Genomic DNA, 72,089 nt, shown 5'->3' with positions numbered 1-72,089 from the left:
ATCTGAGGGAATACCCAGTGGCTCCCAGCTTCTGTCCAAAACACCCCTCACAGGTGCAAGATTCCAGGAGAATAAAAAGACAACAAAAGATAAAAATAATTTTTTCTTTAACAATTTGTCATTGATATTCTTGTTTAGCCTTTAAGGCTATAATTTGTTCTATAAAATCTTGGCAAGATAATGTAACATAAAAACATATACTGAAAAAAAACTTTTATAATTGAAATAAAACATGAAAGATATTTTTAAATTATAGAATCTGCCTCCGTCTTATCTGTATTCATTCCAAAGATCTGCAGATAATCCAGCCAATCAGAATGAAGAGAATACTGATAATAAAGTTAAATATTTGGGGAGTAGGAATAAATGATTTTGAAATTTTGTTTCTGTTGTTGTATTTTTATAAACACTGGATTGTTTGCAAGGATTTTTTCAGGCATGGAGTTTCACAGGATACAGATAGAGAGCAAGTAACTGCCATTTTAAAACTGGTTTTCTTTGAGCATCCTTTAATTGCTAAGAGACCTAAACAGAAATTGTCTTGCTTGAAAAAAAAAAAAAAAAACCTTGTGTTTTCCTGGTGTCATTGATGTAGAATTTAAAAGCTTCTACCTCTTCTCTCGGGTCACTACATCAACTGAAAATACCTTTAAAGAGGACAGAGGCACACAGCAATTCATTTTTTAAAGTTGTAGAGAGAATGTGCTTGGGGAAAAACATATACGATGTTTGATAGGGTTTTCAAGAGTGGAAAAAAGATGACTGTGAACCATGTAAGAACTGAGTCAGTGTTGGATTTACCCAACTCAGGGTCTCCATGGTATGATTGAAGTTCTAAAGAAATCCCCTCTGCCTCAAATTATTCTTTCCCAGAATCCAGGACCTTTACCTCTTAGAGTTTTGAATTATTTTGAACTTCAGAAATCCTGTAAAATATATTGAGCTATTAACAACATAACATCCAAACTGTGGGTTATATTGCAGCTCAATTGCTACTGGAAAGAGACAGGTCCTTAATGTGACAGAGGATTGGAGGGGAGAAATAAAACCCAACAAAGAAAAGGATAAACCTAAGGTGAATCTGGCCTATATTATCATCTTGCCTCATGATTCCTCAAGGTAAAGACTGTTAGAACTATTTAAACTAGATATTTGATTTGTTTTAGGTTTCCACCATGTATTAGTTTTCTTTCTGGATCTTAAATAGAAGATGGGGAGTTCCCTATATGTATCATCATTCCTTATGTAGCTTGGCTACGGCAATGGGACAGCCTGATGTAGGCAGAGCAAATGTTTGAGCTTCTTTCCATGTCTGTCTGTGTGACTCAGAGAAGTCATTTAATACCTCTAATGTTAATTTAATTTCTAAGTGATTACAAGATTTGATAACCGTATGCAAAGTACTTAGCCTGCACAAAGTAATCAGGAAGTGGTAATTAATATTCAGTAGTAGCAGAATATTTGCAGTAGCAGTTGTTTGGATGGAGATGCTCTTAGAAATGTACCTTTCCTTCAAACACTTGGAAATAGAACTGTACACCTATGATTCCTTGCAGGTCAAAGTTAGTGGTCTCATTCTCAAAATCAGAATTATACTCAAGCAAGTAATAGTTAGACAAATTTCTTGAACTAAAGGTCTATCCAGAGATTCATGTTACCCAGAATTTGAGCTTAGAACTATCAATAGAACAGAGGATGGGCGGGGTGGGGGGATTGTGGTTTGGAGCAATCATCAACTGAATAGTATAATTGGAGATGGAGGTGCATTCCTCTACTAAATTTAAGATGTTCTTCCCAACTGTTCTTTAGGCTGTCCACTGTGTCATTTTCAAGTTTTAGAGTCTAGTAGCCTATTCTCAGTTTAAGTGTTAATACTTATTTCTGTGTTGTTTGATTCCCTCATTCCTCTCTCTTCATTTCAGAGTTCTCAGTGATGGAACTTACTTGCTTTTATTTCTTCCACTCTTTAAAAACTATGTAATTTGAGGAAATTCCATATATTTTTACTCTTTTATCAGCACCTGGTCTACTCCTTTCTGGAAAGGAGATCAGTCACTTGTCTGTTAAAAATATTTTCCAACCAGGATCCTCTTCTGTGATCTGCAAATTTCACTTTCATCTCATACTAACATCCACATTCTATTGAGGAAAGCTTTTTCATTTTTTGATCATACCCTTCCATTCAGTTTATAAATTGATGACATTTTTATCATATGTGAGCAAATAATAGAAACAAAATTTCTTCCCAATCATGTTACTTGTCTGCTTTCTCTGGCCTTCAGTAAACTGTCCTGTATAAGCCCCATGATGCCATACATATTTTCAATATCAATAAATATCATTTTAAATACTGCATCTTTCCAAAAACATCTTATTTTCCTCTATCTTACAATTATTTTCCTGTTCTCTTTTCCTTGTTTCCTAATGAGCATTCATAGTGTTGTTATAAATAGTTCATATTTAAATAAGATGAATTGAGCATGAGAACTAGTATACATTTTGTTGTTTTTATCATTGTGTGGAGTTACTTTAGAAGTTTGTTTGGTTATTTTAGTTTTCCAGATACCAAATAATCTTTCAAGACATTAAGTAGTAGTCTTGAAATTCTTTAGCGTCATAGACGACAAGTTTAAAAGACTATCTAAAAAAGTTTCCAGAGCTGGTCTGGTAACCACTGCTCTGCAACCCAATTCCTCTAAGAAAGCCCTGAGTTAGTGTCTCATATTATTTTGTTCTAAGGGAACTCTGCTTATGCCTTTGAGTCTGGATTAAATGAAGAATTTAGCTATTCTTCAAATTAATTACAGATAATCATCACTGATATTTTACCAACAGCAATGTCAAATTAGTCATTTGGAGAAAAAAAAATCAGATTTTTGGCACGAAAAAGCAGAAATGAGTTGGATACAGCTGAGTCATTAATCAGAGTTTGGGACTTGAGGCCCACACAGAGCCTTCAACCATGACTAAACACAAAATGTGTCTGAAAGAAGAGTGATTTCCTTAATTTCATTTTAGATAAAAGACTCTCCAGCCTAACCTCTTCCAGCTCACTCCATGTTATCTCACTGAATATTAGATTGGTAAAAGGCCTTTAAGAAACAGTCTTAAGAATATATCATTATAGCTTCATCTTAACTGGGATGAACTTCTTTAGAGTCATAGACGACTATTTTTAGAATTGTACTTTTTCAATGTGTTATTGGCCACACTCCTTCTAGACAACTTCAATTTGAAGTAACTAATTTTAAAATGCACCCTTATTACAGAATCATAACATTAGAGAGCAGATTTCATCTATTTTTCTCCATTGTTGTATTTAATAAGAGGATACTGAGTCTCACAAAGCATAAGTCATTTCTTTCAATAAACCTAGTGAATGACAGATTTGTGACCAAAAAAAAAAAAAAAAATCAAGTTTTGTGAAAACATGGTCACTATATCCACTCAGGTATAAAGATGAAATGATCTGATTTTCTTTCTTTTTTTTTTCAGGGTTGGGGAGGGGTGGTACTGGGGATTAAACTGAAGGGCACTCGACCACCGAGTCACATCCCCAGATCCCCAGCCCTATTTTATATTTTATTTAGAGACAGGGTCTCACTGAGTTGCTTAGCACCTTGCTTTTGCTGAGGATGCCTTTGAACTTGTGATCCCACTGCCTCAGCCTCCCCAGCCTCTAGGATTCGTTGAGAGACCTTTTAAGCCACTACCTAGTTACTCAGGAGTATTTCCAAAGTTGTAAATTTTTATTCTTCTTCACATTTTTACTTTCAATTGAAAATGTCTTTAAATCCTTTTTTTCCCCTGGGTATAATTTATATATAGATAACTCAGTACTAGGTTCTGACCTCTTGACAGATAACATCAGTGTTTTACCCACTGTTAGTGTGGATGTTTTTGCCACTGATTTCCAACTAGTGATGGGAACATTCAGCTCAGGAAATGATCCTATTCTTTTTATTTAGCCAATTGCCACTCCATTCTCTCTTTGCTTATCATCATCATATACATAATGAGACACCACTTACCCTAGTTTCCATGTAATATACTGACACTGGGAACATGCTGGGCTGCTCTTCCCTCATCTGCCATTATAGTTCATCTTTCCAGAAATCTTCTGAAGCACCAGCATTTTCACAGTCATGAAAAAAATGGTCTTAATAAGAGTGAAACCATTCAACAAGTGCCTGTCCACCAAGTCCCAACTCACAGATTAACATCTTCCACTTCACCAACTTATTTTTAGAATTGTACTTTTTCAATGTGTTATTGGCCACAAGTCTGAGAACAGCAGGGTTAATATAGCACATGGTAGAGTTAGCCCATCTGTTCAGGTTTCCATCCAACCATGTCATTTTATGAGCTCTCGCTAGGAGATTTTTGGTTATCCAATTTGTAGTACTCTCTAATATAAACAGCCTGGTATCACTTGAGAAGCTCAGTGAGCCAAGCCAAATGATGTGAAATTGCTAACAGCAAGTACAGTTAAATTAGAAATGCTTAAAAATATATGTATTACATATAATTTTCTCTTCCTTTTACATTTGGGACACAAGTAATACATGTTTATTATAGAAAAAGTTGAAAATAAAAATAAAGAGAAGAAAGACATAAAAATCATCCATAAGTCCACCTCCCAGGAAGAGCATTGTTATCATGTTGGTATATATTCTCCAAGATTTTATCCATTCATGTGTAGAAATATACAAAAAGGGATTTACAAGAATGTCTTAAATACATTTTTAAAATGTTTTTTTTTTTTTACCTCACAATACAAGGTAGATATTGCCTACTATATGTGAATTTCTCCTCAAATATTGAATATGTATGTATTATATTTATATCCAGATAACATTTTTTAAGCTGTGAATAAGTTGAAATAACTGGGCATTTGATTAATATGTGCAGGTTATTGTCACCTACTTTAGATGAAATTTTTCTTAAGAAAATTTAAGTATAAAAACATTTTAACTGGGTGCAGTGGCACAAGCCTGTAATTCCATCAGTTTGGGAGGCTGAGGCAGGAGGATTGTGAGTTCAAAGTCAGTCTCAGCAAAAAGTGAGGCACTAAGCAACTCAGTGAGACCCCTGTCTCTAAATAAAATACAAAATAGGGCTGGGGGACGTGGCTCCATGATCGAGTTCCCCTGAGTTCAATCCCCAATACTAAAAAAAAAAAAAAAAAAAAAAAAAAAGTCTTAAAAACTTAAATATGAAATATGAATAGCTCTTGATAGTGTCTAATGTTGAAGACCAAAGTAGTTTTGTTTTGTGATTTAAATTTAAAAACAAATGAATGAATTGACATGTGAGTTCCTTAGCATCACTGATTAGGCAAGTGATTTTATAGGTTTCTTAACTCTAAATGCCCCTCTTGGCACACCAAGGGAAATGCAAGCACACCTACCACAGAAGTAGTGGGCCTCCCCTTTAGCTGTGGGAAAGCTAAGGGATGCCCACGCTGTATAAAGCAGACTGTGTGGGGGAAGTGGAAACAGACAAGTCATATTGCATTACAAGTACATAAGACAGGTTCTGTCTTTTAAATTAAGGTTTATTAAAGGTCTCTTTACTTATAGTCGCAAGATCTTAACTAAAAGTGGAACCAGACCCTACAGAACCTTATTTCCCATTTCATTTCCAGCAAACCTTTTATGCCCAGGCCATACAGTCATGAAATTAGTTCTAAAAAAGTATTAAAAGCTTTTTCTTCTGACAAGAAACATTTAATTAGAGCAGCAGAGATATAATGCCTCCAGCAATCCTAGCTCTCATCTCCACAATGCTCCATTTTTGATGGAAAATTTTGTGCTGATTTCATGGTGACTTCCTGGAAAAAGTTGACAAATTTCATGGTCATTTTCATGGGTTGGAAAAAATGCAAACAATGGTGATTTAATTATTATTTCATAATAAAATCTCAGTGTCCAAAAAGCTATCTCTGTGTGTGGAGCTTGAGGTGGTCTCATCTGTTACGTCACTGTAATTTCCATTTCCAGTAAACAGTTCCCAAAATGAATGCTTAGGACTGCTATCATTCACCCTACAGAGAGAGCACACCCACTTCAAAAGGAATTATACAGGCATGTCCTGGAACCATTGTGGCAGAGGAAATAGAATGTGCTCCTTCTGCCACCATGATAATTGCCATTCTACCATGCCCAATAAAGGATAGAAGAAAACAAAAATACAGTGTGTTATGGTTTAGATATGAGGTGGCCCCCAAAGCTTATGTGTGGGAAATACAAGAACATTCAGAGGTGGAATTAGTAGATTGAGTTGTAACCTAAACCACTGATAGAGATTAACTGGGTGGGGACTGTAGGCAGGCAGGGTGTGGCTGGAGGAGATAGGTTACTTGGGGCATGACTTTGGGGCTTATATTTCATTCCCGATGAGTGAGGTTCTCTCTCTCTCTCTCTCTCTCTCTCTCTCTCTCTCTCTCTCTCTCTCCTTCCTGGTACCTTGTCCTAAGCTGCTTTTCTTTGCCTTACATTTCAGTCATACTGTTCTGTCTCACCTCAGGCCCAGAGCAATGTTTTCCACCATTCATGGACTGAGACCTCTGAAACCATGAACCCCAAAGAAAATGTTCATCCTCTAAAAATGTTCCCATTGGGTCCTTTGGTCATATCAGCAAAAATGCCAACTAAAACATAGAAACTGAAATCCTTGAGCCCTGAAACTCAAATTCAAACTCAACCCACCACATGTTAGAGAATCTTGCCGTACAGAGTGAAAAATGAGACAGAATTGGAGGAGGTCACTACATGCCATTATCTCCAAAACATCTGCATGTTTTGGAGAATGCAGCATAGTGTTTCAAGAAAGCATAATTAAAGAAAGTAGTTTTTTCCCTAACATATACCTCATATTGAGGCTCACTCTATGGATAAGCAGTGGATGAAACAGCACCAGCTAATCTCAAGCAGTTTTCCCTAGGTCAATAGTATTTGTAGCAACTCATCCAAGGCTAGGAGTCTTGAATGCTAGAACTCACAAAGGAAAGTGTGCAAGCAGCGAGAATATTCCTTAACCTAGTTTTTCTCTAATGCGTTGGCTTGAAACACTGAGCTGAAACAGGTTGTGCTGCAATGAAGGGATACTCCTCTGGAGAGGCAGGACACACTCCACTCAGTAGGCGGTTAATCAGGGAAGAAATTGAGACTGACCATAGAATACCAGAGTAATAAAGACCAGACAGAAAATTTCATCCCTGGTGGATAAATTTCACTAAGGATTGAGACAAACTTGTACAGAGGCTGTGTCCCTTGTTTAAACTTTGCATTACTTAGTTTCCTGTTCTTAAAACTCAATCTACTAAGTTTGCTCTTTTTCTAATTCCTTGAGATAGAACATCAGGTTGTTATTAGCGACCTTTCCTCCTTTTTGTTGTAGGCATTAATTACCATAAATTACCTTCTTGTGTCTGTTTTTTGCTTACATCCCATACGTTTTAGTATTTTGTGTTCTTCTTTTTATTTATCTCAAGATATTTTTTTCAATTTGTTTTTTATTTCTTCTGTGTCCCATAAGTTAAGAGCAGGTTATTTAATTTTCACATCTTTATGTATTTTCCAAGATTGCTCCTGATTCAATTTGTAGTTTCGTGCTGTTGTAATCTAAATAAATACTTGATATAATTCAAATCCTCTTAAATTTGTTAAGATTTGCTTTAGAGACTATCATAGATCTATCCTGGCAAGTATTCCAGGTGTGCTTGAGCGGACTGTATATTCTGTTGCTATGGGATGGAATGTTCTGTTAGGTTCATTTAGTCCAAATTATAATTCAAGTCCAATGTTTCTTTATTAATTTTTTTTTTGTCCAGATAATCAGTCCATGTTCAAAGTAGGGAGGGAAGTCCCCAATTACCATACTGCAGTCTATTTCTCCTTTCAGAATACCTAATAATTCCTTTATGTATTTACATTCTCTGATCTTTGGTATATGTATATTGATAACTATGACATATTTTGGTAGATTTACCCCTTTATCATTATGTAGTAATCTTCTTTATCTCATTTTACAGCTTTTGGCTTGAAGTGTTTTGTCTGATAAAAAAAAATATAGCTGCCCTTGCTTTCTTTCAGTTTCCATTTGAATGGGATATTTTTTTTTACAATACCTTAATTTTCAGTCTATATGTGTCCCTACTAGTTGGTGCAAGGAACTAGAAAAAGCAAAACAAACCAAGCCCAAATTAGCAGAAGGAAGGAAATAACAAAGAACAGAAATAAATGAAATAGAGACTAGAAAAATAATACAAAAAGTCAATGATACATGTATGATCACACCAGTGGTGTGACCCTATTTGGGTGCAACCAGAGAAGTTAAAAATTGTGCTGCATTTGTGTACAATGAATCAAAGAGCATTCTGATGTCATGTGTAACTGATTAGAGCAAATAAATTAATTAAAAATAAATAATTAAAAAGTCAGTGAAACTAAAATTTGTGGGTTTTTTTGAAATGATAAAATCAAAACAAAATCAAAAACCTAGGGCTGAAGGTGTTCCTCACTGACAGAATAGTAGAGAGCTTGCCTGGCTTTCCTGAATTCAGTCCCCAGCACCCCTTAGCAAGATTAAGAAAAAAAAAGAACGACTGAGAAATAAAAGAGGACATATTATCACTGATAACAATGAAATATAAAGGACCATAAAAGACTGCTATGAACAAATATCTTGCAATAAATTGACTGACTTTGACATTCCTAGTCACATACAACAAAGACTGAATAATGAAGAAACAGAACACTTAAACAACCAATCATGACTAAGGATTGAATCAGCAATAAAAACCTTTCATCACAAGGAAATGGGAAGTGTTTAAGGTAATGGGTATGCTAATTGCCCTAATTTAATCATTGTGCAATGTGTGCATATACCAAAACAATATGTTGTACCTCTTCAATATATACAACTATTATGTGAAATAAAAAATAAAATAAAGCCCATAGATAGAATCATAAAAGGGTCCATGCATTTTCAGAAAGGAAATCAATGGCAAAAATATAGGAAAGAAAGAAAGAAAGAGAAAGAGAGAGAAAGAGAGAAAGAAAGAAAAAAAGAAAGAAGGAGAGAAGAAAGAAGAAAGAAAGAAAGAAAGAAAGAAAGAAAGAAAGAAAGAAAGAAAGAAAGAAAGAGAAATTTTCTCTCAAAGAGCTCAGACCCAGGGAGCTTCACTGCCAAATCCTGCCAAACATTTAAAGAACAAATACTAATTCTTCTCAGTCTTCCAAAAGTTGAAGTACAGGGAATATTTTCAAACTCATTTTATAAAGCTAACATTGATCTGATATCAAAACAAGACAAGAGCATCACAGAAAGTAAAATAGATCAATATGGGTCAATATCCCTGATGGATATAGATACAAAATCCTCAATGAAACATTAACAAACTGAATTCAAGATCACATTAAAAGATTCATTTATCATGATTGAGTGTGATTAATCCCTGGGTGGTTTATCATATGCAAATTAATAAGTGTGATATATCACATTAATAAAATAAAGGATAAAAATATGATCATCTGAGTAGATGCAGAAAAAGCATTTGACAAAATTCATCAACTTTTTTTGTGATAAAAACTCTCAGCAGATTATGTATATTTTCAGCCAATTGATTTTGACACAATTTCTAAGAACATACAATGAAGAAAGTACAGTATCTACAATATATGGACTTGAGAAAAATAAATCCACATGAATAAGAATAAAATTAGACCATTGTCTCAGACCATATGCAAAAGCAACTCAAAATACATTGAGGACTTAATATAAGAAATAAAACTATAAAACTACTTAAAGAAAACATTAAGGGAAAAGTGCCATTAAGGATGAAGGACAATCTGTGTCTACATATAGACTGAAAACCTTTGCCACATACCAGAAGGACCATGTGAATTATCACTATTGAGTAGTTTCTTACACACAACTTCATTGAGCTTAACCTAAAAAAAAGACAATACTTAGATATTCCCTAGAAGTTTGGTAATCTGAAGATAGAAATTCTTATATGCACCAATTTAAAAATGACTTATAAAGGAAGAAATCAGTATTTTCCTTACATCTTTCATTACTTAACAGAAAACAAATAGAGAAATATAAAAAAAGTGACTGAGAAAATGCACAAAAAAATGATGTTTACACATAAAACAATAGGAACACATTAATAGATATTTAAATATCCCTCAAATGTAGCTATCAAAGATCTTCTGAGCATTTGAAGAAGTCAACCGGAAACTGAAAAAAAAAAAGGATCAAATAAAAACATTAGTGAAAGAAAAAAGGTACAAAATGAGTAATAAATTCATACAAACTTTAAATTCATAGGTAAATGTGAATAATTATATGATGTAGGAATACAAAAAAACGGGTACCAATGTCAGAATTGTTTTCTTTTTGGTAAAAGTATGTATACTGTATCTGGTAATAAACTTTAACAGAATCTCTGATTCCATTAGGAAAGCAGGAAATACAAAGAGGGAAAGAAAAGAGAATGCACAATTTACTAGTGCCTTTTTTGAAGAATATTCAAGAATTTAAATGTTTTTCTTATTTTGGATTGTTAAATATGTGTGGGTGTGTGTGTATATACACATATAAAGGTATTTGTTACAAAATGATACTTTAAATAAATCAGCATTGTAATTTCAAGCATACTACATACTGTTCAAATCGCAAGGATTTTTTAAAACGATAATCCATATAAAAAATGTCAAAAAGCTTATATAACAAAAACACCAGGCAAGCAAAAGAGCTGCAAGTGTGTCTGTTTGACCACAAGTATAAATGGCATACAGTCATCTCCCCAAAACAAAAGTGTGTCACAAAAGAACACTGATATATGAAGATGAGTGAAAGATGCTCTTTTCTAAAGTGTCTCAGAAAGATTACAATAAAAGAAAGCGCAAAGATATACCATATAATGGTGACATTAAAATACAGAAAATCCAATTTGAAATGTATTCTATGATGGAAAAAAAAAACAAGTTATCATATTGATGCCAAACCAAAGATATAGCATCAAAATACCTAAAGGAAAAGCTGTTAAGGATATAATTTGAAATTGTAAGATGAGTAATGGAAGATTTTAAAACATTGTGGTGTTGTCACATGGCAAAAGAATAAAGTTTCCTTAATGCAGGTGCAAGATGCAGGGAACCTGTATGTTCAACATGATTATGCCAAAGTGGATAACATATATCAGTAAACCTCAGGGAGTCATTCCATCTCCAGTCACATTGCCTCAGGCAAGTCTCTTGTGTACCTCTTAACATGCTCATTGTAGCACTGTTTCTAAATGATAACAGCCTAAATGTCTATCATACGAAGAATGGATATATAAAATATTGAATATTCATAGGAAGGGCACTTTTATCAGATAAAATAGATGAATTCATGCTACATACATCAGACAGAATAGATCTTAAAAGCATAATAAATAAATGAGAAAAAGGCATAACTGCATATAATGTATAATTCTGAATTGTGATACCTTTAAAATTAAAATACAACAATATATGTTGCTTACGGATATTTATATGAATGTTTAAATATAAAAATCAATGGGCAAGAAGCATACATACAAAACTCTTTTGATGATTTTCATCTTGAAGAAAGAAAAATGGATTGCCAAGTTGATTAGTCATCAAAGATCTTCTGGGCATTCTAGGAGACTTTTTATACCATTCTATTTATTTTAAAATGTTGCATATTGGTTAAATGTTAGTGATCTGTTACTTACTGTAACAATGATTTACAGTACAATCTGTATTCAAGAAAACATCTAAAGTACTTTTATAACAAACAAGAAAGAGGAAGATAAACTAGTTTTAGATTCAGCTTGGAATATCTGTTCTACCACTTTAATTCTTTAGCAGAGAAATGGTTTTAAAAACAAACAGTTAAACAAACAAACAAACAAACAAACAAAAACAACAACAAACTGCACCTCTCCAGTTAAATTATGTCAACTATCATCCCAGTCATAGATTTTCTGGGAAAAAAAAAAAAATGGATCAGGACAGAGGCTCTATTTGATGACTCTTCTGATCCTAACTACAGTTTGCCGGTTTTTAATGAGGAGAGACCCCCATATTGGATAGGAATGAACCATCTTACAGCCTGCATTTGATCCCAATCCAACGAAAATCTGAAAGAAGAGACCATATTAAGAGAGGAAGAAGTAGAGGGAGGGAGAAGTAGAGGGAGGGAAAGAGGAAGGTGAGGGAGGGAGAGAGAGAAAGATAAACAGATATAATAGAGATGAAAAATAGATGATATGGGAAAGATCTTAGAAGTGATATTCATCTTTATTTTTCTTTGCTTAACAAGCTATTTAGATAGTTTTTACTTATATAGAAAATAAAAAACAAAATGGATTTTTTTCATTTACTCTTTATTTCTGTCCTTAATCTCTAACATCCTGTTCTGAGCTAGAAAATTTTACTCTCTTATTAAACAACTCTTTAAAAAAAAAAAAAAAAGGCTAAACCTTCATAATCAAAATTCTGTCCAGTTACAATAAGTCTCAAGAAATATCCTAGGAGAGGACCTAGTATTATTTTAGTAAGTCTACTTGGGCAGATTTCCTTCCTCTGAAGGGAAAGATTCTTATTTCTTCAGCTGAGTATACGATTTCTTAGCCCTATTCTAGAGTGTTTGCTGGGGGAGCAGAATGGCCTGCACTATCTAAATTCATTTTTCTCCATTATTTTGTTATCTGTTCTCTTAAAGCATAGACTCTGTATAAATTAAATGGTTTCAATTTTGTTTTGCTTTACCGTGTTATAGAGGTGTCTATATATTTATTTTGAAATCAGCTAAATTAAGATTGAATTTTGGTTAAACATGGAAGATTGAACATTGCTGTTTATCTGTTTATACAGGAAACTGCTTTCAATTCCAGTGACACACTGAGAATAAATAAACCAGTCTAAAGGTGCAAGTACAAAAACAATGGGAATCCAGGTGATAGCAGATAGATACTTCAATATTGGGAAGCAGATGTAACAGTGGGGAACTCACTCAGTAGGAAGTGAAAAGCAGAAACCTAACTGCAGAGGACAGGGTCTGGTGAGCTAACCAGGAGCCATATGAGAAAACAGCAAATGTATTCATGTCATAGAGGGATTTGGCAAAGGAGTCAACATAGGAAAACCATTTGAAAGCTTAAGTAAGGAGCACTTAACAATTTCAAACCTCTGTCCCTTGCAACACAGGGACTGTGCCTTCCCCCTTATTGTCACAGAAGACAGTGAGGGGGGCTGTGTTTTCCTTAGCGCTTTGCCATGCTGAGGAGGCACACATACAAGCCCCACCCATGTCCCATCCAATAGGCTTTTTGGTTGCCTCAGTCAACTAGGAGAATGGATAAGTGACAATCACCAACCATTTAAGGATATCTTCTATCCTGAAAGAGACAAGAACAAACAAAATTAAAAAGGAGCTCATAGAAAACAGAGATAATGCTGAAACAAGAAGAAAACCTATAATTGTCAACTATGTTTGTATCATGGTGGCACTTACATTTCATATCCTCAAAGGGATGATAGAGAAATATTAAATAAAAGAAGATGTCATTTTTTAAAAAAAAAAGTGATAGAAAAATGAGAAATATTAATGTAGGCATTGACAAAGAAGAAATCTTACACAAAAAAATAGAAAATTAGAACTGACAGATGAAAAACAAGAACAAAAAAATTTATGATCTAAGTGACTCAGCAGCAAAATAATAATATTTACAAGAAGTAAGAACAGAGAAAATATTGAAGAAAAAAATTTAAGTTAAAGTGTGTTTCCTATAGTTAAAAGTTAATCTCCAAATTGAAAAGGTCCATAGAATATTCAGAAAAAAACTAAATAAAAATTTTAAAAATGTTCATCATTTTGAAATGTGAAAACTCCTGAACATATCAACAGTCACTAAAAGGGATATGAATCTTACTATCATAAGACTTCTCCAGAATAAAAAAGTATGTGAGAGAACAATGGAGCAATGTATTGAGCATTCTGAGTAAAAATTTCATTCATCCTAAAATTTCCAAGATGAACCAAATTATCATTCAATTGTGATGATATAATAAAATCACTTTAAGGTAAACAAATTCCCCAAAACTTTACTTCCTATGCATCTATTCTTGGGAATCTAATGAAGAATGTGCTCCAACAGATTGAAGGAGTTAACCAATAATGAAATTCAGAACAGAAATCAGTGCCATGAAATTCTTTATATGGAAAGTACATAAAGAATAACAACAAGTAGAGCTCCCGGGAGGACTTCTGGATCTCTGAAGAAATAAGCATAGGTTGAAGCAAAGGTTGAGTTTGTTTCTCCAAGGTATTAAGATTCACAGGCATGTTGCCATAGAAAGTTACAATACATAGTGCACAGTTATAATATATATCCATATACCCAATGGCTATGGATGAAATATGAATGAAAATTCAAATTAAAGTAGTTGCAAAAATTTATTAAATAAAAAAACTATATGAAATGAAAATGTGATCATTATAATATGATACTTGCCTCAACTATAAACAATACTTACCTATCCACACACAAAAAAATACATGTGGAATATGGACTTAACCAAAAATATATAATTATGTGAGAGAATAGAATAATGAAATTAAAAGGTTTGTGTGTAGGAGATAAAATATCTGATAAAACCTTATTTTACAAATTAATAAGTAAATAAATAATGTGTAAAATAGAACAATTAAGAAATATAATTACAAAGTTAAAAATAGACATATATACTTAAATATAAAAAGAAAACTGATGATTTGAAAATAGTTATGTCTGAGGTAACAGACTGTAAGGTGAGGAGGTATTAGGTAGGCAAATGCTTATTGCTATAAGATATGCCTATGTTTATGTATTATTATAGTAAAAACAATAAATTAAAAGATAAGGGGGACATGAATTTTTTAAGTATTATCATGATTTTTTTTCTTTAACCAGTTGTTTCTATACAGGTGGTAAAAGAGTCCTGAGATAATAAAAATTGAGCTACTTTAGTTCCTTAATCAGGTCTGATTCAGAGATAGCAAATGTAGACCCATGGAGTCAACTAGCAAACATACCAAAACAAATGGACAGGAGCCAACCATTCTTTCCTCTTCTCTTCTACTCTTCCCTTTCTTATGTTGTTCATCTTAAGACAATATTTATTGTATACTTACTCTCAGTGCTTCTTTCTTGTGACACCTCTCTGTTATTTCTTGATCTCCTTATCTTTCACTAGTTGATTCAAAATATGATCATTTCCCTATATTTTTTTATCTCAAAAGGACCTCTCTAGTATAAGACCTTTTATCTTTTCACAACCCTTTACTTTAGCTGCCTGCATCTCTCTACCTGTTCATAGCACATTCCTGAGTTGCACTTTGTCTCCTAAGAGAGGTCAATATTGCAATCTGGCTAGAATTCACTATTTTGAGAAAAGATCCTGTCCTTATAAATACACACACACACACACACTCTCTCTATATATATATTATATGGATGTAATATTATACATATATAATATATACATGTATAATATATATTATGTCTACTTCAAACAATGAAAATATTGCTTAAAGAGAAGAGAAGTTAAGCCAGGCATAGTGCCCTCTGCCTGTAATCCCAGCAGTTCAGGAGGTTGAGGCAGGAGGATCATGAGTTCAAAGCCAGCCTCAGCAAAAGCAAGGTGCTAAGCACTCAGTGAGACCCTGTATCTAAATAAAATACAAAATAGGGCTGTGGATGTGGCTAAGTGGTCAAGTGCCCCTGATAAATCCCTGGTACCAAAAGAAAGAGAGAGAGAGAGAGAGAGAGAGAGAGAGAAATTTGATGAGGACCCGTTTAATGAGTCATGGTGAAATAACCATGAGCAGGCAAGTAGAAAATAGCATAATCAAATGATTATCACCATCTAACTTAGCATTCATATATTTGAGGTAGTATTTACAAAGCAGCTTACTCATTTTCCTATGTATAAATGCCTTAAACTTCTATCAATCTATAAAACTAAAAAATAGCAAGTAGTATTGCCATCTTATTTGCTTTGTTTTATTTTTCTGAGCAAATATTCATTCTAATTAGTTACTAACCCTGTAACATTGTAAAATAATCTAAATATCACCCTGTCATGTTTCTATAAATGTCTTTATGTTGAATGGTAACAGATAGATTGAGTTAGGAAGGGAAACTTTAACATATAATATCAATTTACTCAAGTCTGAAATGTTCTAGGTGAATTCTGTGTCTTTTCAAGAAAGTGCATTCTCTACAGCTGGGTTTTTCAACCTTGTCTGTTCAGTACATTGCAGGATGTTTAACTACCATCCCTGCCCCTTTATCCACTAGACACTAGTAATACTTCCCAACTGTCACCACTGAAAATATGTCTAAAATTGCTAGATGTCCCATGAGGGCCAGAATCACTCCTAGCTGGGACTCGCTGACCTACAGAAACAGATTGATCTCAAAACTTTCAATTAATTCATATCCCTCTGCTTGTGTTTTCCTTCAAAAGCACAAAAGCATTATGAGGTCTTGCATTCATTTATTTCACATATACTTAATGAGCATCCATTATATTGTAGACCCTTCTGGGCCTCTGAGATATGATAGTGAACAAACAAATAAAGTAACTCGAATGGTAACACAAATGTGTAAGTATAAACTATGGTAGGGGATGTGATGTAAGTAAAGGGAAATGGTGCTTTGAAAAAAAAAAAAAAGCAAAGCCTCAGATATAACCTGGGATCAAGGAAACTTTAAATGACATTTCAGATAATAGCTAAAGGATGTGAGGAATAAACTATGAGAGAGAGAGAGGAATAAGAAAAAATGATGTTGTAGAAAAAAAGGAAATTGCAGGGACAAAATATCCTGAGATAGAAGTAACCTTTTGGAACCTTTTGGAAGGAATCTAAAGTTCTGTGTGACAGAAATGCAGAAAGTATGAATGGACGAGGAGCAGGATGAAGCTGCAGAAGTAAACTGGCATTGAATCCCATGTAGATACACAGGCAGGATTAAAGATTGCTTATTTTAATAGCAATGAGATTCTGTTGAAGGATTTTAGTTAAACAGATGGTTGACACAATCCAGTTTACATTTTTAAAATATCACTCTCTCTTCAGGATTGAAAACAGATTTGAGAGGGTAAAAGTGCATTCAGAATGAGTTATGAGACCCACCACAATGGTTCAGGTGAGAGAAGGCAATAGCTTAAATGCATGCTACTGAGAGGATGCAGAGAGAGATTCAAAAAATGTTTCGGCAGTAAAACTGACAAGATTGTTAATAAGGACACCTAATTCTCTGTGCTGCTGAGCTATGTACATTTGGTTCCAATGGGATGTGCTCAATGAAGCAAGCCCAGTACTCTATTATCCCAGGAATAACTATGTCTAAGAGGAGACCTTACTTTGGCTCAGGACTGTTGACAAGTGCCATCAATACTTTTTTACGACTTTATACGAAGTTTTAACAATGAAAATTATGATGATAATAAATAAATAAATAAATAAATTTGTGTTGATCAGTTGTTATCTTTTGTCATACATTCAGAATGATTACTATAACATATGATCTAGTGAGTGAAACTCTTCACAGGGCCTAGAAAATGTTACGAGGGACACAAATGATGTATACAAAAAGATAAACAAAGTACACAGTCCCTGGCAGGCAAGTGGACCATTTGTATCAAAAACTTCACATTTTCATGTCTTTGACCAGTTAAACTATCTTTAAGGTAATTATTTAAAGAAGTGGGCATGTTGGCAAAGAAATGTCAGCAAGTACATTCTTCAGAAAAACGACAATAGCACAGTTATGGGAATAATCAGTCTGAGTAAGTAAGTGGTGGTTCTGGGCCATAGCAATGATCCTCAGGCCCTGGAAAACTAAGCCCTTTCTCCCTTGAGCCAGGAGAAAATAGGATCCACTCTGTGCAATATTGTTTGTCCTCGGAGCTTCATTTTTAATCCCAGTAGTTTATAAGATACTCCTGGAAGTGATTTAACCAAAACTTATCAAAACTTTTAATCCACAAGTATGGCAAAATTAGATATCAGAGTAATTTCTAAAGTCTCAAACAACATTCCAAATTTTCTTTTCTTTCTTCTTCTTCTTTTTTTTTGTGAGTGTATGTGTGTGCGTTTGTGAAGTTTGTGTGTGTGTTTTTGTGAAGGAAATCCAACTGATTTTTCCAATTTCTCACTCCATTGGCAATCTTTCCAATCTTGGGCAAAATTTCACAGCCTTTAAAATTTTTTTGTACACAGTGGTTGCCAGAAGCATAAAACCATTGTTGTTCAAAAAAGAAAGGAGGAAATATGGTTTATCTTTGATTTCCAGCATCCTCATTTCTTAACTCTTTCCTCCTCAGTGGAAGTCAATGCATCATGATCTCTTTTTACCATATCACCAGAAATCAGAAAAACATCGCAAACTTTTTACTCACATCACAGCATGTTAATCCTCCCAAGAAAGCCTGTATATTCTAACAAGAATTAAAGTAATAAGTTTAAGTGCTTAAAATAAAATTTGGAATCTCAGTGGACTGATAGTTGGGGGGAAATGCCTACCTATTACAAGTGTAACCCATTTTCTTCTAATGAATATTTCAGTGGCCCTTATACATCAATTTCTTTTACTCAATGGCCTTCTATCGTTCTTCAGAGATGAAATTTAATGTTAGTTTTGGGACAGATTAACATTTTATAGAGTGTCTTGCAATATTCAAAACAGGAGTTATACCAACTCTGAGTGAAACATCCTAAGGATAGAAGTACTGTCCTGTTCATTTGCTCAGAACTTTTTCTGTCGCCCATGTGTATACAAAGCATTCCTAAATTTATTTATTCATCTTGTTTTTCACATACATTAGCTTTATGAATGTTGAAGTATATGAAAATTTCAGCTATATTAGAATATAGGATATAATTCAGGATAACTTCCCCAGTTTTAGGTCAGCTGATCAGAAAACCTTAAGTCTATATATAATCTTAATTACCCTAATTTACATGTTCTGAGGATTAGGATGGGGACACCTTTGGGAAGGGAGGACGTTGTTCTAACCTATCATAGGAGTTAAATTCAAATAAAGAACCTAACAGCCAAATACTTACATCATGGCGACCACATCTCAGATCCACATTTACTTGCCTGATTGCATAAAAGAAATCTACTTCCAACCTGATGAAAGTGAAGGGATTCAGGGGAAATTATACAAATGTATGGAAGAAAATTCAGACCCAGACAGATGAGATGCAGATGAGTGTCAACATGAAAGCTCTAAAAATATTTAAAAAAAAATAAAAGGATTGCTTAGTACAGTACTCAATAGGATGAGGAAAAGCTAGAGAAAGGGGGAGACTTATTACAGAAAACAAAAGTGCATTTTAAATAAGATCTACTTTGGCTTTTGCTCTCAAAAAAATTTAAAATATTAAATAAAATATGACAGATGAAATAAGTAAGCAAGCTGAGATAAAAGGGAACTTGATGTAATATGGGTAGGAATAAAAATATTAGATGGTTGAAAATATAAAATGTTTTCAATAAATTTTAAAATGCCACTACAATATTACAAAAGATACTAACAACAGGACTCAAATTTGTTTCTGATATTTGAAAGAAAAGTCAAAACTTTTCCCACAATGTAAATGAATAGGAAAAAGTACCCTTTTATAACCTGATGTAAAGCAGAAGCTGCTTCCCAGGAAAAACAGCAGCACTTACAATTTTGCATAGAATTTTAAAGTTCATGGATTCCCCTAAAAAACAAGTTAATTTATGGATCTCAGAGGAAGAATCTCTTTTCTAGTGAAAGAAAATGAACTACAGTTCAGGACTGGAATTAAATAGGATCTATAAATAACTCCTTTTAAAAAACAGTAGGAACACCTAGACCTAGAAATATCTACCTAAATCTTTTGAACCTTGCTGTTAAGCAAGTGAATCTTCTAAGTATCCAGGGATCAGTTTGGGGTAGAAGAGGTATTTCCAGAAGAAGAAAACTCAGCCTGGCCACTGCTATCTTCTATGCAATATTGAAACCTCATGGGAAAATAAGGGACAGGCCATATTAGTTTGACCATCAGCCCCAGAAATTCAGCTTAACTCAGCCTTTCCTTTGTACGGTCACACTGTCCCTGAGTGTGATTTGATTAGACGTCTCTGGATTTGGGCAAAGTTAGATACAGAAGCTACCTCCCGAGGTAAGGAAAAAGCCCCAGTTATTTGGTTTTCTTTGGACTTCCTGAACCACTCAAGCATGGAGAGGGGCAACTTTACCTCTTCCTTGACTTTTCAAGTTCCTTTTATGATCTACTAAACTTGAAGAAGCAGGCTTACCCTACTTAACTCATTCCTTTTCTTGATTAGCTAGAATACCCTTCATATAATACTCTATCTTCTAATGTTTGGAAGCTGTTACAGGCAAAATTGTGTGTCTCCAAAATTCATATGTTGAATTCCTAATCCCCAGTAACATAAAATATGACCATAGTGGTAAATAGGGTCTTTGCAGAGGTAATCAAGTTAAAATGAGGTAAAGGGTAAGCTGCTATCCAAGATGACAACTGCCTTCATAAAATAGAAAATGTTGATACAGAGACAGGCATAGAGGGAAAATAACATAGATAGATCTAGGGGGAAAGACAGTCAAGGAGAAAAACCTAGAACAGATTCTATCTTTATAGTTCTCAGAAGGAACCAATCCGGCCCACACCTTGACACCCAACTTCAGCCTTCAGAACTATAAGACAATTTTTTCTGTTTATTTAAGTTACTCAGTCAGTGGTACTTTGTTACGACAGCTGTAGCAAACTAATGTAGAAGCTAATATTATTTATAAAATCTTTTCTCTCTTGATAGTGATTTTTAAGACTACTGACATGCTTTGGATACACAAATACAAAAACCTTAATTAGACAGTCAAAGCTAAGCCCAGGATACTTTTTGTTACTGAGTGTTCACTGAATCCAATGATTCAATGGAAAAAACTTGAAAAAATTACAAATATATGAACCACTCACATTTAAGTTTACATATTAAAGAAGCTGACCTCACACAAAATAAATTACCACCAAGATATCTTCTAGTAAAACTGCTTTATTTCAAGGATAAAAGAGGTTTACAAGCTTCTAAGGAAAATGTATATGAATGTGAATATAAAATAACAGTATTAACTTTTTAAATTTAATCATGGATTGAACTTTGAGGCACTTAACCACTGAGCCACATCTCCAGAATTTTTTATTTATTTTTTTTTAATTTTAAGACAGGGTCTTGCTAAGTTGCTTAGGCCATTAGGAAGTTGCTGAGGTTGGCTTTGAACTTGGGATTCACCTGCCTCAACCTCCTGAGCGGCTGGGGTTATAAGCATGTTCTCTGTGCCCAGCAATAGTACTAACTTTTACAAAGAAAGAACAATCTGCTAGCCTTAAACATCTCTAAAACTAGAAGCTGGAATACAAAGAAGAAATATCTATCTAACCATAATTTGAGTAAAATGACAAAAACAATCACTGATAATTCTAAAAACTTTTAAATTTCATTATAGCCAAAATTAAAAGAATCTTGAAAATAAAAATCTCCCATATTAAAGAGAATGAGATATGGTTAAAGCAATGATCAAATAAAAATTCACAATTTAATCACTTATATATGTAAAAACCAGAGAATAAATGAATTATGCATTCAACCCAAAGAGTTAGAAATAAGAACCAAAAACAACAAATCCAGTTTATTTTAGGCTGAATGTCTCTAACTTGGGGAGATAAACGATGGGAAAATGGAATTGCTGTATGGAGTAAGACTTCATGAACTGAACTGAGATTTCAAGAAGTATTGGATGAAATTTTCCAAAAGCATCTCTTTTTTATTTATTTATTTTCATGTGGTTCTGAGGTTTGAACCCAGGGCCTTGCACGTGCTAGGCAAGGGCTCTACCGCTGAGCCACAACACCGACCCTCCCAGAGGTGCTTGTGAGAGGGGTAAACTTAAGGACAGGCCAAGTGACATGGGGAAGTAAGGTAAAGTCACTTTCCTTGTGAAAAGATTTGACCTGTGAGAGATTTTCTTCTAGAACTTGGGAAATTACATATTTGTCAATGACTTTAATTCATCTGCCAATTTTTATTTTTTTTTTCTTCTGGGATGTTTTCATTATTTAAATATATTTTAATTAGCAAGTATTAATCATACGCATTTATGGGGTACAATGTGGTACTTACATGTATTCAATGTGTAATGATGAGATCCGGCTAACTGGCATATCTATCACCTCAGATATATATTATTTCTTTGTGTGGTTATTCTTCAAATTCCTCTTTGATAGCTATTTTGAAATATTCAATTAATATCTCCTTTTTTTTAAACTGTTACATCTCTTAATAAACTGTGGGTATCTGTGTGCGGCAGAAGTCGGAAGAGGGTAAAGTACTCAAGAAAGAGAATACACAGGCTGAATAGCATCATGAAAAGGAAAGCTTGCCTCACCCTGACTCATTTTCATTAGTTCCAGGGGTGAGAAAACATCATTATTTTAAGAGAAGCAGGCTTAGACCAGTGGCACTGCTCAAAGAATAACAGGGAGAAAACAAGACCCTGAGGAGTGATTCTGGGCATATACAAGAACATATTAACCCAGAGTCTTAAAATCCTGATACATTATGTTAGGGAACATAGACAATTATTTTTTCATATTTGCTTAATGCCTAGTAAACTATAAGTACTTCTAACAAAGGGAAGAATTATGTCTGTCACATTCTGTGCTGTATGCAGCACAAAATGAAGACTTAGTAGACATTTAAAATCTTAAATGAAGGTGTACTAATTGTCTGGAGGTATCCCTGGACATATGCTTCAACATAAGCCATGAAGAGTGTGTTTGTCACCTTTTCTGCACTCTGACTAAAACACCTGACAAGAATGACTTAGAGGAGGAAAAATTTATTCTAGCCTCATGGTTTCAGAAGTTTAGTTTAGTCCAAGGTTGGCCAGCTCCATTGCTCTGTGCCCAAGACGAGGCAGAGATCATGGCAGAAGGACATGGCACGGCAGCTGGGGAGCAGAGAGAGAGCACAAAGAGCCAAGATCAAAACATATGGTACCCAAGGCACAGCACCAGTGTCTACTTCCTCTGACCATGTCTCACCTACCTACAGTTTCTAATCAGTAACCCATTCGAATTATTCCTCCATCAAACTGTCTAATCCACTGATAAGATTCCAGATCTCCTAATCTAACCGTTCCTCCTCCTGCATTAAACAGGAGCTTTAGGGGGACATTTCATAGTTAAACAATAACAAAGAGTAAGGTTTTTCTCCCCTCTCTGGTTGCTAAATCCAACTAGTTTTAGGCTGTGTAATGTAGGATATATCAACCCCACACCCTGGTCTGTGAAATCTGAACAGAAATCTAAGTATAAACCTGGAAATAGATAATTGAATTATTGCTCATGATTAATCGTGGGAAATTTGGAAGCAGTCAAGACTGATTCCACTCTCAACCTTTTCTTCAAGTGAGTGACAGATCCAATGGGAACCTATTGCAGCCAAGTAATGGTCGAGGAGTAACTGGTGGACCTGCCCACTATTCCAGTTCCTGGGGGTAAATCCTAACTATATGCAAGTCCTGGGGACCCAGGAATAGGAAAGGAAGACCTCCAATTTGACAACTGGGCACCAGTAATGGGACTTCTCCTTGAGTAGCCTTTGCATAAAAATAAATAATTTCAATCAACTCACATGGGAAAAAAAGTAAAGAGTATCTGTCTCTCATTTCCTTGGGAGCTCTCACCTAGGCCTGGGCCCTGATTTTGGCTGAGACCAGGTACCATTCTTCTTGGTTCCTGTGGTATAGTTCTTATTAACAACTGTATTTCAGCGTTATTATTGACTGTGTCCCTTTTCACTCTAAAAAAATGCATAAATTTACATGATAAATTATATGGCCATCTGTTTTGAGTTGAATTGTTTCCTTTTCTTCCTAAATATATTAGAATCCCAATACCTTGCACCTCAGAATATAACTATTTGGAAGCAGGGTTTTTATGGAGATAATTAAGATGAGACTGTTAGGGTAAGCCCTAATATGACTGTTGCTCTGAAGAAGGGAGAATTTTGCAAACATAAAAGGGTAACATTGTAGAGACACAGGATGTGATAACCATCTACAATCCAAAGACAGAGATTTGGAACAGATCCTTCCCTGCTAGCCCTCAAAAGGAACCCCCACTGACACCATCATGTCTAGCTTCCTGCTTCCAGAACTCTAAGACAATATAGTTCTATTGCTTCAACCACTGAGCTTGGGGTAGTTATCACAGTTCTAGCAAATTAATGTAACACCCTGCCTAACCAAAACAGAAAAGACTTCAAAAAGGACAAAAGTACAAATTTTGTTCTCAACCCTAAATTAGGGACTTTATGGAGTACCCAGAAATATCTATATTTGCTTCTTTAGGAGTCTATTCAATGCCAATGCTTTTATATTAGTATTATTTTTAATTAGCAAGTTATAACTGTATAAAGTGTAATTGACAAATGAGAATTTTATACATTTATGGAGTACAATGATATTGAAAATGAAATGATTAGATTAAGCTGATTAACATATCAATCATCTCATTTACCTATCAATTTTATGAGACTTGAAGTTTCTCTTAGTTATTTTGAAATACACACTATTATTGACTATAGTCACCTTGCTGTGCAATAGATCAAAAAACTTATTCATGCTATCTGTCTGAAACTGCATATCCTTTGACCAACAGCTCTGTATTCCCTCCCTCCTAATTCCATCTTCCATACATACTCAGTCTCTGGTAACCTTCATTATACTCTCTATAAGTTCACCTTTATTAAGCCATATATATGTGAGATAATGTGGTATTGTTCTTTCTGTGTCTGGTTTATTTCACTTAACACATGTCCTCTACAATCATGCACACTGTCACAGATAATAACATTTCCTTCCTGAAGAGTATTTTTTGCATATATATACCACATTTTATTTATCCATTCTTCCATGGATGGACACTTAGGGTCATTCAATATCTTGATCATTGATAATAATGTTTCAGTGAATATTGGAGTTAAGATATTCCTTCAAGAGGACCCAAGGTTAAAATTGGGATAAAGAAGATGATTTCTTCCCGATTGTACGGAATCCTTGTAGTGTTCTTATTTAAGGGCTACTTTGCTATTTATTTCTGAGTTGATCATCATTCTCTTAACTCTTTTCTGTGTGTGTTTTCCAGTTAATTACCCTGAAAATATGGGAAGCAAAGATGAAGTCTCCTTTATCTCTTTACTTCTCTATAACTTAAAACTATTTTTGGTAGATTATACCTCTGGAAATATTAGCAAAATAGCAAAGCAGGTCAGTGATACAAATCTCAGTAATCCATAGCTTTAGAACTATTAGAGTCTGATTCTAGGCAAAGCAATAGGTGAAGCTCAATGTAGTAGTTAACTATTAACTTCTTCCACCTAGCAATTCTGTCTACCTTGAAGGCCTGTCTCCTTCCCCCTGGTATAATATTTTCACCTGGAATAATTGGCAATCATAGTATATCTCTCCCTAATCTCAGAAATGTACAAGGACTATTCTATTCTGCAATTTTTATAAAAAAAGGACAAAAGTACTGATATATATTACAATATGGATAAAACTTGAAAACACTGACAGGTGAAAGATTCCAGACACAAAAGGTTACATATAATATAATACCATCTGTATGAAATATCCAGAATAGGTAAATTCACAAAAACACAAAGCAGACTGGTGCTTATCAGGGGAAGAGAAGGAAGGGAATTGAGAGTAACTGCTTAATGGGTGCAAGTTTTACTTTGAGTTATTTGGGGACTAGATGGGGTTGATAGTTACACAACTTTACAAAGGCAGTAACTGACACTGAATTATTCATTTTGAAGGATAATTGGTTATGCTTTCATGAAGCTAAAGTTAGTTACTAATAAATTCAGTATAGAACCTGGATCGCTCAGCTTCCCTTACAGAGTCTTGATAACAGGCTTTAGCAGTTTAGATTTGATAGACTTGGTAGAAAATGGGATGCCAATTGATATTTCTTAAGCAAGTGAAAGACAACTTATGTTCAGTTATTTGTATGACTTTCCTTTCATATGTACTATTTGTTAATCTCCTGGAAGCTCAGGGTCTTCAATCATAAACAAGAAATAACTACACTTCTCAATTATTGAGAAGATCACACAAATAATTCATACGTATACAAAGACAATGTCTAACACTTGGCTTTCTTCTTTCTGGAGTGTTTAAAACATACAGGTTTCATACAAAAGAAATCTTTGCTATTTTTTTTAGTTATTTAATGTAGATAAACCTTATCTTTCCAACAAAATCTCTAGTCTATCGGTTTATTCTTGTAAACCAAGGTCAACTGTGGTCAAAAATATTGAATGGAAAATTCCAGAAATAAACAATTCATTCAAATAATTAATTTTAAAAATTCCACTCTGTTCTGAGTAGTGTGATGAAATCTTGTACTTTACGTCTCCATCTTACTCCATACTAAATACATGTGAATTATCCCTTTTTTCCAATGTATCCATGCTACATATGCTACTTGCCCATAATAGCTATCTCAGTTACCAGATCAACTGGCAAGGTATTGCAGTACTAGTGTTCAAGTAATCTTTATTTTACTTAATAATGGTCCCAATGCACAAAAGATGGATACTAGCAATTCAGATATGCCAAAGAGTAGCTTTAAAGTTCTTCCTTCAAGATAAAAGGAAAAGGTTATCAGCACAGTAAGCTAAGAAAAAAGTTGTATGCTGACGTTCTAAAGATCTAAAATATAAGATATACATGTAAATAAATTTACCACAGTATATTACAATTGTTTTATTTTACTATTTATTGTTTTTAAGTTCTTGCTCTGTTCAATTTACAAATTAAACTTTATCCTAAGAATGTATTTATTGGGTTTGGTACTATCTACAGTTTTAGGCATTCATTGGGGGATCATAACTTATTTACCACGTGTAAGTGGGGACTGATACAGTGACATAATTAAAAACTAGGAGCATGGCTTATACATTTTTAAGCTTTTGAATCCTTAGAATTAATAGTACTAAGTGAGTAGTTACTGATAATGTATTGCTTAATTTCTATCCTTTGTGTTTTCAATAGTGAATTTTATTCCAACTGATTTTATTCCTTCATATAAGGCAATTTTTCAGCTCATTTGGATTTTCTCCAACTTCATTGGTTCAAACAGTAAAGGTGAGGCAAATGAAAACATTTTGTGAGTGAATAACATAAAAGATTTGTTTCATCTTATTACATTTCAACCCCACTTTTCTCTATTTCCCTTTTTTGTAGCCTCATTAATCACACGGCACCAACAGTGTTCCCCATTTTTTTTTGGCATTCTTTCAGCTGCAGACTGGATAATTTTAAGTGAGGTTATAGCATGCACACTTCTAGATTTCGTCTATTGTGCCCTTTCTTTCACCCCTCCTTCTCTTCAGATCTGAGCAGAGTGAGTTCTGAGAGTCAAATTCCTATACTTCGAGTTTTTAAAGGTTGCAAGCTGTGTCCTCAGAGGAATATCTTCTTTTACTATATTGCTGTAGCATTTTATTGCCTCCAACCAGCCTGCTTTTTTACCCATAACCAGTTCAAGTCAACAAAAATATATTATAGGTTCAAATGTAAACCACATTCCTGGAGTGTCTTTACTGAAAAAAATCAGAGTCTAAGAAGATACCCAATATAGAAAACTTAACACACTATAAGGAACAATCAACTCTGCTCAAGAAAGAAATGTGATGAGGTTCATTTTAAATTTTATTTTTTAGCTGATATTAAAAAAAACATGAAAATTATTTGGGGTTTATTTTTTTGGAGGGTGGGGGGATGTTTGTTTTTGTTTTTAGATTGGCAATTAAACCAGAAGCTCTCAACCACTGAGACTCATCCTCGGCCTTTTTCTAATATTTTATTTTGAGACATAGTCTCGCTAAGTTGCTTAAGGCCTTGCTAAGTTGCTGAAGTTGGTTTTGAACTCATAATCCTTCTGCCTCAGCCTTCCAAATCTCTGAGATTACAAGCATGCACCACTGCACTGGGTTCTAAAACATAGAAATTGTACATATTAATGGGGTACCAAGTACTATTTTGATACATGTATATATGTAATATTTAAATCAGGTTAAGTATGTGCATCACTCCAAACATTCATCTTTTTTTATAATGAAAACATTCAAACTTTCTTCTCCTAGCTTTTAAAAATTTAAAGTACATAATTATTACCTATAGTCATTCTACAGTGTAGTGGCACAGACAAACTTCTAGTTACAAGTTGGTACCCATTGATCAGCCACTTCTTATCACACCCTTGGCCCTATTCTTCCCAGCCTTTGATCACCACCATTCTGCTCTCAACCTCTGCAAGATCAATTTCTTTAGATTCTAAACATGAGTGAGGTCATAAAGCATTGATTTTCTGTGTCTAATTTCACTTAACATAATAATCTCCAAGTTCATCTACCTTGTTAAAAATCACAGGACTCCTTTAATGGAGGAATAGTATTCTACTTTGTATATATACCACATTTTCTTCATTGTTAGCACTTGTTCTCTCTTTTATATATATATATATAAAATAGTCTTTCTTAATGGAGCGAGGTGATGTCTCAACTTGGTTTTAATTTGCATTTCCCTAATGGTTAGTGATGCTACACATTTTTCCATATATCTATTGGCCATTTGTATGTATTCTTTAGAGAAATGTCTATTTGGGTATATTACAGATTTTTCATTGGGTTGATTTGTTTTATTTATTTATTTATTTATGCTCTTGAGGTTTTTTTGGGGGGAGGGGTCTTAGATATTGTATATACTGAATAGCAACCTATTATCAAATATTCACTGTGCAAATATTTTCTTTCATTCTCTAGGTTACCCTTTCCTTTGCTAGATGTCTCCTTCACTCTGCAGAAGCTTTTAAAATTTGATGTAATCCTATTTGACTATTTTTGCTTTTGTTTTCTCTATTTTGAAGTGCCTTGTCCAAAAATTCTTTGCACATTCCAATGTCTTGAAGTGTTTCTCCTGTTTTCTTCTAGTAGTTTCATAGTTTCAGGTTTTATATTTAAGTCAATTCATGAGTTGATTTTTGTAACTGGTGAGGAATAGTGCTCTAGTTTCATCCTTCTGCATGTGACATCCAATTTTTATAGCACCAATTATTGAAAAGACTGTTCTTTATTCCAATGATGTTCTTAGCATCTTTGTCAAATATCTGTAGACTATAGATGCATGGGAATATTTTTAGACTTTCTATTCTCTTACTGGGTTTCAAGGCCTAGACTTTACTTCTCTCTCTCTCTTCTCTCTCTCTCTCTCCCCCTGCCCCCACTGCTTGGAGTTGAAAAAGGTGTGTTACAGGCAACTCTTTCCATCATTCTTTCTTACATTTCTTTCCTTTTTATTATACTAACACCAGACACTATTGTCTTTCAGTTGGCTTACTTGGATCTTGAGAAGGTAGTTTGGCAATTAAATAGCTGTTCAAACTGGTTTGTCTGTGGGGAGGTGATTGCTAGAGTTTCTTATTCAGCTACCATCTTCTGGTGAGGATCTCAGCCATGTTTAAGAAAATAAGAAAGTTGGGAATGATTCCAAAACTGTGTGGAACCTCAGGCAAATGGTTATGTTGGAATGCAAAGAGAGGGTACAGGAATGAACAACGGGTGAAAGGAAATGAGAGGGACAGAGGAGGTGAAATGCAAATGGCAGAAGGCAATGGGATTGTATTTCTGAGTGATACCTACTTCACAGTGTGACTATATTAATGTGAAAACATTGTCACCTCAAAGCTTTCCATGTGGTAAGTTAGGTGATTCCCAATGCACTCACAGAAACTCCATTATCAGTCCTATGTGCACTCATAAAACCTAAAGCAGTCAAATATTGGCATTCCATTACTGTATTTAGCTAGTAGTATTAAAATTGTTTTTCCTTTAAAATATAGTAATGTGCTTAAAAGTAAGAGTTAATATTTCCTTATGTACATGTGCTCTCTAAGTGATATTTATTTAGCACTTTGTTCCTGAAATTTTAAACTATAATATACTCATATGCTATATGTGAGATAGTGTACAATATATAACACTATGATGTATGACATAATGTACTTGTATGAAATATACATATAAAATACAATATGCACGTACATAAGTGTATATAATATGTGTATATGATATGCTTACTGTTTAATATGTGATGCATTACATACAGTGCGTAATGTATATCACATATATGAATGTTTTATATAAGTATATATTATATATTTATATATAATATATAAAATTATGTTATAATCCTGCAGTATTATTATCCTACAATTTGATTTTTTTAAAAAAATCAACACTATACTTTTAAATTTTATTCTTATTAACATACATACTATGCTTCATTTATTTTTACTGCTGCTTACTATTCCACTATATGAATTACCACACAGGGTTTCAACTGTGTTTTTCATGTTTTATTACTCAAACTAGGTAGGTTAAATATAGGTGTTAACTGTATTATTCATTACACTTCTTTGTAAGTGGTAAATATTTTCTAATAAAACAAAGTAGGTTATCTACGATATAATTTGTTTCATCCTCTACACAGACAAAAACATAGACTGTACAACTTTGTAGAGGCCACCTCAGGCCTCTCTGCTTTACCTTAGAAGATATTCCATTATCTAACTGGATTGTGAAAATCATTTTCCACAATATATATATCTAGCATATATCATATCATAACATTATACACCTTAAGTTTATTTTATTTATAAATAATGCCTCAATAAAGCTGAAAAAAATAAACAAAATTAAGTTTAAATTAACGTTTTTAAAATGCCATATGTGACAGGGCATGGTGGCACATGCCTGAATCCCAGCGGCGTGGGAGGCTGAGACAGAAGGATCCTGAGTTCAAAGCCAGCCTCAGCAAAAGTGAGGCACTAAGCAACTCAGTGAGACTCTGTCTCTAAATAAAATACAAAATAGGACTGGGGATGTGGCTCATTGGTCAAGTGCTCCCAAGTATAATCCCCAGTATCCGCCCCCCCAAAAAAATTCCATATGCTCCTGATATCCCATGATGCTTGTTCTTGGAGGGTAGAGGCGGGGAAGAATCAAGGTAAACAAAAACCAAGACACAGCTGATTCCATCAAAGGCCTATCCTAACTCCTGTGCCGCACGGAATAGTTTTCCCAAACTGAATATTTCCTTCTTTTTCAATTGAAGTGAATTTTGGTTTTATATGTTTGCCTATCAGAAAAACATTTAATTTTCTTAATTTGATGTTTGTTAGGGATTTCTTAAAGATGTATAAAGAAAAAAATTCAGTTCTACAATACTGAAATTTAACTAATTTTCATATGATTACAATTGCCACTTGTTTATAGAAGAGCTTTTTATAAGATTAAATTTACCAGATACAATAAATGTATTTGTGATCTGTTAAGGCAAATACTTGCATAACAAAACAGAGAGAAAGGAATAGGGCAGGAGTAAAAGATGAGTGAAAGAGGATTTAGCAATGCTCCCCTGAATTTGGATCTGCCTAGCTGATATTCCATCTGTTTACTTCTTGCTGAGGATATAACACAGTGCATATTATTTCATTCATTATTTGCCTGATCATTACTTTATTTTGCTTTACTTCCATAGTTTGCTGCAAAATTAAGCATTTGTCATCTTAATTTAATTTGCATGGTATTCTGTTTCTTTCTGAATATTTCCTGTTACTTACGCTTCCTTTCACTGTATTCGAAACCAGGGTTATAACAAAAATCTCTACCCAAAAAGTGAGACAGTTTTTTCCCTCACCCTGGATTCCTAGCCAAAAATTAATTTCAAAGAACAGAAAAGGAGTAATACTTCTCTTTGGATTTCATCTTAATAGAATTTCATATCACAATCACATCTTAGTATGATGAAAATTTCTGCAAAGCCTTACACTCCACATTTTTAAAATGCTTCTCTGAGAATGTTTTATGGGTATTAAACTGCACCTACAAATTTAATAACTATAGGTATATGTGTACGTGTGTGTAAGCAAAAACTAAATGTCTATGTTTATGCTTTCAAAACAAGTCTCAGTATATCATAGAATGAACTCCTAACAATTACAAGAAATTTATTTTAGTCATTACAGAAAACAATCTCTTCCTTTCCTAAAGTAGTGATTGAGTGTGTACCGCGGAGGACCAACAATTCCCCAGCTTATCTTCAGCCTTGTTTATGTTCTAAGCTAATATACATGGCAATACAGATGTCCCATTTCTTTGTACGATTTAATAATTTACTCATAATGGCTAATCAAAATAGACACTCCCTCAATGGGATTTCATCACAAACTGTGCTCATCTTCCTCTTAAATTAGACAGGCATTTAAAAATCACAGTTGGAAATGGATGCAGTAGATGAAATTTCAGAAACACCATCCTAAATCATGGAGTTCTGCCCCAAATCACAAGTCAAGAAATGATAAATACAGCAAGATCGGAAGCCCGATTGGTGGCAATACTCATCAAAAAGTCTTAAAATGATGCATATGTCCTTTCATCTAGCAATTCCACTCCTAGAAATGTATTCTAAGGATAAAATCCCAGATATATAGAAATACAACTATGGAGCTGCCATCACTGCCATCTTCATAGGCCTGAAGAACTTGAAATGACTAATGTCCAATGCAAGGCATTTAGTTAAATGATAGAGTCCACTTCATTAGATAATAGACAGGTGTTTGTGGAACAATATTTAATGGGAAATGGAAATAGCATAGAGACTTCCGATTATGAGTGTCTGTGATTCCTTGTTCTCTTGTAATAGAACCTTGCTTTATTTGGGATTGCAAGAAGCCCAAAATAAATAAATAAATAAATAGATTTTAATGACATATAAGTAAGCATTGTTTGATGAGCATTCAGGAGAACTTTTAGAAGATGGATATACTTTCTATCTGATATTCCTTTTGTCTATCGTCTTTCTTCAAGCTGGAAAGTAGACTTTGTTGTTGGGGTTGTAGAAGCTCTCTTGGGACCGAGAAAAATGTCAGTCACATGTAAAATATGGTAAAACAAAAAAGTAGAGGAAGTCTGGTCTCCTGAGAGTCTGTGGAGACATGTTTTCCAGGCATGAAAAATGGAATTCTTCATATGAATGAAAATAACTCCTAATGTGAGCAACTAATTATTAATAACAATTGAATGAAATTTGAACTGACACAAAAAATTTTCCCCAAAAGTAAAAATAAAATTCAATTTTTATTAAATAGGGTATATGTACATATAAATACATATTTATATTATGCATATATATTATACATACACACTAAAATTAGGACTTACATCAAATTATTGATAGGACTAAAGAGAATATAGGTAATTTTTATGTTATAACTTTTGATTACTTAGAAAACACAATAATGAAAGTTATTTTATACGTATAAAATATAATACACATATATAAAGGTGACCATAATTTAATAAAAAAAAAATAGGGTTCTTGGGGCTAGGGTTGTGGCTCAGCGGTAGAGCACTTGCATCACATGTGTGAGGCACTGGGTTCGATTCTCAGCACCACATATAAATAAATAAATAAAGGTATTTTGTCCATCTACAACTAGAAAGTAAAATCAAAAATTAAAAAAATAAAATAAAATAATAGGATTCTTTAAAATACCTTATTGAGATTGTTTAAAGAAATCACTCTTGGTGAAGGAAAATTATAATGAGCCTGTGTTTGCATGGATGTAAAGGAAGAGCTTGACTTCAGTTTAATACATAAAACCTTAAAGAAGCTCTACAGTATCACATCTATGGCTCATCAAAGAGAAATCAGAAGAGAGAAATTGTACCTGGTAGGTTGTGGGTTGTATAGCAACCCATTGTTCCACTAACTTCTGTGATAAGAGGTCTGAATGGGTGGGATGCTCTTAAATAAGAATCCCAAAAGGGAATCCAAGATGGCAGGTCAGAGAGAGGCAGCATTGTGCATCTCTCTGAGGCCCGGACCTCACTTAGTGGGAATACTACTTTTCCGAGAGTGATAGAGGACCCCTATACAGCTGCTCTCATGCAGAAATCACCAGTGCTGTGCCCCTACACAGGACTACTGGCTCCCAATACCTAACACCCAAAGTTCTAGCCAGTGCAGGGCTCATGAGCTCCTTAGCAGGATCATCTATCAGCACTGCTGTAGAACTCCGAGACACCATTTGCTCCTACACAGGCCACTCAGCTGAGACCAACTCTCAGCAAAACGCCATTGCTGGGCTCCCCCCACCCCAACTTACACCCCAGTGCTGGAAGCAGACTGCCTTCATCTTGACTTACCTTCCTTGCCTTATTTGGTGGGTGCATGCAGCTCCCAGATTGGATCTTCAGCTGACAAGGTACCAGGTTTCCAACACCCTCTTTTCCCTGCACAGTAATCCAGAACAGTAGCTGCCCAACTCAAAAAAGCTCTCAGTGGAACGGGTGTGTAGTGCAACCAGGGTGCTGCCCACAGGAGCACCACGGGAGAGAGTTCCCTCAGTTGAGAACTGCTAAGGGAGAGGGAAATGGGGCAAAAGTTTGGAGGCTAACAGAGAGACCAGGAACTGGGAAATCTTTAGGCAAGACAGGGTAATAGGACCAGGCGCTAAAGTCACACAAGTGAACCAAAAAGAGACCCTTCAGGTACAGTCTCCCTGCAGGGACTGGTGGGTGCCACTCCTTATTTTTAGGCACCCTGCGCCAGGATCAGACTTCCTACCATGGTTACTTTCACCATCCTGAGGGCAGAGACACCAGCTAACAACAGACAACCCCACCTATTAGATGAGAAGGGAAGTAGGAAAGATATGGATTTCTATAACTAGCAACAATACTGGTTTCTTCTTTGACAATTTTTTTTTCTTTTTCTTTCTCTCCCTCTACCCTCCCACCCTCACATCCCCAACATATATGAAACCAAGAACTTTGCATGAATTAGGATTTTGAGGACTGGGACATCTGAATATAATATAGAGGTGTGTATATGACCTTTTTGTTTTTCTTCTTTCATATTTCTTTTCCCCTCCAATTTTTACTATTTTTACATCCTTTATTTTTCTAAATATATATGTATGTTTGTTTAATGTACTCTACTGGCTTCCCACATACTTGTTGGCCCAAAACTCCTTTTTGTCTGTTCTCTTGCTACTAACCCTTTCCATAAGATTTTTCTTGCACATTTCCTAAGATATATTAACTCTATATCCTCACCTCCTACCTCCTCAGCATATCATCCTATGCCTCACCCTCACCCCCAGTTCATTGTCCACTCTCAGAAACTATAAAACTTTTAAAAATCTACTGATTATATTATAGATAAGAATAAAATCCAACATTTCTGTACATTGTGATCAAACTGTAAACATCTTAATAGCAACGAGTTGTTTGTAGGTAGTATATTATAATATTAGGACCTGTTAACATTGTTCTTCTTCACAAAAAAATGTGGTTTTTGGAACCCTGCAGGAGCAATACAAATCTATAGGGTAAAAAAATAACACCCCAGACCCACATCAAGAAGGAAAAACACATAAGCAACATGAAAAGACAAGGGAAGAAAGTACCCCAAACAAATCAAGATACATTATTGGAATCCATGGCGAGCACAACAGAAGAAATTACAGAGAAGGAGTTCAGGATGTACATGATTATAATGTTCTGTGAACTGAAGGAAGATATAAGAGAGTGAATACAGGCATCAAAAGATCATATCGACAAGGAGCTACATAAACACATACAGGAAATAGAGGTTCTAAAAAAAAATAACCAAACAGCCAAACAGAAATCATTGAAATGAAAGAAAAAATAAACCAAATTAAAAGTTCAATTGAAAGCATCACCAAAAGAGTAGACCACTTGGAAGACAGGACATCAGACAATGAAGACACAATTTATAATCTTGAAAAGAATGTAGACCACATAGTGAAAATGATAAGAAACTATGAGCAGAATATTCAAGAAATATAGGATACTATCAAAAGACCAAATTTAAGAGTTATTGGGATAGAGGAAGACATAAAAGTCCAAACCAACGAAACGAACAATCTATTCAACAAAATAATATCAGAAAACTTTTCAAACATGAAGAATAAATTAGAAAACCAAATTCAAGAAACCTACAGAATGTCTAATGTATAAAATCAACAGATCCACACCAAGGCACATTATAATGAAAATCCCCAACATACAGAATAAGGAGAGAATATTAAAATCCATGAAAGAAAGGAATCAGATTACATATGGGGAAAAACAATTAGGATAACAGCAGATTTTTCAACACAGACCCTGAAACCTAGAAGAACCTGGATTAACATATATCAAGCTCTGAAAGAAAATGGATGCTAACCAAGAATCTTGTATCCAGCAAAATTAAGCTTTAGATTCAATGATGAAATAAAAATCTTCCATGATAAACAAAAGTTAGAAGAATTTACAGCTAGAACACTGGCACTACAAAACATCCTTGGAAAAATATTACATGAGGAGTAAATAAAAAACAATAATAAAAATCAGCAGAGATAGGTAGTATTCTGAAGGAAAAACCAATCAAAGAAACAAACAAGTCAAGTTAAATAACAAAAATAAATGTGACTGGGAATATAAACCATGTCTAAATAATAACCCTAAATGTTAATGGCCTAAACTCACCAATTAAAGACATAGGCTAGCAGATTGGATTAAAAAAAAAAGACCCAACACTGTATAGATCTTCCAAACAAAAGTTGACAAAAGAAACAATAGATCTTGATAATACAATCAATAACTGACTTAATTGACATATATAGGATATTACATCTTTCATCAAGTGAATAAACTTTCTTCTCAGCAGCACATGGATTTTTCTCTAAAATAGACCATATAATATGTCACAAAGCAAATCTTAGCAAATACAAAAATTAGAGATATTACCCTGCATTTTATAAGATCATAGTGGAATGAAATTAGAAATCAATGATAAAATAAAAAATAAAAATTATTCCAACACCTGGAGACTAAACAATATGCTACTGAATGAACAATGTGTTGCAAAAGACGTCAAGGAGAAGATTAAATCATTCTTAGAGGTAAATGAGAACATAGACACAATGTACTGAAATCTCTGGGACACTATGAAAGCAGTACTAAGAGGAAAGTTCATTGCATGGAGTTCATTCCTTAAAAGAAGAAAAAGTCAACAAATAAATGACCTCACACTACATCTCAAAGCCCTAGAAAAAGAAGAACAAATCAGCAGCAAAAGCAGTAGAAGGCAGGAAATAATTAAAATTAGAGCTAAACTCGATGAAATTGAAGCAAAAAATTTTTGAAAAAATTGACAAAATAAAAGGTTGGTCCTTTGAAAAAATAAATAAAATTGACAGACCCTCAGCTATGTTAATAAAGAAAAGGAGAGAGAAAAATCAATTTACTACATACGTGATGAAAAAGGAAATATCACAATAGGCAGTATATAAATACAGAGGATAATTAGAAATTGTTCTGAAAACTTCTACTCCAATTAAATAGAAGATATCAAAGGCATGATAAGTTTCTTAAGTCAAATGATTTGCCCAAATTGAATCAGGATGATTTACACAAATTAAATAGGCCAATATCAAGTGATGAAATAGAAGACACTATCAGAAGCCCACCAACTAAGAAAAGCCCAGGACTGGATGGATACACAACCAAGGTTTACAAGACCTTTAAAGAAGAACTAATACCAATACTCCTCAATTTATTTCAGGAAATAGAAAAAGAGGGAGCATTTCAAAATTCATTCTATGAGGCCAATATCACCCTGATTTGAAAACGAGGCAAAGACATATCAAAGATTGAAAACATCAGACCAATGCCTCTAATGAACATAGTTGAAAAATTCTCAATAAAATTCTGGCAAATCGAATAGAGAAACATATCAAAAAAATAGTGCATCCACAATCAAGTGGGGTTCATCCCAGGGATGCAAGGTTGGTTCAACATATGGAAATCAATAAATGTAATTCGTCACATCAATAGACTCAGAGATAAGAATCATATGATCATCTCAATAGACGCAGAAAAGCATTTGACAAAATACAGCACCCCTTTATGTTCAAAACACTACAAAAATTAGGGATAACAGGAACATATCTCAACATTGTAAAGGCTATCTATGCTAAGCCCCAAGCCAACATCATTCTAAATGGAGAAAAATAGAAGGCATTCCCTCTAAAAACTGGAACAAGACAGAGATTCCCTCTTTCATCACTTCTATTTAACAGAGTTATTAAACACTGGCGAGAGCAATTAGATGACAGAAATTAAAAGAATACACATATGAAAAGAAGAACTTAAATTAGCACTATTTGCTGACAATATGATTCTATACCTAGAAGATCCAAAAAGTTCCACCAAAAAACTTCCAGAATTAGTAAATGAACTCAGCAAAGTAGCAGGATATAAAATCAACACCCATAAATCAAAGGCATTTCTGTATATCAGTGACAAATCCTCTGAGAGGAAAATGAGGAAAACTACACCATTTACAATAGCCTCAAAAAAATAAAATAAAATACTTGGGAATCAATGTAATGAAGTGGGTGAAAGACCTCTACAACAAAAACTACAAAAGACTAAAGAGAGAAATTAAAGAAGACATTAGAAGATGGAAAGATCTACCTTGTTCTTGGATAGGCAGAATTAGTATTATCAAAATGACCATACTGCCAAAAGCACTATACAGACTTAATGCAATTCCAACCAAAATCCCAATGAAATTCCTCATAGAAATAGAAATAGCAGTCATTCAATACTTCTGGAAAAATAAGAGACACAAAATAGTTAAAGCAATCCTTAGCAGGAAGAGTAAAGCAGGCCCTATCACTATACCAGAACTTAAACTATACTACAGAGAAATTTTAACAAAAACAGCATGGTATTGGCAACAAAAACAGACTGGTAGACCAATGATACAGAATAGAGGACACAGAGACTAACCCACAAAACTACAATTATCTTATGTTAGACAAAGGCACCAAAAAAATACATTGGAGAAAAGGTAGCCTCTTCAACAAATGATGCTGGGACAACTGGAAATCTATATACAACAAAATGAAATTAAACCACTATCTCTCACCATGCACAAAACTCAACTCAAAGTGGATTAAGGACCTAGGAATTAAATCAGAGACCCTGTGCCTAAGAGAAGAAAAAGTAGGCCCAAATCTTCATTATGTCGGATTAGACTCCAACTTCCTTAATAAGATCTCTGTAGTACAACAAGAATTGCCGCAGTCTCTGGCTGGGCACAAATCACGAGTCTCCACACAGCTTGTAGATTCAAACAGCAATTCTTTATTCCCGAACTCACACCGGCCGTCTACAAACACGCTCTGGGGGAATCCAGGTTCTCTGCCCAAATCCACTCTCCCAAATCCACTACTCTGCCCAAATCCAATCCGCATGGGCTTCTGTCTCCCAAATATACTGTCTGACCCTAAGCACTCAAGAGGAACTCAGCAGCAGGATACGCCCTATTCTAAAGGGGGAACACCCTAATCTCCTATTATGCTAAACTGCCCTATTCTAAAGGGGGAACACCCTAATCTCCTATTATGCTAAACTGCCCTATTCTAAAGGGGGAACACCCTAAACACGGATCCTGCCCTGGTCCTTGAGCAAGGTCACCTTTCAGAAGTCCTTCCACTAGACAGCATGGGAGTAAGCTGGCAAGGAATTTGTCATACCTACTTGGCTGATGGCTCCCAGCAAAGAATTAAGATCAAGAATGAAAAAATGGGATGGATTCAAACTAAAAAATTTCTTCTCAGCAAAAAACACAATCTGTGAGGTGAATAGAGAGCCTTCATCTTGGGAGCAAATTTTAACTCCTTGCACTCAGATAGAGCACTAATCTCTAGGGTATATAAAGAACTCAGAAATCTAAACACCAAAAACGAAATAACCCAATCAATAAATGGGCCAAGGACCTCAACAGACACTTCTCAGAAGAGGATATACAATCAATCAACAAATATATGAAAAAAATGTTCATCATCTCTAGAAATTAGAAAAATGCAAATCAAACTACTCTAAGATTTCATCTCACTCCTATCAGAATGACAGGAATGATTTATATTACGAAGACAAACAACAATAAGTGTTGGTGAGGATGTGGGGAAAAAGGTACACTCATACACTGCTGTTGGGACTGAAAATTGTTGAAGCCAATATCGAAAGCAGTATGGAGATTCCGTGGAAAACTGGGAAACGGAATGACCATTTGACCCAGCTATTCCTCTCCTTGGGTCTATACCAAAAGGACTTAAAAACAGCATACTACAGGGACACAGCCACATCAATGTTTATAGCAACACAATTCACAGTAGCTAAACTATGGAACCAAAACCTAGATGCCCTTCAGTAGAATGAATGGATAAAAATTAAAATGTATCATACGTACACAATGGAATATTACTCAGCAATAAGAGAATAAAATCATGGCATTTGCAGGTAAATAAATGGCTTTGGAGAAGATAATGCTAAGTAAAGTTAGCCAATCCCAAAAATTCAAATGCTGAATGTTTTCTTTAAGGAAGCTGATTCATAGTGGAGTAGGGATGGGGAGCATGGGAGGAATAGACAAACTCTAGAGGGGTGAGAAGGGAAGGGGGGGCAGGGGTTATAAATGATGGTGGAATATAATAAACATCATTATTCAAAGTACATGTATGAAGACCCAGATTGGTGTGAATATACTTTATATACAACCAGAGATATGAAAAATGTGGTCTACATGTGTAATATGAATTGTAATGCATTCTGCGTCATAGATAAATAAAAAATGAATTAAAAAAATAAGGATCCCAAGACAGATTAGAGATTATATTTGTTAGAGTTTTGGGTAAGTGACTTCTTAGGGCAGCTCCACAGAGTATATGCTGTCATTTGAATGTTTGCTTCTCTTCAAAGTTTATATTGAGATTTAAGCTCCGATAGAATAGTGTTAAGAGGTGGGGCCTTTGGGAATGATTAGCTAATGAGGGCTCCACTCTTGTGAATGGGATTAAGAGTCTTACAAAAGAGGCTTTACACAGCATTCAGCCCTTTTGCCTTTCTACCTTCCACCATGTGAAGGCGCAGTAGTAACAAGGTGCTATCTTAGGAGCAGTGATACTGGGCACTTACCAGGCAGTTGAACCTGACAGCTGCTTGACCTTAAAGGTCTAGCCTCCAGAACTATGAGAAATACATTTGTTGTGTATGAATTATCCAGTTAGAGTAATGTTTTTATAGCAGCACACAAAGACTGTAGAATATATATCAGAAAAATAGAATATGTGTTAGGAAAAATACTAATAGATCATGCAAAATTGTTCACAGGTTTCAGCCAATTGAAAAAGTCCAGAAAAATATAGAAAACAGAGACTTGTAAATATTGGAGATAAAAATAAAATTTAAATAACTTATAAAATATATGTTTATCTAGAGGAATATATTATGAATTTATATAATTTTACGGATTATTTGAATAAAATATACAGCTTTACCAAACACACACAAACTTCTTTATCTTTTCTGTAAGCTAGAAAATTGAAACAGCAAGTAAATTGGGGAAAAAAAGATTCCATTCATTATAACCACAAAATACAAAATAATGAGGTGTAAGCTAATAAAGCAAGCAGTACCTTTAAAAATAAAGCTGTGAACTTTTACTTACTTTTACATTTTTTTACTTAAAATAAGACCATAAAATGCTTATTTGTTTTTGGAGAGGAAATTCAATGGAAAAGAGTGTACATTTCACTGAAGTTTATAAATAAAAATAGAATTTCAATCTAAATTATAAGTAAATATTGTTATGTTCCTCTTGACATTAAAAATTAATTTCTGTCATATGAAAACAGAAATGGATAAAAGAAACCAGGAAATTTTAAAGAAAAGGAAACTACCAGATAGTAAAATGTTATAATATTAAAATATATCTTTATGTGTTTCAAATCAATAGATATATTCACACTAAATTGTTTTAAAAATCCTGAAATAGATGTTATTATTCAGGGCATGTTACATATGGCTTATCAAATCTTAAAAAAAGGAATTGATTCATTATTAAATTGTGTTTAGATAAAACAAAGTTAAATGTCTACCATCTTTCTTACATGTAACATGTAAACAAATTTCAGGTCAAAATAAATATTTAAATGAAAATTAAACTATAAACAAATTTAAGAAATATGGGTAAATGTTTTCTATTTTCATGAAACTCACAGCAGAAATCACATGTATTTCTGCATAAAACTGTACAGATAATATGAATATGTATGCAAACAAAACTGAAATAGAAATAAGCATTGAAAAGGTTGCAACCTATATAAGGCTATAAAAAACTTAAAACGTAGCACATAAAAGAAGTTAAAACTGTAACATTAATAAGATGGCAGAATAGGAAGCCCTAAATCCTCTATCCCCTAGGGAGACACCAATTCAACAACAATAAAGTTTCTTCTTGGAATGAGTCATTAATTTTTCTTTAAATGTTTGATGTCACCAATGAAGCCATCTACTGTGGCTTTTTGTTAGGCAGTTTTGATTACTGACTCAATCTCTTACTAGTTATTGGTCAATATAGATTTTCTATTTTTTTATGATTCAGTTTTGATAGGTGGTGGCTTTTAGGAATTTACCCATTTTTTGTTCCTAATATCAGGAACAAAGCAAGGCTGCTTTGTTCTATTTCTAGATAACATAGCACAAGGAGTCTTAGCTAAAGTAATTAGGGAAAAAATTATAATAATAAATTAGAAATGAAGATGAAAAAATATCTCTTACAGATGACATGATTTTATATGTGGACAACTCTAAAAATTCCACACCAAACAAACAAATAAAACCATGTTTGAGCTAATAAATTCAGCAAAGTTGCAGGATACAAAACCAACATACAAAAATAAGTTGCATTTCCAATGAAGTTTTATTTAGTCATAAAGAATGAAATTACACTATTTACCAAAAAAATGGATGAAACTCGAGTAATTTATATTAAGCAAAATAAGCCAGACTCAGAATGTCAAATGTCTTATGTTTTCTCTCAACTATGGAAACTACAAAGAAAAAAGAAAAAGGGGAGTTGGGGTGTAGATTATTTGACAATAGAAGAAAAGCCAGTAGAGTCCAGGAGGAGACCAGAATAATGGAGGAATGGAGGCAAGGGGGAGGTACTGGAGATTGAAATTGATCAAATTATGTTATATGAATGTATAACAATGAATTCCACTATTATGTATGACTATACTGCCCTGATTAAAAATAATAATCAATTGTATTTTTATATACTAACAATAAACAGGAAATTTTTTTTAAATGTCATTTATAAGAGCCTCAAAAAGAATAACATGTTTAGGAATAAATTTAACCAAGAAGTAGAAAAATTTATATGCTAGAAAATATAAAGTATTGCTAAAAGAAATTAGATACAAATAAATGGAAGACATTTATTGTTCATGAATTGGAAGACTTGATACTGTTAGAAGCACACTATCAAACAATCTTCAGATTAAACATAATTTCTATCAAACTCTCTATGGCATCTTTTGTAGAATTACACATAAAAAACCTTAAAATTCATGTGAAACCACAAAGGACTCCATATAACCAAAACAAGCATAAGAAAGTAAAAGCTGAAAGCATGACAACTTCTAACGTCAAAACAGATTATGGACCTGCTGTAATCAAAACAACAGGGTTGGGCTGGGGACGTGGCTCAAGCGGAAACGCGCTCGCCTGGCATGCGCGGGGTGCTGGGTTCGATCCTCAGCACCACACACAAATAAAATAAAGATGTTGTGTCCACCGAAAACTAAAAAATAAATATAAAAAATTCTCTCTCTCTCTCTCAAAAAAAAAAAAAAAAAAAAAAAAAAGACAGGGTACTGGCATAAAAGATACATATAGGTCGATGGACCAAAATCAGGAGTCCAGAAATAAACCTCAAAATATATGCTCAAATTGTCTTTAACAAACATGCCAAGACTACACTAATGGGGAAGAAATGTTTTTTGTTGTTGTTGTTGTTTTTGTTTGTTTGTTTGTTTTAACAAATGATGTTGGAAAAACTGGATAGCTACATATCTGAAAAAATGAAACTGGATCCTTACCTTGCACCAATGCACAAAATCAACTCCAAACAAATTAAAGACAATGTAAGACCTGAAACAATAGAACCATAGAAAACACAGGGGAAATATTAAAACATCAGTCTTGGCAGGGAATTCCCACACATGATACCCAGGGCAAAAATAGACGAGGAGAACTACATCAAACTAAATAGTTCTGCACAGCAAAGGGAAAAATGGGGTTAATATTCAAAATAATTAAGGAATTCCTATAATTTTATAACAAAATTAAAATAACTCAATTTAAAATTGGATAAAGAACTCAAATAGACATTTCTCCAAAGAAAACATGCAAACAGTGAACAGCAAAAAGATGGTCTAACATCAGTAATCAGCAGAGAAATGCAAACCCAAACCACAATGATATATCACTTCACACATTATGATGGACATCATCTATCCAAAAGAAAAAATAGGACAGAAAATAACAAATTTTGATAGGAATATGAGGACACTGGAATCATGCACTTTGTGTTGCTTGGCATGTAAAATGATACACTAAGGAAAACAGTATAGAAGTTTCCCAAAATTATGAAAATAGAGCTATCAATGATCCAACAATTATACTTCTTGGTATTCGTTCAAAACGATTGAAAATAGGATCTCAACAAGATAATTTGCATCTCTGTGTTCATTGAAGCATCATTTAAATAATCAAAATGTGGACAAAACCTAAATGTTTATAGAAAAACTGAATGGGTAAAGAAAATGTGATATTTATGTAAATGGAATATTATCCAGTGTTTGTAAAAAAAAAAAGAATCTCTCATTATGATACAATATGAATGTAATGAGCACACGAGCTATGTGAAGTGAGTTGGTGATGGAAGGACCAGTACTGCATGATTTTACTTATACGAGTTATCTAAAGTAGTCAAACTTATAGAAGCAGAGAATAGAATAATGGTTGCCAAGGGCCTGGGAAAAGGAAAGGGTAGAGTTTTTATGCAATGGGTATAGTGTTTTAGTCATGCCAGGTCAAAGAATTTAAGTATCCAGTACTTCAACAATGTGCATACAGTTAACAATATAGTACTATGGACTTTAAAGATGTGAGGATAGGGTAGATTCTACTTTATGTATTCTTTATGCCAACTTTTTAAAAAATTTAAAATTATATTGGAAAATTGATAAAAAATCATGAACAGTTAAGAAAAATGAATAAACTGAAAATAAATGACAAAGAAGTTCAGCCTTCATATTAATCAGAGTAAGTCATATTAAATTAACAGATGTATATCTCATATTACAAATGATCAAAATTAGGAATAGTTGAAGTTAACGAACACATGAAGAATTGGGTACTCTCCAACAACACAGATGGGAGTTTAAATCAGCACAGGCTTTTTAGGGGACAATTTAGCATTATGCATCAAAATCATAAAATCATACAAATCCTTCCACCCAGAAACTTCTCTTAGCTTTTTATACTATCCTAAAGAAATACCTGCACATCATTTCTGGTAGTTTGCTATAGGATTAAAATATTTACATTTTTTTAAAAAAATGTTACATTAAAATTGGGCCAGGCATGGTGGTGCAATCCTATAAGCTCAGTGGCTTGGGAGGCTGAGGTAGGAGGATAACAAATTTTAAGCCAGGCTCAGCAACTTAGTGAAGGCCTAAGCAACTTAGCAAGACCCTGTCTCAAATAAAAAATAAAAGGGCTGGAGTTGTGGCACAGTGTGTAAATACCTCTGGGTTCAATCCTTGGTACAAAAAAAAGAAAAAATTGAAGTCATCTATAATGTAACAGCAGGTAGTTACTTAAGCATGTAACATCCACACAATGAAATAGCATGGAATGATTTTAGACTGGTGTATAAAAATATTTAAAGAAAATAGAAAATAATGACCTAAGTAGTATATGGGATTGTATATGGGATTTCATTTGAAAACTGCTTACTTTTGAGTGATTTACACACATGAAAAATTCAAATAATTAATCATGATTATTCTGAATGAGGAAACTACAAACAATTTTAATTTTCTTTTGGCTTATCTGATCTTCAGTATTTTACCATTAAAACGCATTACCTTGGTAATAATTTTACAGTAAAATGATATAACAAGGAGAGGAATCTTAAATGGAAAGCAAAGCTTGTCTCTCATTCCTCACTTTTAGCATTTAATTTAGTTTATGAGAGTTAATAGTATCATTTCCCAAGTTGGCATTAATGAATTTGCACTGAAAGTTATTGTGATTATTTTCCTTCAATTTTGATGGATGTCATCTTTTATCCTTGGTAATAAAAACAACAAGCAATCAAAAGTTATGTTTCCAAGCTGCTTGTATAATATCTAGGAATATATGTATCCATTTTACTTTGAAAAATTTTGCCTTGCTTCCTTTAGTCCTCAGGTATAAATCAGTGCCTTTCTCAAGTGGAACACAAAGGGAAAGAGAGCACCTTGATGGATGTTATCTCACCCAGCTACATATTTGATTTTAGTCCCCATCTTTGCATCATTTCATTGCAGACTCTGTGCATATTTTTTCATGTCTGTTATTACAGAGACATATAAGTTACTTTCACCTTCCATAATTTTGCTAGCATTTTAATTACCCATTGCCATCTGCCTACAAATTTCAGAACTGGTTTAAGATGAGAATATAATAAAAAAGGAGCTAAGTATAATGCATTTCTCCCCAATATCTTTCTTCTTGCTTTTGACAAATCTATAGTGTTCTATAGATATTGCAGCTTGCTTACTTTTGACTGATTTACCCACATGATCCATACGTTTAAAAATCTTATACTTGAAAGGAAGTTCGTGCTACAAACTTCCCCTTAAAGTTATGAAAAGCTGTGTAATCCAGGCTGATTTTCAATGACTCAAAGATAATGAATTCTCATTTTATTCATCAATTCAAATGATATAGCATCTTAGCAAAGTGTAGTTTTTCTAACACTATCAAGTTATGTTCATAAATGATACGGAAAACATATTGCAGATAGCTGGGCACAATTTGCAGGGAGATGGGGTAGGGGTAAGTACTGACTGACAAAAGAAAGAATCTGTAAAGTCAAACAACATCTTCCAAATACAGGTTATGTATCTGTCTTCATTTCCCACTTATTAATCTTCCTTGTTCCCATTCCTCCAGGTAAAGTATGTTAAGGTTCTCTAACTCATAAATCTCTTAATAACTTGCCCAGGTAAATGTTGATCTTGGATGCTGCCAAATTAGAGCTTGTTTGCAATGATTAGTGGTTCCCTTCATAAACTCAGGAGGGGAGAAATTGGAGAATGAAAGGGATTTTTTTTAAAATTTTCTCTGATCTAAGCCAGAGGTAGCTACAAAATAATACATTTGATATTTGTTTAGCCCACACCAGGGTTTATTTAGTATTTAGATAATGTTTAAAATATAAAAATTAGAAGATTCTCATGGATATTGAGATTTCTAACTATTCTTAAATTATCAAAGAGTCAATAGGCATAGCAATAGTGATCAAGATTTGGTTAGTAGCTGTCATCTTTGGAACAAACAGTTGGCCACATTTTTCACTGGGCTTCTGTGACTACCTCTGTTATCACTCTGGCAACATTATATTTTGGATTTTTGCAACCCCAATTATAAGCCTTCAGGAGCTCTCTAATAATGGGCTCCTGAATATATTTGTAATGATGTAATTAACTGTCTCTTAATCTGAGAATGTGTTCTTGATTAATAAAAAAAATAGTACTACTTGGAAAACAGAATAATAGAAAATATGCAGGTTACCACATTGTCCAAAAACTACCAAAGAAAATACTTTTATAAGTGTTGAACATAAATAGAAATATCATAAAGTCACTAATGTAATTGTGATGCAAAAGGATATATTATGTAAAATCACAAATTTTTTACTACTATAAATAATAAAAGTCATGAAAACTCATGCATGCTTTATTAGAACTGAATTGATGATGAAACCTTATTCATGCTGTTTCTCACCAGCTGGTTTTCTTCTTGTCTAATATAAAAATATGAATAGATTTTTTTTTCTTCTCATGAATATCTTTTCATATTTAATACTCACATTTTTTCTGATTTCTTCATCAATAACTAGAATTTCTTAAAAACTGAAATAGGGAAAATTTTATAATTTCCTCGAGTTCCTTCCAGTTAATAGTCTCATTATCTCTTCCCCCTCCCTCCTTCTCATTCCCTATTCTCTCCAACCCCCCTTCTTACTTAATTCAGAAGTCCACAAGCATCTATATCCCTATGGAAAAGGCCTCATTCTGGTTTGGATATGAGGTGTTTCCCAAAAGCTCATCAGTGAGACAATGCAAGAAGGTTTGGAGAGGATATTATTGGGTCATGGCCTTAACCTAATCAGCAAATTGATTCCTGATGGAATTAACTCTTTGGTAACTGGAGGCAGGTCAGGTGTGGTTGGAGGAATTGGTTCATTGAGGGCATGGCTATGGGGTATATATTTAAATCTGATGAGTGGAGTGAGTCTCTCCTCCCTCCCCCTCCCCCTCTCCCTCTCCCTCTCCCTCTCCCTCTCCCTCTCCCCCTTCCCCTCTCTCTCCCCCTCCCCCTCCCCTCCCCCCTCCCCCTCCCCTCCCCCCTCCCCCTCCCCCTCCCCCTCCCCCTCCCCCTCCCCCTCCTGATCATGGGAGCTGCTTCCCTCCACCACTCTTTTCCATCATGTTCTATCTCACCTTGAGCCCCAGGGAATGGAGACTGCTGTCTATGCATCAAGACCTCTGAAACCGTGAGCTCCAAATAAGCTTCCTCCTTTGCAAAGATCTGGTCAGGTCTTACAGTTGCAACAGCAAAAAAGCTGACTAAAACAGGCCTCACAAGTAGGTGACAGTAAACACATATTAAAAACAAACATTCCTAGGCTATACCCAAACCTATTAAATCAGAATCTCTGGGTGCAGGATTGGGCATCTGCCTACAGTGATTGATGCTCATGATATTTATACTGAAATCCCTGAGGTACAATGATTATTCAGCACCAAGGTCAGAGGCACTTGCCCTCTTCAGATATTTTAGTTGTTATTTCAATGATAGGGTATGTTTAGGGCAACAGTATACAGCAGAGGTCAGAACACAAGGCAACTGTATGTGGCAGAAGGCAAAACAGAGGAGTGATGCTCAGAAAAAAGCACTTGTCCCTACATCTAAAATCATGTATTTATCCTTCTTTTCAGTACTTTCTCCACAGAACTTGATAACCACTCAGGAGAGAAAATTATATAACTTCTGTGAAATTCTCAAGATGGCCCCTGGAAGATACGTGGTAAAAATATATACTTATTTTTCTGGTTGACAAGGAACACATTTACAAAGAAAGGCAAACTAGTAGAAAATTTTTAAAAACTCAAAAAAAATGAAAATAAGTTACCTTTAATTGTGATTTTTAACATATTTTCCCTTAATATTTTTATGTATACAAAAAATAAATTTTCTGCTTGTTTTGTAGTTGCTGTTATTGTTGCTATTTTTATTCAACAGAGTGGGATTATTATATAGGCAATTATATTATTGCTTTTCTCAATATTTCATTGATTCATTTCTATCAATAGATGTAAACATATAAAATAATGTTCCCAAATACATTTGAATAACTATTCAGGTAATACTATGGCTTTTTAACATTCCTTTTTATAAGTATAAATACATATGCAATTAACAAACTTAGAAATACATTTTGGCCAATGATATATTTCCTGAGATTAAAACTCAAAATACAGAGTTGCTGTGATTATACTTTGTAATTATTATGTTTTAAAAATGCTTCTAAAGTATATGATGCTATGTATAATCTCCATACTAACAACATATATCCATATCTGATTCTTCTCATCTTCACTAACATTGAATACATTATTTTCATATATACATGAAAAACAATCCATTGTTAAAATTTGCACCTTTGCAATTCCAATGATGCTGACCATGTTTTCTATGTAAATTGCTATACTTTTATTTCTTTATTTTGAATTGGATGCTCATGTGCTTTGCTTCCCCTTACCCTTTGTGAGATTATTTTCTTATTAATTTGTAAAACTCCATAAAATTGTCCTGGCATGTCCATTGTACATTTAACATAAATTGGTTTATGGAAATTTTTGTGGTAAAAAAATTCCGTTTATCCAATACTCAAATAAATCAACCATGTTGCTATAGTTTAGATATTAGATGCCTCCCAAAAGCTCATTTGTGAGAGAATGCAAGAAAGTTTAGAGGCAAAATAATTGGGTTATGAAAGCCTTCACCTAATCAGTGCATTAATTCCCTCACAGATTAACTGGATGCTAACTGTGGGCAGATAGGATGTGGCTGGAAGAGTTGGGCCATGGTGGGCAAGTCTTTGGGGTGTATGTTTTTGTCTCTGATTAGCATAATTGGTTTTCTCTGCTTCCTAATTATCAAGTCCTAAGTGGCTTTCCTTCATCACATCCTTCCACCGCTATGTTCTGCCTTATCTTGGGCACAGAACAATGGAGTTGGCTGTCTGTAGACTGAGCCCTTGAAAACTGTGAGCACCAACTAAACATTTCCTCCTATAAAATTGTTCCTATCAGGTATTTTGGTTGCAGCATCATAAAGTCTGATTAAAACACTTGTTACTTCTGGTTTATATTTTGCATCAGGTTAGAGCTCTTATCAATTTTTTATAAATTTTTTAAATATTCTATAATTTTGAAGTTATTTGGAGTAACATTTTTCCTAAGAAATAAATTATTTCACCAGTGGTAGAATTTTAGAAAAATATAAATATATCTTTTTTATTTAAGAAGCAATTAAGAAATACAGTACTACCAGCAGGACTCTTTCTCTTTCTCTCACTCTTTCTTTCTTTCTTTCTTTCTTTCTTTCTTTCTTTCTTTCTTTCTTTCTTTCTTTCTTTCTTTTTTAGCAACTTAAAAGCACACATCTATTACTTCATGGTGTCTCTGGGTCCTGGGTCTGGGCACAGCTTAGCTGGATGCTTAGCATCAAAGTCTCTCACAAGACTGCAATTGTCAGCCAGGGCCAGGTCTCAGTTGAAGTTTTGACTGGGAAAGGATCCTCTTTGAAGTTCACATATAACTTGTTGGTAGAATGAAATTCTTTAAGGGCTACTAAACTAGGGTCTCAGTTTCTAGTTGGTTGTTGGCCAGAGGCAACCCTCTTCTTCTACCACATGACCTCTCTAATACAGCCACTTGCTTTACCAGTATATAAGCCACAAAGGCAATAAAGACAGACAGAAATTATAATCTTCTTATTTTTTTCCAATGTTTATTGGTGCATTATAGTTTTACCTATAGTGTAATTTGTTTTTACATATTCCTATATGCACAGGAGATAACAGTATAATTTGACCAATATTACTTTCCAGTATCCCACTCTCTCCCCTACCCTTCCTTTGGTATCTTTTCTCTACTATATGGCTATCCCTTTGATTTTTGTAATCAGCCCACACTTTTTTAAGTTTTTGTTGTTGTTGTTTATTTTATTTATTTATTTATTTATTTTGCCTTTTTCCTTTTTAGTTTCCAAATGTGAGAGAAAACATTTACCTCCTGAGTTTGGATCATTCTGCTTACAATAATGTTCTCAAGTTTCATCCACTTTCCTGCAAATGACATAATTCCATTCTTCTTTATGGCTAAATAAAACTCCATTGTGTAAATGTAACACATGTTCTTTATCCATTCATCCACTAATGGACATCTAGGCTGGACGTCATAGTTTGGCTATTGTGAATTGTGCTACTATAAAAATGGGCATGTGTGTATCACTATAGCATTTGACTTTAATTCTTTAGGATAAATATTGAGGAGTGGTATGGCTGGATCATATGGTGATTTCATTCCTAGTCTTTTGAGGAACCTACATATATTACCATAGTGGTTTTACTAATTTACAATTATATCAACAGTATAAACTATTCTTTTTTTCTTCAGATCCACTTCAGCATTATTATTGTTCATATTTTTGATAGCTGCCATTCTGACTAGAGAGGAAATCTCAGTGAAATTTCAATTGTTTTTTCCCTAATTGGTAACAATATTGAACTTTTTATACATATATTTGGTAGTCATTTGCGTTTTTTCTTTTGAGAAGTATCTGTTTAGTTCATTTGCCCATTTATTAATTTGGTAATTTGTAATTTTGTGTTAGCTTTTTAATTTATTTATATATTCTGGATATTACTCCTCTGTTAGAAGTAAAGCTAGTGGCCAGATGCAGTGACACAGGCCTGTAATTTCAACGGCTCAGGAGGCTGAGACAGAAGGATTGTGAATTCAAAGCCAGCCTCAGCAAAAGTGAGGCACTAAGCAAAAATCAGTGAGACCCTGTTTCTAAATAAAATACAAAATAGGGTTGCGGATGTGGCTTAGTAGTCAAGTGCCCCTACATTCAATCCTCAGTACCCCAAAAAATAAACAAGAGAAGCTAGCAATGATTTTCTCCCATTCTGTAGGTTCTATCTTACATTCTTCATTTTTCTTGTGCTGTGCAAAAACTTTAAAATTTGATTTCATACCATTTATTAACTCTTGCCATTATTTCCTGAGCTTTAGAGGTCTTCCTATTGAAAGTCATTGCCTAGGCCTATATGTTGGAGTATTGATAGACATTTTCTTCTAGGATTTGCATAGTTTCTAGAATAATTCCTAGGAAATTCGATCCATTCTGAGTTGACTTTTGAGCAGAGTGAGAGATAAGGATCTTGTCTCATTATTCTACACATGGATCATCAGTTTTGCCAACACCATTTGTTAAAAAGGATGTATTTTACCCAATGTATGTGTTTGGCACCTTTGTCAAAAATCAGATGACCATATCTGTGTGGGTTTGTCTTTGTGTCTTCTATTCTGTTCAGTTGGCCTATGTATCATTTTTATGCCAGAACCAGGCAGTTTTTCTTACCAGAGCTCTACACTATAATTCGAAGTCAGGTATTGTGGTGTCTCCAACGTTGGTTTTATGACTTATAATTACTTTGGTTATTCTGGGTCTTCTGTTTCAAACAAATTTTAGAACTATTTGTTTTTTCAATTCTGTGAAGAATGTCATTGGTATTTTGGTGGAGATTGTTTACAATCTCAATATTGCTTTTGGTAGTATGGTCATTTTAATGTTAATTCTGCCTATCCCTGATCATGGGAAATCTTTCCGTCTTTTGAGATTGTCTTCAATTTCTTTTTACAATTTTTTTTTTTTTTAGTTTTCATTATAGACATCTTTCAGTTTCTTGGTTTGAATTATTCCTATGTGTGTATGTGTGTGTGTGTGTGTGTGTGTTTCGAAGCTATTATGAATGGGATTGTTTTACTGATTTCTCTTTCAGCAGTTTTATTATTGCCATATAGAAAAGTTACCAATTTTTCTATGTTAATTTTGTAACATGCTACTTTCCTGAATTTGTTAGCTCTAGCAGTCTTCTGGTGAAGGTTTTTAAGTCTTCTAAGTATAGGATCATATCATCTTCAAAAAGTGATAATTTGACTTCTTCCTTTCCTATTTTTATCCACTTTGTTTCTTTCTCTTGACTTACTGCTCTGACTAGAATTTCTAGAACCACTGTGAATAGGAGTGATGAGAGTGGACATCTTTCTCTTGGTCCTAGTTTTAAAGAAAATGCTTTCAGTTTTTTCCCATTCACCATAAAGTTGGATTTGGGATTTTTGTATGCAGCATTTGATATTGAGGTAAGTTTCTTGTCTCCCGAGTTTCTTCTGTGTTTTTATCTTGAATAGTTGCTAAATTTTGTTAAAGCCTTTCTATTGAGAAGACTAAGTGATTTCTGTCCTTAATTCCATTCACGTGATGAATTATATTTATTGATTTGCACATGTTAAAACATTCTTGCAATCCTGAGACAAAATCAACATGGTCATGATGTACAAGCTTCTTAATTTGTTGTTGAATATTATTTGCTAATATTTTATTAAATATTTGTGCATCTAAGCCCATCAGGAATATTGGTCTGTAATATTTTTTCCTTAATGTGTTCTTGCCTTGTTTTTGTATGAGTGTGATGTTACCTTCATAGAATGAATTGAGAAGTGTTCTATATATTTATATTTTGTGGAATAATTTGAGAAGCATTTACATTAGTTCTGGTAGAATTCAGCTGGGCTTTTCTCCCTTAGAATGCTTTTTTATTACTGCTTCTATCTCATTGCAAATAATTGATCTTTGTCCTAATCATTCAATTTGAGCAGATCATATGTATCTAGAAATGTATCCATTTCTTCTAGGTTTTCCAATTTATTGGAGTATAATTTTTCAAATCATTAGGAAATGATTCTCTGAAATTGTCATATCTATGACATTTTCTCCTTTTTATCTCTAATTTTATTAATTTTTATCTTTCCTCTTTTTTCTGTTCTTTATTTTGACTAAAGGTTTATCAATCTTGTTTATCTTGTCAAAAAACATCTCTTTGTTTCATTGATCCTTTGTAATTTTTTATTCTCAATTTCATTGATCTCAGCTCTGGTCTTACTTCCTTCATTCTACTAATTTTGGAATTAGTTTTTTTTTTTTCTCAATTACTTTGAGTTGCATTATTAGGTTGTTTATTTGGGATTTTTTCCCCTAAAAGCTATAAACTTTTCTCTTAGAACTTAGCCCCAGAGGTTCTGGTATGCTATATCCCTGTTCCCATTTAAGACAAAGAATTTTTAATTTTGTCCCTGATTTTTTTCTATCACTCAATCGTGACATAAAAGTGTATTGCTTAATCTCCATGTATTTATATAGTTTCTATAGGGTGTTTTGGTATTGGTTTCTTATTTAATTTCATTATGATCTAATAAGAAGCAAGAAACCATATAATTTTTTTTGCTTATATTTGTTTTGTGGCCTAAAATATGATCTCTTTTATAGAAGGTTTCATGAGCCACTGAGAAGAAAGTGTATTCAACTGTTGTTGGATGAAATAATAGTCTATATATGTCTGTTAAATACATTTGATTTGTAATGTTTTTTCATGTCGAAAAAGTCTTTACTGAGCATATGTCTAAAACATAACTATTGGTAAGAGAAGTGAGTTTAAATCACCCAGTATTATTATTGTACTGAGGTCTGAGTTCTTAATTTAATCATTGTCTATTCCATGTAATTAGGTATACCATCATTTAGAGTATAAATAAATATACTATCATCATATCTTCTTCTTGGATTGTGTCCTTTACCAGTATGAAGTGACCTTCTTTGTTTCTTCTGATTAATTTTGGCTTAATGTCTAGTTTTGGATATGAGGACATCTACTGCTGCTTTTTTTTAGGCTCAATTCATATTGCACATAAATTTCTGTCTTTTCACTTTAAGCCTGTGACTATCTTTTCTTGTCAGGTAAGTCTTTTGCAAACAACATATAATTGAGTCTTATTTTTAATCCATTCTGCCAACTATGTGACTATGTCTTTTAACAGGAGAGTTGAAATCATTTTCATTCAATATTATTTAAAGAGATATTTATTAATTCCTCTAATTTTGATTTATTTCTAAGGTTGAATTTGTTCATATTTCTCATTTGCTCAACTATTCTTAAAATAAGATTTGTTCATTTGTGAACTCCTTGGTTTGTGTTTGATTTGTTATATGTGAAGAATTTCTTTAAGTATTTTCAATAGTGTCAGCTTAGTACTCACAGATTCTTTTAGTTATTTTGGAAAGTTTTCATTTCTTCAACAATTTTGAAAGATATGTTTTCTGGATATAGCAATCTTGGTTGACAGTTACTTTCTTTCAAACCATGGAACACATCATTCCAAATCCTCCCGGCTCTTAGAGTTTATGGAAGTAATTCTGATCAACTTGCCTCTAAATGTAACCTGACATTTTTCTCTGGAGGCTTTTTAAAGTCTGTCCTTGTTTTGTGTTAGGCAATTTAATGGTAAAGGGTTATAGAGAGGTTCTTTTATTTATCTTGTTTGTGTGTAGTTTTGAATGCCTCATGTATCTTGATATCCATCTCATTCTCAATGTTTGAAATTATTGTTATTACTTTCCTGAAAAGATTATTCACACTACTATTCTTACTATTAACCTGCATCTCACCTACCTCTTCAATTCAGCAATTCTGAAATTTGTCTTCTTAATTTGATACCAGATTTCTTATATATGTTGTTGATATTTACTTTTCTTTTATTTAATACTATCTGTATGTTTAAGACCAGTCACTTTGTCTTCCACCTTTGAGATTCTGTCTTCAGCATAGTCTAGTCCATGAGAGAGACTTTCAACTGAACATTTTTATTTATTGTGTCTTTCATTTTCTGGATATATACTCATGAACCAATCAGTACAACATGAACACCAAAAAGGAGGAGAAGGAGGAGGAGGAGGAGGAGATTATTAATGAAAAATAACAGAATCTTCTTCACTGAGATGATCAAGAGCGTTAACAAGAATAAATGGTCAGTGCCTATGGCCAACTGTCCTTCACTTTTTTTCTCTTTCTTTCTTTCTTCCTTCCTTCCTTCCTTCCTTCCTTCCTTCCTTCCTTCCTTCCTTCCTTCCTTCCTTCTTTCCTTCCTTCCTTCCTTCCTTCCTCCTTCCTTCCTTCCTTCTTTCCTTCCTTCTTTTTCCTCCTTCCTTCCTTCCTTTCAGAATGTATTTTATTTATTTGTTCTTATGTGGTCCTGAGGATTGAACCCAGGATCTCACTCATGCTAGGTAAGTGCTTTACCACTAAGCTAGAATACCAACCTTTACATTCCTTCTTAGGCTGTGCACTGATTTATAAAGAGAAGACAAGGGCTTGGAGTTGTTAACCCCTTCCTCCTTCTTTGTTGCTCACCAAGCTGCCAATTGGAGTGGCCTAAAACAAAAGCTGGTTAAATAGCTCTCAGTTTGCATTCTCAAGAGTATAAGGCAGGATGGAATGGGAAGTACTGTCAACTGGGGTTTTGTGTGTAAAGACCAAAGTGATACACTCCTAGGGTGGGGATGCTTCAGAGTTCTATGAGGGGAGTTCCAGCAGCAGCTAGGGCTTAGGTCTTTTCAGGCCTCAGTGATTTTGTTGGGTGGTATCTGTTTGAAGATATTAAATCAAAACACTCATAGGGTCAGGCAGATGCCAATCTCTGCTGGGAGTCTGGATCTTAGGAATCTCCCAAGAAATCTACTTTGGAGGCAGGGAATCAATCCTTTGCTGCCCATAAATACAGTCTTCCCAATATCATTCCTGAGTGTTCAATATCCTTACCCTGTACAGGTGAGGTCACATGAACCAACAGACTCACATTAGAGGAAATTTGGCTGTCCTTCATTTTCTGATTTGAATCTCTCTGGGTACAATCTTCTTTGTGCCTGCTTCACTCACATTCTGCTAGGTACCCTTTAGACCCCATGCTAGATTCTTGCTGGGACAATATAGCACTATGATCTCCTGAAGTCCTCCAGCAGGAAGCTACAGTGTGACCTCTTCAAGATGGCCCCCACCTCAGCTCTCCATTTGACAGTTGTGAAATACATAGCACTTGTCAAACACTAGTTCATTGGATCAGCCAAATTCAGGGTGATTTTCTGAGCCACTCGTTTTTCCATGCCAAATCTGTCTATTGTGTTTCTTTCTCTTTCATCCCTCCCCTCTGTAGTGCTATTGCCACTGGCATACCAACTTATCTCCGATGTACTCTTTCTTATTCTTTGTTCAATGCAACTGAATTTCTGAGTCTCTGAGATACTCCAACTGTACAATATTGAATTTTAGTGCAATCCTTCTTTCACCCACCTTGCTGAGAAGCAATGCTCTTCCTGTTTAAATCTTGAGCCATGGAGCATCTGGAAGTGTAGCCTACTTGTAATCCACTATCTTAAAACACTACTCTAGGGGATATATTTCAAGACCTCCAGTGGATGCCTCAAATTGTGGGTACTACTAAATGATATATATTGTTTCCCCATATATGATAATGTTTAACTTATAAATTAAGCACAATAAAAAATGTATCAATAATAATTAATAATATAACAATTATAACAATATACTATAAAAAGTCATGTGAATATGTTGTCCTCTCAAAATATCTTTTTATACTGTACTCATCCTTCTTTTGGTAATAATGCAAAATGATATAATATGTGAAGAGATAAAGTTGTGATGTAGCAGTAGGCTATTCTATAATAGTTACTTGAGCACAGGCACTATAATACTGCAACAGCTGATATGATAACACAGATGATTACTAAGCTGATGAGCAGGTAGTAAATATAGCATGGAAAAACTGGAATACAGGTTGATTCACATAGGGGTAGGATGGTGTGAGATTTCATCAAGTTTTTTTGGAATAGCATGCAATTTAAAGCTTATGAGTGATTCATTTAATATTTTCAGGCCATGGTTAACCACAGATAACTCAAACCATGCAAAGTGAAACCATGAATAAAGGGGAATTACTCTAGTACCATAAAACAAATAGATGGACATCTACTAAGAGATGCTTTGGAGAAAAAACTGGTTAGTCGAGTCTGTGACTTTAGAAACAATGACCATTCTAATATCTCATCAGACTGAAAACTTTTAATAGAAAAATCTATTGAGGCTAAAAAAATATTAGTAACAGCTTAGGACAAAAGGATATGGCTCATGAGCATCAGGTTTCTTTTGGGGGTGAAAAAATATATTCTAAAGTTCAATAATGATGATGGTTACACAACTGAATATACTAACTACTAAATTGAACATTTTAGAAGGATATGTTTTGCAATATGTGGATTAAATCTCAATAAGTATCTTATTTTAAAAATTTATCATTTAGATCCAAAAATATCTATAGATCTCAAGCCTCTCATCATAGGTATAACACTCACTTCTTTGAACAAAGAGAGACAAGAAAACACATATCCTCAAGCAGGTAGAAGAAAGCATGTATGTGGCAGGGTGTGTCTAGGATGAAGTAAGTACAGCATGGTTGGTTCTTCCTCCTAAACTTCTAGTTGGGAGAAATAATTTGCATCCCAAGGTAGAACTAAGAAGCAAGAGACACACAAATGTTCCTCTCCAGGAAGCCTGGAATTTTCATTCTATTTAAACATAAGAATTTTCCCACCAAAATTTTGGTTTCTAAATTTATACAATGGAACACAACTAATGCTTCTAGAACCACTCTTCTAATGTTTCTCTAAACTGTGTTGGTATCAAAATCACTTCAGAAACCTTAGAAAAGTATTCATGCCTAGCTGAGTCTAGTGTCAGAGATTCTGATTTCAGCCCAAATGAAGGATCTCAGGGACCAACTTTGTGTGATCCTTACAAGAATGAGAAGCACTGAAATAATGCATTTTCTCTATTTCTGTGACTATTTACCTTATATAACTTTTTACTTCTTTGCTTTTTTTTCCTTTTTCTCTTCATTTTTACTACATAGTAGTTTCTCTACCCCAGAACTTCTCTATGTGTAACTCTTAGGTGCACCATTACCACCTTCATCTGGAAAATTGAATGAGGTTGGGCCCACCCAAATTCCACTAACTCTGAAGGCCTGAGATTCCCAATCATCTGTGTATGTAAAGAACTTCAGGAATTCAGATGCATGCATAGGTTTGAAAACTTCAGCTCCATTTTATTTGTTGCTTAAATGGCTGTTTATTCCTTCCTTGTTTTCTTAAAACAAAACAAAACAAAAAAATGAAAACTTAACTCATGGAGTCTTAATTCCCTCATCTGAATGTTAAGAATTTAGAGTTGCTTTTTTTCTATGCAATTATTTTTATTTTATTAATTCCTTCTCTCTGTTTTGTTGAGTCTTTAATATTTTGATTTTTATTGCATTTTAATTTTATTGAATTGTATACATAAATATGGTCAGCATTATTAATAGTTTTGCAATTTGCTTAAGATTTCTTTGTAGCTAAGTAACTTTTACAAATGTTTTTTAGATACTTAAAAAAGCTATAATCTGTTTTAAGAATAAATTCATACATATGTATGCTTATATATAGTCTACTTTATAAATTATAAATTTGCATACTATATAGTCTTTTGTAACTTATTTAAGCTTATTCATGGCTTAGTAACTTTTGAAAAATGTTTCTTAGGTACTTTTAAAAGCCATAATCTGGGGCTTTTGGGTTATAATTCAGAGGTAGAGCACTTGCCCCTCACATGTGGGGCACTGGGTTCCATCCTCAGCACCACATGAAAACAAATAAAGTAAATATATTTTTTAAAAAGTTATAATCTGTGTTTTATGAATATACGCATATATATGCATGCTTTTATATATGTATATATTTTATAAATTATAAATCTTTGTGCTATCTAGTTCATAAACATTCATAATACAGCTTTACTATATAAAGACCTTCTTTACCATAAAAATTATTCTGCCTTGAATTCAACTCTCTTTTATTTTATTCCCTGTTTCTATTTCTTTGTACCAGCAGGTATATATTTGCATATTGTTGTACTTGTAACATGTCCAAGGCACTTTATGTTGTATGCATTTCTGGAATATGCCATCTTCTGTGTTCTTCTGCAATTCCATCTACCTTCATCCAACAGAACTATTCCATGAAATACTTCAAATCCTCTCGCAGGAGCCCCAGCTGCAGGGAACAGTTCCACACAGGCTTATAACATTTTTTTTTTCTACAACTGCAACATGATAGTAATTTAAATTGTGCCTTTCACTTTCTGCCCTGAGGTTTCTCTAAAGTTAGACACCCCCTGCAATCTCATCAATTCATTCAGTGTTCACAATTGTGTAGAAGTGCAAGGGAGATGAAACAATTTGAGGCAACCCTTGATTGATTAAGTCAGGGGCTCATGGATAAAGTAGTTTCTTTCTTCCTGGGACAGATAATTTGGAGACATATTCATGGGCCAGCTTTATAAAGCATCCTTTGGTTGACTCCTCCTCCTTCTTTGTTTCACTCCTCATCCTTCACCACTCATCTCTGGGATACCACTCCAAAATAAGCAGTACACCTCTAACCAGTCTCAGGCTAGATCCCAGGCTAAGATATTCTAAAATCAATCTGCTATCACCAAAAACTACATCCACGGTAACCTTCTTTTCTTCCAACACACCACATTCATTTCATACTCTATCTATGCACCTGTTCTTCTCTGCTTCATATACTCTTTCCTCAATATCTGCAATACTCAGGTTGTTTAGGTGCAATTTCAAAACCATTTCCCAAAGAAAACTCTAAGATATATGGCTCAAGCAGTCATCTCTTCTTCCCCCAGATGTGTCCTCTAACCCATTTTCATTTTTAATTTCATGAGGTTACATATTATTTCTCTCTCCCATTTAGAGTGTAAGCACAATAAAGTGAGGGACTCTAGTTCCATGCCTTCTTCAAAGCTGTTGGAAATCCTTGTTGTTGAATAAATAAATTATCTTAGAAAATTTTTTATTTTAAAAAGAGAGTTTGTCATTTTCATCGATTCTGATGTTACGTATATACATATGCATATAGTGTTGCATTATCATCTATGTCGTTCTTCATTTTATTTTATATTTTTATAGTTATACATGGACACAATATTTTTATTTTGTTTTTTTTCCCTTTTTTATTGGTTGTTCAAAACATTAAAAAGCTCTTAACATATCATATTTCATACATTTGATTCAAGTGGGTTATGAACTCCCATTTTTACCCCAAATACAGATTTCAGAATCACATCGGTTACACATCCACATTTTTACATAATGCCATATTAGTAACTGTTGTATTCTGCTACCTTTCCTATCCTCTACTATCCCCCCTCCCCTCCCCTCCCATCTTCTCTCTTCACCCAATCTACTGTGATTCATTTCTCTTCTTGTTTTTTTCCCATTCCCCTCACAACCACTTATATGTAATTTTGTATAACAATGAGGGTCTCCTTCTATTTCCATGCAATTTCCCTTTTCTCTCCCTTTCCCTCCCACCTCATGTCTCTGTTTAATGTTAATCTTTTCCTCCTGCTCTTCAAAGAAGACATTTGGCATTTGTTTTTTAAGGATTGGCTAGCTTCACTTATCATAATCTGCTCTAATGCCATCCATTTCCCTGCAAATTCCATGATTTTGTCATTTTTTGGTGCAGAGTAATAATCCATTGTGTATAAATGCCACATTTTTTAATCCATTCACCTATTGAAGGGCATCTGGGTTGGTTCCACAGTCTAGCTATTGTGAATTGTGCTGCTATGAACATCGATGTGGCAGTATCCCTGTAGTACGCTCTTTTAAGGTCTTCAGGGAATAGTCCGAGAAGCGCAATAGCTGGGTCAAATGGTGGTTCCATTCCCAGCTTTCCCAGGAATCTCCATACTGCTTTCCAAATTGGCCACACCAATTTGCAGTCCCACCAGCAATGTACAAGAGTACCCTTTTCCCCACATCCTCACCAGCACTTGTTGTTGTTTGACTTCATAATGGCTGCCAATCTTACTGGAGTGAGATGGTATCTTAGGGTGGTTTTGATTTGCATTTCCCTGACTGCTAGAGATGGTAAGCATTTTTTCATGTACTTGTTGATTGATTGTATGTCCTCCTCTGAGAAGTGTCTGTTCAAGTCCTTGGCCCATTTGTTGATTGGGTTATTTGTTATCTTATTGTTTAATTTTTTGATTTCTTTGTATACTCTGGATATTAGGGCTCTATCTGAAGTGTGAGGAATAAAAATTTTTTCCCATGATGTAGGCTCCCTATTTATCTCTCTTATTGTTTCTCTTGCTGAGAAAAAATTTACTTTTATGTGATGCTGAGGACAGAACCCAGTGCCTCACATATGCTAGGCAAGTGCTCTGTCACTGAGCCACAACCCCAGCCCTTCATATAAGTATGTATGTGTGTGTGTGTGTGTGTGTGTGTGTGTGTATATATATATATATATATATATATATATATATATATATATATATATATATAAAATGACTTCTCCTTCTTCTCTGTTTCACTCCTCATCCTTCATCCCTGCTCTCTCTGGAATACCATTCCAATAAGCATTCCACATCTAAGCAGTCTCAGGCTAGATCCCAGGCTAAGATACTCTAGTGTATATATACATCAACAAGTATATTTGTTGATGGACCTTTTATTTATTTATAAGTGGTGCTGAAATTCGAGCCCAGTGCCTCATATATGCTAAGCAAGTGCTCTACTACTGAGCCACAACCGCAGCCCTAATGTCATTTTTCATTTTAAAGCTCCTTTGTTTTCTATATTTTCTTTATTCTATTTGTAGTTCATGTATTTCTTCTGATAAGTTGGAAGGCTTTTTGCCATGTTGTGTTACACTGATGTTCACTCTCATAACTTTCAGTATCATAGTTAAGCCCACGTTTCTTGGATTCTTATCTTTACACATTACCTATTATCTTCCTACCACAACATATAAAAAAATTATGACCCATATTTCCACTTCCTCTAGATTCTCCTGATTTTAGTTTGTTATATTGTGATTCTTCTTTTATTCTGATATTAACTATAGGTGTAAAAATGGCTCTTCTACTATTGGAAATTTGTGGTTCATTTTTCCTAGAGAAAAATGAATTTCACAAATGTTCCATGTAGTCTGGAAAAAAAAAGTGTCATTTCTTGAGATTACAGAATTTAAAATCCATTGAATTAATGAGCTTTTAAATTATATTTTGTATATTTTTCATACTTTTTTTCTATCTGATTTTTCAAATTGAAATTGAAAGACATATTTTTCAATGACAATGATACAATTATTAATATTTTCTCTCTTTTTGACCAAATTTTATAGACTATATTAGATTTTTTTGCTTATAATTTTAAAAGACTATTTTTTTTATGATTTTTTGTTTCTTAATTTCATTCTATTAAGAATTTAATGCTACTTTCTTTCTAATAGGTTCATTTGTTTGACATTTTTTCCTAATTTATTAAACTTATTTTGATACCTATCTTTAGATTTTGGAATTATTGGATTAGGATTTTGATTCTCATGGCAGGGGATAATGCACTAATCTTTGCATTTTAATATCTGTGCCTTTATCCATATCTTATGTACTACTGCATGAGTTCCTCAGGCTTCCTTTCCTTCCTCATGAAAACAGGTTAAAAATACCACCATGAATTGACAAAGTCCAATTGAGCAAAGGCTTTTGTGAGGATAATTTCTTTGGGAGATTCCTCCCTCCTCACTTTCTTCCATCCCATGCAGCATCTGCATTAGAATAAGCCTAGAGCTTCTTCCCATCAGAAAAGGGATTTTTTTATTATTATTATTTCTTACATACATCACAATAGAGGAGTACATTACATTCATAATTCTTTTGCATTGCAATTCTTAGTACACCTTTATACCACAATTTATCAAATCTCAGCTTGCACACAAGGTATGTTGACACCAAATTCACATCTTCATACATGAATTTTGTATAATGATGATCGTCTCCGATTTTTTATGGGCTCAGACAAACTGGAATGAGCAGTACTGACAAATTCTATGCTGCACCATGGAGGACAGCATCTTCTTGCCTTTGATGTGTTTTATCTGTGTGCTGTATTTCAAGTTGGAAAAGAAACAAATTAATATATTTGGAAAATGGCCAGGATGGAAGAGCAGAATGAGGGAGTGGACATGGTCTGCGTCCAGCTGAGATCTCAAAGACCTCTGACACTTCCACAATATTTTTTACCAAGTAGTTCAGCTCAGCTCAGTTTAAGGTTATGTTAGAATTTGGAGCCCAAATCTCCATAGAAGTTTAACTTTTCCCTTTTAGCTTCTTTTATAGACCTCTCAGAGTCTAGATGACTGACTGAGGATGGCTTGAATTTTCAATTGCCATTTCTTCTTGTGTCTAACTCCCTTACAAGAGGTGATTGGGCAGGATTCATGATTTCCCAAGTTCTCTAGCAATTGCCACAAAATTGTGTCAAAATGTTACTCTGATCTACATAGTTAGTATTACATCAAATGGAAGAATGATTAGTTTTATGTCTGTCCTCAGGTTCAATTAACTTTTTGTGTTTGGGGATGCTGTGCTAGACTCTTTTTCTGCATTACAATAATGAGAACAGTATTCTGAAAATGTTTGCCAATAGATTTTAGGTCCAAGTCAAAACCAAAACTTTATCCATATAAATGTAATGTGGAACTGAAATAATGTTAATTCATCCTTTCTAAAATAAAAGAAATTTAATTTTTATCAGAAGTTCTTTAAAGTTTAGTGTATCATCTTACTCTTTTTCTCCTAAATTTGGTGTGAAAGAAGACAGGGAAATAATAGTATCTCTACAATACTGTTCTCCCCTCCTTCTTTCCTTCTAAGTGTTAGTTTTAGGGAAGGTATGGAGAAAGAAAGCAGCCCTGAAATAAATGTGATCAGATTTTTTACAAATCAAATTTTTGATACACACACACACACACACACACACACACACAATGGACGCAGTCCTGGTGTTGACCTCCTTGTTTTCAATTCTCAACACCATCTCTTGCCAGATGGTCAAGGAACTGAGCCACACCTATGTGGAAAGATCACATTGGCTGAAATGAGGAGGGCAAGGCAGTCAAACAAAGGAGGATGTGGGAAGATCCACTGGAAGACAATGTCCAGGTAAGGGTTTACACGATTTTGACTAGAATGATGGCTTACAGAGAATGAAAGCATTCAAAGATTTTTAGAAAAGAAACTGATAGTTCTTGGGGATGGATTAGAGCTAGGTTATAAGAGAACAATGTTTCAGTGATGACTCCTGGTTTTTGGTTTACAGTGGTTTGGGATTTCAAAGATTTTTTTTTTTTTTTTTTAGTTTAAAATTTTAAAAGACCAGTTACCAAAAGCACACTTTAAGTTAGACTTGAAATAATCCAGTAGAAATAGCAATTGAAAGTATGATAGCCAAGTCTGGAACTCAAGGCATAGTTTGAGTTGAGCCCAAGAGCTTGAAAAGCAAGACTCATGAAGAGCAGAGGCTCATCATAGGATCACATGTTACTGAAAGCCTCAACTAGGTAAGAGTTAAATTCCTTTGGATTTAATGATGTGAAAGTCATTAGTGATCAGCAAAAGCCATTTCAAAAGAGCAATAGTATAAATACTAGATTGGAGAGAGTTGAGAAGAAAACAGGAGGAGGAAAATTAAGTAAAAGAATATAACCAAGAACTGCCACCGACTGGCGGAGCAGGCCCAGCGGTCTGCTGACGTGGTAGACACATCGCCCCAATTGGAGGAGGGGCGGAGCAGAGCCGCCTCCCGTGCCTGCAAGGTGGGCAGACCTGTGACTGACCAGCAGAGCAGGCCCAGTAGCCTGCAGGCATGGTAGACACATCGCCCCAATTGGAGGAGGGGCAGAGCAGAGCCGCCGCCAGCACCTGCAAGGTAGGCAGACCTGCAACCTACTGGGAGAACAGGCCCAGCAGCCTGCCAGCGTGGTAGACACATCACCCCAATTGGAGGAAGGGCCCAGCTGCCACCCACAAGGTAAGCAGACCACGAGTCCCAGAGAAGGGGCCCGGCAGCACGCCGGCCTAGTTGAAAGATCACCCCAATTGGAGGAGGGGCACAGCCGCCGCCTGCGCCTGCAAGGTAGGCAGACCTGCAACCTGGAGAACAGGCCCAGCGGCCTGCCAGCATGGTAGACAGATCATCCCTATTGGAGGAGGGGCCCAGCCGTTGCCCGCAAGGTAGGCAGACCACGCAACCTGGAGAAGGGGCCCAGCGACCCGCTGGCAAGATAGACAGATCACCCCAATTGGAGGAGGAGCACAGCCGCCGCCCGCCCCTGCAAGGGAGACTTCGCAACTATACAAGAGCAATATAAATATATAGGGGGAAAATTCAATAATACAACAGTTTCACCAAGCAGAAAGAAACTCGAGCAGTATGAAAAGACAAGGAAAAAAAGGACCACAAGCAATGCAGGTCAACTCAAATTTAGAAGAGGTAATAGCTGCAGCAGATGGAATGTCAGATAAAGAATTCAGGATTTACATGCTTCAGATGATCTGGAGTCTCAAGAAAGACATTAGACAGCAAAATCAGACAATGAAAGATCACTTCGACAGTGAATTACATAAACAAATCCAAGAAGCAAAAGATCAACTATATAGGGAGATAGAGGTTATAAAAAAACCAAACAGAAATCCTAGAAATGCAGGAAGCAATAAGCCAACTTAAAAACTCAAATGAGAATACTATCAGCAGAGTAGAACACTTAGAAGATAGAACATCAGACAATGAAGACAAAGTATTTCAACTTGAAAAGAATGTAGACAGCTCAGTGAGACTCTTAAGAAACCATGAGCAGAACATCCAAGAAATATGGGATAACATAAAGAGACCAAACTTAAGAGTCATTGGGATACAGGAAGGTATAGAGGTCCAAACCGAAGGAATGAGCAATCTGTTCAACGAAATAATACGAGAAAACTTTCCAGACTTGAAGAATGAGACAGAATCCCAAATCCTAGAAGCCTACAGGACGCCGAATGTGCAAAATCATAAGAGATCCACACCTAGACACATTATAATGAAGATGCCCAACATACAGAATAAGGAGAGAATTTTAAAAGCTTCAAGAGAAAACAAGCAGATTACATTTAGGGGTAAACCAATCAGGATAACAGCTGATCTTTCAACACAGACTCTGAAAGCTAGAAGATCCTGGAACAACATATTTCAAATGCTGAAAGAAAATGGGTTCCAACCAAGAATTGTGTATCCAGCGAAATTAAGCTTCAGGATGGAAGAGGAAATTAAAACCTTTCATGATAAACAAAAGTTAAAAGAATTTGCAGCTAGAAAACCATCTCTTCAAAACATCCTCAGCAAAACATTACAGGAAGAGGAAATGGAAAATAACAATGAAAACCAACAGTGGAAGGTAGTACAGTAAAGGGAAAAATAATCAAAGAGGAAAAACAAACCATGTTAAGTAACATAAATAAACAAATATGGCTGGAAGAACAATCCATATCTCAATAATAACCCTAAATGTTAATGGCTTAAACTCACCAATTAAGAAACACAGGCTAGTAGAATGGATCAAAAGAAAAAAAAAGATCCAACAATATGCTGCCTACAGGAGATGCATTTGATAGGAAAAGACATACATAGACTGAAGGTGAAAGGTTGGGAAAAATCATATCACTCATATGGACTTTGGAAACAAGCAGGCGTGTCCATACTCATATCAAATAAAATAGATTTCAAGCCAAAGTTAATCAAAAGGGATAAAGAGGGACACTACATACTGCTCAAGGGAACCATACACCAACAAGACATAACAATCATAAATATATATGCTCCAAACAATGGTACAGGTATGTTCATCAAACAAACTCTTCTGAAGTTCAAGAGTCTAATAGACCACCATACAATAATTATGGGAGACTTCAACACACCTCTCTCACCACTGGACAGATCTTCCAAACAAAAGTTGAATAAAGAAACTATAGAACTCAATAATACAATTAATAACCTAGACTTAATTGACATATATCGAATATACCACCCAACATCAAGCAGTTACACTTTTTTCTCAGCAACACATGGATCCTTCTCAAAAATAGATCATATATTATGTCACAGGGCAACTCTTAGACTTTATAAAGGAGTAGAGATAATACCATGCATCTTATCTGATCATAATGGAATGAAACTGGAAATCAACGATAAAAGAAGGAAGGAAAAATCATGCATCACTTAGAGAATGAACAATAGGTTACTGAATGAACAATGAGTTATAGAAGACATCAAGGAGAAAATTAAAAAAATTCTTAGAGATAAATGAAAACACAGACACAACATATCAGAATCTATGGGACACAATGAAAGCAGTTCTAAGAGGAAAATTCATTGCCTGGAATTCATTCCTTAAAAAAAGAAAAAAACAACAAATAAATGATCTCACACTTCATCTCAAAATCCTAGAAAAAGAAGAGCAAATCAACAGCAAAAGAAGTAGAAGGCAAGAAATAATTAAACTCAGAGCTGAAATTAATGAAATCAAAACAAAAGAAAGAATTTAAAAAATTGACAAAACTAAAAGTTGGTTCTTTGAAAAAATAAATAAGATCGACATAACCCTTAGCCATGCTAATGAAGAGAAGAAGAGAGAGAACTCAAATTACTAGCATACGGGATGAAAAAGGCAATATCACAACAGACACTTCAGAAATACAGAAGATAATTAGAAATTATTTTGAATCCTTATACTCCAATAAAATAGAAGATAGTGAAGGCATCGATAAATTTCTTAAGTCATATGATCTACCCAGATTGAGTCAGAAGTATATAGACAACTTAAACAGACCAATATCAATTGAGGAAATAGAAGAAGCCATCAAAAGACTACCAACTAAGAAAAGCCCAGGACCGGATGGGTATACAGCAGAGTTTTACAAAACTTTTAAAAAAGAACTAATACCAATACTTTTCAAGCTATTCCAGGATATAGAAAAAGAGGGAGAACTTCCAAATTCATTCTACGAAGCCAACATCACCCTGATTCCTAAACCAGACAAAGACAATTCAAAGAAAGAAAACTACAGACCAATATCTCTAATGAATCTAGATGCAAAAATCCTCAATAAAATTCTGGCGAATTGGATACAAAAACATATCAAAAAAATTGTGCACCACGATCAAGTAGGATTCATCCCTGGGATGCAAGGCTGGTTCAATATATGGAAATCAATAAATGTTATTCACCACATCAATAGACTTAAAGATAAGAACCATATGATCATATCAATAGATGCAGAAAAAGCATTCAACAAAGTACAGCATCCCTTCATGTTCAAAACTCTAGAAAAACTAGGGATAACAGGAACATACCTCAATATTGTAGAAGCTATCTATGCTAAGCCTCAGGCTAGCATCATTCTGAACGGAGAAAAATTGAAGGCATTCCCTCTAAAATCTGGAACAAGACAGGGATGCCCTCTCTCACCACTTCTGTTCAACATAGTTCTTGAAACACTGACCAGAGCAATTAGACAGACGAAAGAAATTAAAGGCATAAAAATAGGAAAAGAAGAACTTAAATTATCACTATTGTGGCATTTATGCACAATGGAGTATTACTCTGCATTAAAAAATGACAAAATCATAGAATTTGGAGGGAAATGGATGGCATTAGAGCAGATTATGCTAAGTGAAGCTAGCCAATCCCTTAAAAACAAATGCCAAATGTCTTCTTTGATATAAGGAGAGTAACTAACAACAGAGTAGGGAGGAAGAGCATGAGAAGAAAATTAACATTAAACAGGGATGAGAGGTGGGAGGGAAAGGGAGAGAGAAGGGAACTTGCGTGGAAATGGAAGGAGACCCTCAGGGTTATACAAAATTACATACAAGAGGAAGTGAGGGGAAATGGAAAAAAAAGGGGGAGAAATGAATCACAGTAGATGGGGTAAAGAGAGAAGAGGGGAGGGGAGGGGAGGGGAGGGAGGATAGTAGAGGATAGGAAAGGCAGCAGAATACAATAGACACTAGTATGGCAATATGTAAATCAGTGGATGTGTAACCGACGTGATTCTGCAATCTGTATACGGGGTAAAAATGGGAGTTCATAACCCACTTGAATCAAAGTGTGAAATATGATATGTCAAGAAATATGTAATGTTTTGAACAACCAACAATAAAAAAAAATTTAAAAATAAAGAAATAAATTGTTTAAATAGAAAAAAATTCAAGATGCTGTGTATAACAAGATCATTTCATATGCTTAATAAAATGGGAATCCCTATGGGGGAAAAAAAAGAATATAAACAACTCTACCAAGAATTTTAGATGTAAAGCTTATAAAAGATGGAGGCAAGGTATTTGTTGTCATTAATTTTATAATAAATATAGACACCATATTAAGAATGTCAATATTTTATATATTTGAACCAAACAAAGATGTACCTGTGTGATTTTTTAAAAATCTAAATGTGTCATTAATAGTTTGGAGAGAAGCATCAAGCTTTCAACTAGTTACTTTTAAATATTTAACTCTAACATTAATTGAGAGATATTGGAGAAAACAGAGAAACACAGTTCATAATTTTTCTTTTTGTTTTAAATAAAAACACTGAGCCCTTTCTATCACACAAATTCTGCATAGGCCTAAAACTTCTGCAAGATTCTTAAGTGCCATCATAATGCTGGGGTAGCAGTTCTGCGTACTCTCTATTTTGATGTCATTTATTTGGGTGACACCAAAAAGCTCCAGTGCCTTGATATTATTATTCAAGTAAAACTTCATCTAATTTAACATTTGATGCATTACATTAACTTACATTATGTATAAACACACACTGCCTTGCTTAGCCCTAGCAGATATGCATAATATACATACTGAAGTTAACAGCCCATTGCACAAGAAACATGAGCTGTCCAAACACCAGGCAAGTCCTCCACAGGCTGAGTGTATGAGAATTTTTATAAGAGATTTATTCTCCCTCAAAAAATGGTAGAACTAAACTCATACAGTCACCTGCCTTTGCTCTGTACTACTTTTTCTGTCTAAAAAGTCAGACTTCTCTTTTTTCTGCCACTTTTATCTCTCTCTCTCTCTCTCTCTCTCTCTCTCTCTCTCTCTCTCTCTGTGTGTGTGTGTGTGTGTGTGTCTACTACATGAGTGTACAGGTACATGAGGCTTTAATCCATTCTTCCTTCTGTCTTCATCAAGTCTAATTGGATTGAAGGAGAACACTGTATCTTCCCAAGATATCCCAGAAGTATATATTTTCTTGCATGTAATAATAAATGTTTACAGCCATTTCAGTTGAGGACTAAAAGACTATTATTGTTAATAGTGAGGCAAGTACTTAGAGCTACTCTTACCAGACTCTGATGGAAAAAGTAAATTCACTGAGAAAGAAGGGTGTTTTTTCAAGAAAGGATTAGAAACTAAAGCACAAAAAAAATGTACTTCAGCTTTTACATCTGACAGGAATGAGTCCAAAGAAATATGATTG

Source organism: Callospermophilus lateralis, chromosome 14, assembly GCF_048772815.1.
Source record: "Callospermophilus lateralis isolate mCalLat2 chromosome 14, mCalLat2.hap1, whole genome shotgun sequence".
NCBI lineage: Eukaryota > Metazoa > Chordata > Mammalia > Rodentia > Sciuridae > Callospermophilus > Callospermophilus lateralis.
Note: the sequence above shows the minus strand (reverse complement) of the source record.